A 72,089-nucleotide genomic window follows, 5' to 3' on the forward strand; every position below is an offset into this window, starting at 1 on the left:
ATTCAACATGCTAATTCCTAGGCCTCACACCAGCTTTTTAAAATGCATTTCCCTTATTGTGAGACCCACTGTTTTACCCACTTCTCTCTATGTTGTTTCTGAGGTTTGTGTTTGTTAAACCTTTTGAATTTAAAATTAGGACAGCCACTCCCTGGATGAGCGTAGCTTTGCTTCTTTTCCCTCCTGGGTGATGGGCAATGCTGTCCTTAGGAAGTTCTAGTCTACAGGCCTGTTCAATATCCACCCGAAAGTTCTGCCCAGGACTTAGATCTCAGATGAGAAATGTCTCTTGTCCAAAGATTGATGGTTTAACTTGAGAGAAGGGCAAAAAATTCTCAAGCATGTTAACAAATCTCCCATCCCAGGCACAGCATTGCATAATTGAAGAAGTTAGAAATAGAAACCAGAGGAATTCCTTGGTACAAGAGGTCAGGGAGATAGACTGCCCAGAAGGACTGCAGAGCAAGCTGCTCACTAGCCCCGGGAAACCATTTCTGGCATTGGAAGCCAATCGCTTTGCATTTCCTGCAGCGTTGCTCTAAATGGTTGGTTTCCATTGCTGTAACTGGTGTTGTGTTGGTGCACGTTAATGAACATAGGCCTGAACATAGATGCTCGTGTTAAGTATTTTTTGGTACACAAGCTAAGACTTTCATCCTCTTTGACCCTGCTTTCCATCTTCAAAATGAGGATAGTTACTGTGCTTCCTTTAAAGTGTAGTTGGGAGATCACCTATATTAATTGAAGAAGGATTTATTTATTGGGTGCCTCCATGTACTAGGTCTCATGTTAGAAGTATAAAGACAGGATTCTTGCCTTTGAGGCCATCACAGCCTCTAAAAAGAGAATCTGTGTGTGAAAGCAGTCTACTTCCTGATGCTCTATTGAGCTGGAAACTATTATTTAAAGTGCTACAATAAAATCACTTGCTACAGCTGTAGTTAAGATAGGTAAGTATTAGTTTTATACTTATGGGAGCTGAAGGACGGATTTGGAAAGTCACCTTCTTAAACCTCAGGACCTCCAGAGAAGAATCATCAATGCCTGGGGTGCTATTGGAAGGTCTAAGTCCTCACTAAGGGGAAGAAAAAGAAAGAGTAAGTAAGAGAAGGATGATTAAAAGACAGGAAAATCAAAAAGACTGGAATGAGAAGGCAAGAGGAACAATGCATAGCTGCTAATGTCTGCCTGCAGCTACTCCTTAAGGTACCACCCTGCCAAACGATTCTGTCCTGGTTTTCTCTTTATAAAGCATTTACAACCAGGGATAATGTAAATGTGAGCAAAAAATCTGTTTTCAAGAGAAAACAGCAACTTGCCTTTCATGTTTTAAGATTCATTTCTTCTTCCTTATAAATTATCGCACACATTTTGTTTTCTTTGTTTCGTTGTATTCTACTTCTGAGGGTAATGGGAACCTTTCTTTTATCCTTTCAATTGGGGTTGATGTACACTGTTCTTTGCTTTGAATATTTACCTCATGCTTTCTTTATTTTAACGCAGTTATTTACAAACTTTAGCTGTATCAGAATCACCTGGAGGGCTTCTTTTTTTTTTTTTTTAAAGAAACATCACTTCCTAATTTTTTTTTTAACTTATTTATTTATTTTTGGCTGTGTTGGGTCTTCGTTTCTGTGCGAGGGCTTTCTCTAGTTGTGGCAAGCGGGGACCACTCTTCATCGCGGTGCGCGGGCCTCTCACTGTCGCGGCCTCTCTTGTTGCGGAGCACAAGCTCCAGACGCGCAGGCTCAGTAGTTGTGGCTCATGGGCCCAGTCGCTCTGCGGCACGTGGGATCTTCCCAGACCAGGGCTCGAACCTGTGTCCCCTGCATTGGCAGGTGGACTCTCAACCACTGCGCCACCAGGGAAGCCCCCTGGAGGGCTTCTTAAAACATATAATAGACGTCCGTCTGAACTGCACATCTAGAGTTTCTGATTTTGTTTCTGGTCTGTGGGGTGGAGCCCAAGAACTGCAGTTTAACAAATTCCCAGGTGATGGTGATGCTGCTGGTTGGGGTGGGAGGCACCCCTTTAACATTTCAATAACGTTATTGAATATTGCCTCTCTTCTCCTGAGTTTGGTGGTCTCTCTTCTTCCTATAGAATGTGTTCATTGTAGAATATTGTAATAGAACCTGAGATGTTAAATCTATGGGCTTTTGTGCCATTCCTGTGCTGAAAGTTTATATCGCAAATATTTGGAGATCCCTCTGAATGAATGATTCTGCATGCATGCGGGCAAGGCTTTGCTTTGGTAACAAGAGAAGATACGCTTCCACGTATCCAACTTCTCAGTTCTAAAATGGAACGTGACAGCATGGCAAAGACAGGTGGACTCAATCCAGTCCCAGAAATATTGTGAAGAATCATCTCCGGTGTTCAAGAGTGACCCCAACAGTGTTGATATTATTCCCACTTTGGTTCATATGAGAAGGTCTGGCAAGAGAAGGAGAATTCAATGGTTAGGTCATTGGTTGTGGGCTTTGGACCAAGTTAAGTCACTCTTGAGCTGTGCCACTGGCCAAGTCCATGGCCCTGCTTCCCCAGTGGTAAAATGGGAAAAACAACCATTTCTAGACTCATGGAGTTGCTGGGAGGCTCAAGGGCTGCCAAGTGTGGAAAGTGCTCATGGATCCATCGGCTGCTTCTCATTAGGACCTGGTTTGCTTTCTTTTCCCGCTGTGCAACTCTGGCTGAGGATGTTGCTTTCTGGTCTAAGCTTTGGAGGTGGTGACAGATTGCTGTGCCACACTGAATGGAAAATGTCCTGCCCAGGGGATCTTTGCAAGATAAGGAATCATCACATTATAAGGAAAATTTCCCCACAACCCTTGAAATAGTGTCAAAGCTGCTATTTTCATGAGTTTGGCTGACAAGCATGTTGGGTGAGCTGTCAAAATCCCCAACCTCAAGGGCAGAAAGTTCTTGATTTTGATGGAGAAGCAGATTTGAGGAAAAGAAAGAAATAGAATCAGGTTTTCTCTACTGCTCTGTAGGGTCTTCAGCAGTCGTTTGCTCATCAGTGTTAGATTAGATGGACTCAGAGTTACCAAAGGGGAATTATAGTAGATTATGCTGAATTAGATGCATCCTGGTATCGGAAAGCAATTTTTAAAAGTATAATCTTTTTATTAAAGCATAACACACATACAGAAAAATATACACAGCATGAATATACAGTTTGATGAATTTTTTAAATGAAACACACTCATGCAACCAACACTCAGTTCAGGAAGCAACATCACCAGGACCCCAGACCTTCTTTATGTTCCCCTCCAGTCACTACTATCCCTCCCCTCAAAGCTAAGCACTATCCTGCCTTCTAGCACGCAGACTAATTGTGCCTGTGTTTTTTATTTGACATAAATGGAATCATAGAGGATATAGTCTTTTGTGTCTGGTTTCACTCACTTAACATGTTTGTGATGTTGTGTGTGTGGTTTGAAATTCACCCATTCTAAGTGCTCTATAGTATTCTATTGTGTAAACTAGCCACAGTTTATTGATTCAAATGTCATGGAGATTTTGTTTATTCTTAGTTTTGGTTATTATGAATAGTGATGCTATGAACATCGCCACACAAGCATGTGGTGAATATATGCAAGAGTGTTGTTGGAGTATAACTGTTGTGTTTTCAGGTGAACATGGATTCGCCTTTAGCAAACACTGCCAAACAGTTTTCCAAAGTGGTTGTACCATTGACATGCTAACCAGCAGTACATGAGAGTTCCATTTCCTCCACATCCTTGCCAAAACTTAATTTAGACTGTGGTTTTATTTCAGCCATTGATGTGCATGCCAAAAAAACCAAACCAACCAAACAAAACAGAAAAACAGCAACATGAAAATCAGTACAGAACTCCTCCTGCTCCAATACTGGTATTTCAGTGTTTATTAAGGAAAATATTCTTTTATGGGGGTAATCTCTACATGATGGCTAGTTTAACCTCTCAAAGGATTTGAGTCAATTTATATTAACTCCAAGGGCAGCTGCATCTGGGTGAAGATTGAATATTTCAGTACAGGAAATGTTCTAGCTTTGTCATTGCTACACATCATAAAATTCTTTTTCAGGGCAGATCAACCTGGAAATTCTTCTTTACCTAATCAGATCAGAGAGTATAAATCTCTTCAATTCCCAGAATGGAGAATGTGTGCATGAATTTTAGAGAGAGAAAGAGCCCGAGACCCACAGAGACCATAGAACAGAGTCTATAACATTGCAGTGTCAGAGGTGACATTCTCTGATATGTAGTGTTAGTGGATGGAAATTTATAATGAATATTGGAAGAATTAAAACCTTAAATTATAGCATTGACTGCATATACAAAGAGCAGTAGCAAGAACTCTGGGTATTCAATTAATGGTTGTGTGTATGTGTATGTATGTGTGTGTGTACATAAAGCATGAACTTTGAGAATTGCAGACAGCTATTTCTCTGCAATCAGTATTAAACACAAATACAAAGAACTGATCATTCTAGTGAAACAGATGTGGGAGAAACAGAATAAACAAATCAAAAGATGATAAAGAAAACAGTATTCAAACTGTCCCAAGACAGAGGGTTTTGTCTTAGATAGGGCTGACTAAAGATTTCAGGAATTCCCCATTGAGGTATTGGATAGTAATATCCAGGTTGTAGTTAATTTTATTTTTATCACATTATATTACAATTAATTTTCAATTTCCTGAAGCCTCATTTGCCTGTGGGAACTAAGGAAATAACAACTCAATCTCACTGTCACTGTATCAGTTATCTATTGCCACAGTAACGCTGTGTAACAATCACAAAGCCCAGTCACATGCAGCAATAAACATGTAGTTAGCTTACAAGTTTGTGGGGTTCAGATGATCTGCACTAGACTTGGCAGATTATGGCTGGACTTGTTTGTGTGTCTGTGGTCCTATTTGGCTTAGCTTGGTGACTCTGGCGATCTTGGCTGGACTTGGGCACATGTACGAGGGTTGGCGCTTCTAGCTGAGATGACTGAGAGCAACTTGGCTCCACCCAAAACTCAGTGGAATATAACAAAAAGCATTTATTTAGTTCACAAAGCTGTGGGTCACCAGGGTGGTTCTTCTGCCACAAACTTAGTGGCTTAACATAATACACACTTATTATCTCACAGCTTCTGTGGGTTATGAATCTGAGTATGGCTTAGCCAGGTTCTTTGCTTTAGGGTCTCACCAGCTGCAGTCACAGTGCTGGCTAGGCTGTGCTTTCATCTGGAGGTTTGATTGGGGAAGAGTATACTTCAAACTCACTCAGTTCATTGGCAGAATTCAGTTCCTTACAGCTGTAGCAGTGAGGCCCTCAGTTCCTCCCCCTTTTTTTTGCCTGCCACATGAACCTCTCCACATTGCACACATTTCTGCTTCCTTCTTAAAGGCCAGCAGGAGGGCAAGAGTGACTCTACTGAGATGGAGTCTTGTATGACTAATACAGTCATGTGAGTGACATTCCATCATCTCTACCATACTCTGTTGGTTAGAAACGAGTCACAAGTCCACTCACACTTAAGGGAAGGGGATTCATAAAGCTATGAACTCCAGGAATTGGGAATCACCGGTTGTCACCCTAGAGTCCATCTACCTCAGCTGGCTTTGCTCATGTGTCTTGGGATCAGTTGACTGTCAGCAGATCTAGGGTGGCACATTCACCTGGCAAAGGTAGAGATGCAAGAGTGAGAGTGGAAATGCATAAGTGATTTTTTCAGCCCTCTGCTTGCATACTGTCTGCTAACAACAAATTGCAACTAACTTGTGTCTCATTTGCCCAAGTCACAAGGCTCAGAGGGAGAGTGAGAAGACAGTACACGGTTATCTGGTAAAGGATGTGGATACAGGAAGGGTAGAGAACTGGAGTCATAGACACTGCTCTCACCTTCATCTGCATAATCCAAGAATTCAGCCCTATGGAAATCTCATCCCTCTCTTCCACAGGCCTGCATTTCAGGAAAATCCTAGTGTTCTGTTCGGTGTCTCACAAAACGCTCACAATCCTGGTAGTTTCTCCTGCTCTGGCAAACCCTCTAGACTCTCTGCTGCCTGCAGACTCCCACATAGACTGGAACTTACAAGACCCCCCTGCTATCACCCTTCGTGAGAACACTTAACATCTCAGCAGATGTGCTTTCTCCTAAACTTCTTAAACTAAATAACCTTTCTGTTTCCTACCAGAGGAAGGGAGACTATGGTTATTACCCACTCTGTAATTCTGTTCCTTGTCTCAGAGGATCATTCATGAAATCAGTTTCTATCCACTGTCCCTGTCTTTACAGGGATGAAGCCAAACTCATGGTATCCTCCGCATGCACCCACCACATGTTCAGATAGCTGTAGAACTAACCATCTCTGTGCTCGTCTCTGATTTAAAGGATGCTCCAGGGCTTGTTATAGGCAGGTGCTTCTCAACACTGGTTGCATATTAGAGTCACCCAAGAAGCTTTTAAAAATTCCAGTGCTTGAGACACACCCAAGAACAATCTCTGGGAGTTGGTTCCAGACACTGACATTTTTAAAGTGCCCCCAGATGATTCTGGAATGTAGCCAAGATTGAGAACTCCTATTATAGACAGACATGTAGACCAGGGTGTCTCAAGTAATAATTGCACTTAAGATTCTGGAGCTTAGACTAGGTAGAAAAGTTTATTCCTATTTGACTGTAGTAAAATACATTATCTCTTTCAAAGGATTTTTTTTCATGAGAAGTTTCTCTCTGCCTCTATATATAGATGGAATCACATTTGCTTTGTAATATCCTCTCATCTAGCACCCTGGCACCATAGATGAGAAAAACAAAAGCCCAGAGAGATGTATTCACTTGCCCAAGATCATATGACTAATTAAAGCACAGCTAGGACTGGGTCATGAATTTTCAGTCTTTTCCTCTCTTCAACATCAATCTATTTCTAAAACATGGACTTAAAAGTTTTGGGAGTGACAAGTTGGATTCTATAAGCTTCTCAATATACATAAAACTACCCACGATTTCTGTCATTGACCAAACATAGAAGCAGGTGTTTCAAAAGTTTATGGAAAATGCTAGAAAAACAAATTATATGGACCTTTCTAGAGTGAAACTCTAAAGTCCATCTAATGCCCTTGTCCCCAAAGCTGTCTTTCAGATCATTCCGAAGATTAAACATCCAGTTTTAAAGGGTACACTGGAGTGTCTCAGTGTGCTATTTATTATTGAAAACTTTGGTTATCTTTATTCTAATTTAGACACATAGCTGCTTTGGGGACACAAAGGAAGAAAGAGGGTATTATATGAAATCTTCCTGTTTATCTAATGCCTTTAAAGATAGTTTCTCCAAATAGCCTATGGATATACATTTAATATCTATACTTAAAGTTGCTAAGTTTTGAGAAAAGGAAAAATTCAGGTCTGTACTACATACTTACTGCTCCCTGTGCTGGGGGAAGACAGGAGAGTAAATCCTGCAGCTGTGGATCTTAAAGTGTAATGTGCACCAGTGTCACTCGTGAGGAAGTGGGAAAAGAGAGACTCCTGGCCCAGTGCTCAAAGTTTTGGATCAGTAGGCCTACCATTGTGTAATAACCAGCACTTGTATTTTCTGTGTTCTGATGCTTTGACCTCTGGAGTTTTGCTGACCCCGGAGGGACCTCTCTGTGCTGGCCAATTCCTAGAAACAGTAAACAACGTGCCCTTGAGCATGCTTTTCAAATGCGGACCACTAAAGCCAGCACCCATGCCCCAATCACCTTATTTATCAAGCTTTCACACTCTGGGCCACCACCCACCTGCCCTAATCATCCCAGGGTCAGATACCAGACAACTGGGCACAGTTCCTATGTCCCAGAGCCTGCTGAACTTATTCAAACTAGCTAATCCTAAATCCGTATACCTGCCTCTTCTGTTCCTTCCCGCAGAAACCACAAGAAAGGATCTGTTCCCCCTCCCTATCTCCTGAATGACCCTGGTATTCCCCATGGCATGGCCTGCCCCTTCCTCTTAGTATCTGTGAGTATAACAAAGTACCTTTTTAATGCCAATGATCTCCTGATCTATTGACCTTACCCTACCTCAATAATAATCAAATCTGTATTAAAACAAGTGCGATATAAGAATTTGCATTTCTAACATGTTTTCAGGTGACACTCCTGCTGCTTGTCTTGGGGACACATGTTGAGACCCACTTTCCTGAAATATTTGAAAGCTGCCATGTTATGTCTGTTGGTGGGGAAGGGAAAGTCAGGGGCAGCAGCTGATGGAGGGGTCCTGTGGTAACAGAGAGAGAGTGAAGGTTTTTGTAAAAGCTCTTTTACCCACTTAACCGTCACACTCCTGCACTCAGTAAAGCATTTGACCCTCTAGCTGAGTCCTCATATGAGAGCTGCGTTAGTAACCCTCTATCCCAATGCTGTGATCTTTGCTGAGTTACCTGTGGGAGCATGAGAATACAGAAAGGGGGTGAAGAGCATTGGTTTTAAGTCCAGCTGTGGGTCTGATGTTGAGTTGCAGGACCTTGGAAAATTCACTTCATGTCCCTGAGCCCCAGGTCCTTCTGCTGTAACTTGGTGACAATAATACTTACCTCATAGGGGTAATATTAGCATTAAAAGAGTTAAATGCCAAGAAAGTGCTTAGTCCAGCCCATGGCATATAGTTGGATTTCATAATACAAGCTATTGTTATTGAAGTTATTTTGGGGATAAAACACAGGATGGTAATCAATTGCATTGTCTTGCCCTTTATATAATTTTATGCCTGGCATTTTGAGTTAAGAACAATGGTGTATGATCAAAGGAATCTAAAAATAAGATTCCACTACATTTGTTGTTCCACAAAGCGGAAAACCAGAATCCCCAGATGAAACTCCCTGAGATTGTTCTGTAAGTGATAAAGCTACAAGTGTTGCAATCTTCTCCCAGGATTTTATGCCAGAAGAAAGTTGTGTTGTCCAGGATATGCTTCAGTTTTAGTCCTTCTTTGGCAAGCCCAGTGGTACAACGGTGCACTGTGTCATTTCTCCATATGTGGCCACGTGGTCAGAGCAGTGGCTGTGCAAGAATGGCGCCTTCCAACCCAATGCGTCTGCTGTACGCATCACTTCTGAGTCAGCCACTTCCCGTCACGGATGAGCTTTCACAAGTAAGCGCTTTGAGGTGCTTCAGTAGAAAGGCGGAAATCACTATTTCTTCTTCTATGTTCATCACCAACATACATGACAGATACACTCTGATTATAGTATCCTTTTCATTGTGAGGACCAAATTCGTAGAAAAAAAATTTAATTCCCAGATATCCAGCTGAGTCAAGATTCAATTTAGTCCTTATGCTTTTATGGTGTGTCTTTTGCAATAAAGCACAAGGCACATCTGATATTCTCTGTGAGCTATAATCACTGACAATTTGGCTCAGGACAAATATTACCTATTTTAGTAGGAAAAAAAGGATGTTGAAGAATATTTTAACAAAGTTGATCAAGTGTGCTGAACAAGCAGTTTTTGGGTAACTGGATGATGTGGAGATTTCTACATTGAATGGGTTCATGGCATGAGTGTAACCGATGTTTCCCAAAATTTAAAGCAGTGGTGTTTTTTAATGTGGCTAATAACACACCTGAAGGTCATAACCAGCATTTAAAATTAAATAGAACAAAAGTATCACAGTACACCACCCTTGGTAAGGGTAAGTATGCATAGGGGTGTGTGTGTGTGTGTGTGTGTGTGTGTGTGTGTGTGTGTAGTTTGCAACATACAGCCCACTTCTTCAGTGGATCACGGCTGAAAAATAAGTTTGAAAAACACTGCCTTCATTATTTATTGAAATGGTTTATTTGGGATACTGACAAAACTAAATAACTTTAGATCCCATGGTAAGATTTCTTTTCAGCCTCTTTCATTTCTTCTGATTAGGTAGACAATCTCCATTTGCTGCTAACACATCCTCATCAGCTCTCTAATTTTGTGGGTCTCCCTTTGAAAGGAGGAAAAGCAGGCCTCAGACTCAGAGTCTGGGATAGGAAGGACTTCTCTTTAGGGTAAAAGTGCCACTGATTTTCTGTTAAGTTCCATTGGAGCTTCTTACATACTTCTCGTATCCCATGGAACCATGGTTTCCATTTCTACTTCCATGTTGTTCCACAAGGATTTACTGTTTGTTTATTTTCAGTGACTTGATTTAAGCAAAAAATAGTTGTGAAGAAAATATTAAGTAGTACACTATGGCAAACAATGCTGTAGGGGGTCTGGGACTGGCCAGGGTGATTAGAAACCAGCACCCTTGGTGCCTTTGGCTATGTCACCCTCTCTAGCATTCAGAGCTATCTGGCTCCCCTGTGGCCAGCATGACTGGCACCCTCTTCATGATTGAAGCAGATTAGACTGATTGCCATTGGAGTTCCCAGACTTTCCAGGGGGTGCAGGTAATACTGCATTTCCTCCACAAAATAAGGAAAACACAGGCAGGTATGTCCCAGGAAGTCCTGTGTGCTGACTTCCCACTGCTAGTATCCTATCATTGTACTAACATTTTCACCAGAGACAATATCTTGGGTCTTGGAACCATGTGCTTTTTCTTTGCTGGGCCACACCATCTTGATTTTATTTATTTATTTATTTTTTCTTATACCTAAGCATTGCCTCAGCAGGGAAAAAACACCAACAGGATGGGAAACAAATGAGTTGATGATACAGAGCCCACTGGGGATAGATAACCAAGCTCACATGCCCAGGTTCAGCAGCCACTCCAAGATCTAGCTGTACCTCCTGGCTGGGCCTCTGTGGAAAATTTCCCTTTGTGTACAGGGAAACCTGAGAAAACTAAGCGTGGTCTGAGGTCTGAAGTCCAACTGGCCCCGCTCTCCTTTCTCTGATGGAAGAGCCTAAAAATAAAACAGAGGCAACAAGTGTTAACACAGGCATCATTTCTCTTCCCTGGTACAGATAACACCCCTTTTAGTGCAAGAGTAAGTAGGACAGAGGGTAAATTGAGAGTTGCCTTTGTCCTGTCCTAGACGTGCCTGTATCAACACCAGGGCTAATTTTCTCTTTCCTTCAATTAGCTTGGCACAGTCATTATCATGATTCTTCCCCTTCATGCCCCCGGAGAGCTGCTAAAATGCCATCTGCATCCTCAGTCAACTGGCCACTTCAACATGGGACCTACAGCGGTGACGCCACGCCTTCCCCCACAGGCACGAGTTGTTGCCCCTGCTGGGAAAGGAACCATGTTGACCCCTTGTGTGTCAAGATTCAAGGTCTACCCCAAACCTTCCTCTTCCCTCCTGCATCCCTCCCTGGGCAACATCATTTGGGAGGCGACGCTTTGATCTGGAAGAGAGCTTTGTGAAAGGAGGTTGCAGATTTTGAGGGAAAAGCCCATGTTTCTGCCCACATGGCTTTGGCTGTACTTGCTTGCTAGTTTGAGTGCAGAGAAAATGCAGACAGAATGAAGTGCCTGGGCGATTTATGCCTTTGGCAAATTGTTCTGAGGGCTTGAGAGAAAGAGGAGAGGGGACCAAAGGGCTCTGCATTTCACTGTAAAAATAGCCAGCCTTGGGCTCCTCCTCTTCCTGCTCCTGTCTCCTCTTCTCACAGGGAGAGCTTTTCAAAGGGGTTCCCCTCCCCCATCCTGTTCCCCCTCCCCCACCCCTCCCTTCCAGCATAGCATCTGTGACGCCAGTTCATTTGAATGGCAAGATTTTTCTGAGCTGGGATAAGCGAGATACAGGAAATCACTATTGAAAGACTTCTTTATGCCTGTTGTCATCATCACCTTAGTATGAGGGGACATCCAGAGGGTCCAGTGACGAAAGCAGAGGCCTGGGCCGACAAGGATGCTCGAGGACCCAGAGGTGATAAAGACAGAACTGATCATCCACAGAGGTCAAGGGCCACAGTGAGGTGGTGAACCTCACTTCCTTGGGTCACAGCAGTGGAACTTTAGATCACACCCTGAAACTTCAGATTTTTTTTTAAGAAGTTTTGTTGTCCTGCTGATGACACTCTGGGTGAGGGGGACAAACCAAAACACCAAAATACTCCCCCCAACCAAAAAATAAATTCTTGATGCTTTGTGTACCTGCATAGCCAGGATTACGTATGTGGTGACCAGATGAACTTCCTTAGACTGAATTTTAAGCAATATCTTACCTATTTTTGAATCAACTGCACTCTGCTATAGCTGAGCTCAAACTTAGGGTGATTCTGTTTATACCAAGGATTATCTACATTCAATTTTTGGTTTCCAAAATGTGTAGGTGGAGGCTCCTTTCTAACCTACCTACCTGTCAAATGTTTAGATGGATTGAGGCTCCATAGACCAGAACGGAGTTATTATAGTTTCCTGTTATTCAAGCATCTATGCTACATATACTTAGATCACTGTGGTCCCCAGACCAACAGCATAGGTATCAACATCATCCAAGAACTTGCTAGGAATGCAATTTCTAAGGTTCCAATCCAGGACTATGGAATTAGATGTTCTGGAGGTGGGATCTGTGTTTTTACTAATCCTCCAGGAGATTCTGAGGTAGCCTCAAGATTGAGAATCTCTGATTTAGATAACTCATAAAGCCAGCACTATTTATTTCCTTATTTTACATTTGGTAGTAAAACTGCTAAGAATGAAGATATACCTTCTATCTGGTGGCACAAATAATTTTTATGAAGCTCACAATTTTCATAGGATGTCTCTAAAACAGAAATTAGATGGAATCAAATATAATTATGACCAACTTCATCAAATTGATCCATTCTCAAAGAATTACCTTAAAATATGTATGTTGAATATATGTTGAATCTTTTTCTTTTCACTAATGCTCATTTTGAAATTGGAGAAATAGTTTCTGACTGGGGAAAACAATTGGTCTCAGAAGATCAGAAAGTGGCAATACAGAATTCAGAAAAATTCTTTAAAAATAACTCTAAGAAAAAAAAAGATTTTTTTTCTGGCAACCACCTTGCAAAATGAAAAACTCTTGACATACATCAAATATAGATGCCATCACTTTGTGTTTTTTATGTTTGTTAATAAATGATAGCTAAGTTAATAGAGCACACTGGAATGAGTAAAATTCTCTTTACTCTTTTCAAGATTTCTCAGAGGAATAATATGATTTTTTTCCCCCTTGCTCAGCCACTGTTCCCCAGTATTTCATGGATGGCTCTTGGAAAACAATAGGATGATTTGAATGAAGAAAGAAGAGCAAGATTCTAAATGCAGAGGTAAATCTAAGTGAAACACATCTACTGAAACAGAAGACTTAGGATGCCTAAGCATTTTTATGATATAAATCTTAGGGCAACACAATCAACTACTTAAAAAAAAATTATGTGCATAAAGAGATCTATCAGTAACTGTTCCAGTGGAAGCAACAGCAGTCCTGCAAACTTGATGATGTGTGGTTCACCAACTTCACATTTCAAATAAAGTAGCCAGAAGTGGAAGAAATATGGAAGCCACCAAGTTGTAGACACCAAGACCCTAGAATAAAATGGATTCTAGCTTGTACATCCAATGCGGCCTCCAAGTAGGGCATCTTTCTGAAATCAGTAACATATTTGCAACTCTGACACTTGCTAAGCTTTCCAGGGAAGAATATAAGAGAATGAATGGGTTGGGTGGTCTTGTAAATTCAGTTCTGCCCTCTCAGTTCTCTCATTTAAAATAATTTAATTTCAGTAGAAATATATGTTTTCATACAGTTTTCAGTCTTTGTGAAGGACAAAATTTATTTTAGAACTTCTTTGATGCATAAGTAAGGGTGATTTATATCCATTCTTTTCTGTGTTAGGAAAACAAATGCATGAAATATTTGAGTTGGCAGATTTTTTTTTTTTCTTGCTAGAATTACACTGTGGCTAAGACGGCTTTTGGAACCTGTTTATTTTCCATATTTCTTCATTTGCCAACTAGATTTTCTTAAGAGAAAAGGTTGCTACACTTGGGTTTCCTATGTCGAGAATTCAATAGGAGTTTAATAAATTTGCTGTCTCCTGATTTGCCAGTTCATATCTAGAATATACCCTTTTTTTTATCTCTCATGTTACTGAAGCAGATTTGCTAATGTAATCTGGAATTTGCACTTTCAGCCCTGAAAGAAAACTTAGCTCTCATGTCATGCAACGCTATGATTTTATAGATGAGGAAACTAAAGCATAGAGAGTTAAAGTTACACTGGGACTCATGAGAAAAATTCCAGTAGAATCTGGGACCCTCCTCTCCCCCTGTCCCCCCCATCCCGCCCCCTACAAATCTCCATCTTGGTCTATTTCCATTATGGCCACAGCTATGAACAGTAATTAACAATCAAGTACCAAATAAAGCAATGTGTCATTTTAAATTTCTGGTCCATTTACTTAAGCTTCTTTCCTGCTCCTATCAATGCATAAACCACAGAAGGATGTTCTTAAGACCTGAGCACCTGAGAACATGTATTTCTCATTTTTTTGACTTTGCATATTATGTATTTGACAGTGGCTGGCCTTGAGAAAATCCTTAGCTGTAAAAACATTTTATGTTATTTAAGAAATAACTTTGTCTTTGGTCTGGCATTATTTCATTTTCCTTTTTTAGAATAAAATTTTATTATGTTTATTTTCAAACATACTTTCATAAGGAAAGAGTATATTCTATTGATCCAATAACCCAACCCAGATTCAACAATTACTGAGAGTTTGTGATACTTGTGTAATCTTTTCCTTTCCCTCTCTCTTTTTTTCCTGTATTATTTTAAAGCAAATTCCAGACGTCATTTCATCCCACCTCTACATTCCCCAATAAACATCTCTAAAGAGTTATGGTGATTTTGCTTCATAAACCTGATGCTATTATCACACTTAAAAAGTAGAATTACAAGGTCATCCAGTATCCAGTCAGTGTTAATATTTCCTTGATTGCCTCAAAAATATTTTTAGAGTTGCCTTTTGCCATTATTTATACGTGTGGCTATAGGTTCAGGATTCTAGCAAACATTGCACACTTAAAACAAGAAAGAAAGATGAAGAAGTAAACTTACTTAGCGAGAAGGGTTTTCCCAAATTCTCACAGCTCTAATCTGGATACCATTCAGTGTGACAGGCTTCTCTCTGGGTTCCCACAGCTGGTTAGTGTTTTGAATTCCAGCCTCATGAACTCATATCAGGCTCCACGGGCTAATGCTCGGCACCCAGTCTCGCGCTCATATCTCTGATGACAGAGTAATGGAGCAGCCACGGGCATTGTCGGCCTCTTTCTAAATGCACTGTCATCTGTTTTATTCCTCCATCTCTGCAGGCAGTGAGGGACTCTAATGCCTCTGGGAAGCATTTACATGGCTGTGGAGGTAAAGGTAATGACATTCAGGCATCTTCTGTTGAAAGACCAAAAAATAACCTGCTCCATTGTGAATGAGCTTCTGGATCTTCAGGGTCACAGAGGGTTTGTTTATACGCACACCTTTTCACATCCAGGTTTCTGCCTCTATGTTGAGCTTTGAGAAAGATACATGAAGATAAAATAGGGAGAGAGAGGAAAAAAAAAACATGAAGACATAGCACAATTAGATATAGAGTAAGTAAGTTTAGGCACTGAATTTTGATTATGATTGTCCTATAAGCACATAACAGATACAATTTCTTAGAGAAAAGGCAGTCTTCTGCTTATGGTAAAGGAAATATTTCTTCCAGAAGACGCTACATCTAATCTAAAACATGACAGGCTCTTCTTTAGATCCTCAAGGGGTGCTATTTTAGGGACCCACTTGACTCTCCCCAGTATCTAAAAGACTACACAGTACTTATTAAATGAGACCTGAAATTTAAATTGTTTTTAATTTTTCATAGTGTAAATGTTTTGTCTCCTTTCCATTTGTGTTGATTTATAACTTAATGTGAATAGAGCGTTTATTCCGCCAGCTTTATGGAAGTATAATTGACAAATGAGAATAGGTTTTGAGAATGCATGGAGGAGAGGTCACGCTAGACTTTTTAGAAGTGTAGGGGGCATGCATGGAATAGTGGGCATCACAAATCCGGGTGCCTGTTCTAATGGGGCTTTACACTCTAGGTGGGGAGAAAGGGTCATCAACTTAGAAACAAACTCATAGACAAGGTCACCTCCAATCTTGGTAAGTGGCTACATGGACAATGCTGGGCAGTGTCTGTTGGCAGATACTTAAAGGAGTGTCTCTGGTGGGAACTACTTCACAGAAAGTGTGACGTTTGAACAGGACACGAGTGAGTTGAAGGAACCAGGCATCAGAATTTTCTAGGCAAAGTCCTCAAAGAGAGATTAAACCAGGCCTCAAAGAGGAAGGAATAAAGTGGATTCATGACTGGAGTGTGTGGTTTGTGGCAGATCGTGAGGGCCTTGGAGATCATGGCAGACTGTGGGTCCAGGGCCGGCCTGGCCTCTATACAGCAGGTATGTGAGAATCCTTTGATGGCAGTGATTCTCAGACTTTAGTGGAATTAGAAGCCCCTGAAGCATTTGTTCCAACTCAGATTGCTGGCCCTACCCCAAGGGTTTCTGATGGGGCCTGAAGTTCTGCATTTCTAACAAGTTCCCAGGGGATGCCCAGGCTGCTGGTCCAGCGTCACACCTGGAGAAACACTGCTTCAAAGAGCAGTTCCAGGTGGGCATCATCTTTGTCCATCTTCTGCAGTTACCCCAGAGAAGAGATCTCCAAGCAGAGATGGCAGCTGTTGTGACCTGATTAACACCCTCTTTCCCAGAACACTTTGCTTCTTCTCTTCTTTAGAATCAACATGAACCTGTTTAATATCCACCTGACCCCTCCCCAAAATGGAAAGAGAATTTCCAAGTGCCATCGAATCACCTTATCAAGTCGCTCCCCACAGGTTCCCAGGTGTCCTTGGGGGCAGTGGACTGTGGCAGCCATGGCCCAGGTTTGCAGACAGGGGCTTCTCTCAACAGTCCCTGTATCCCCATCCTCCTCTCATTGTGGGGTTCCCTGAAAATACACTCCATCTCCCCAGACGTTTATACAAGAGTAACAGTTAACAGAGGCCAGCGGAATCGCTGAGATCTCCAAGCAGGAAGTGTTCAGACCGTCAGGAAACACGGGCGAGCAAATGTTTACCGACCGTGTAATTAATATGATGCTTTACCCTGTCTATCGGCCCTTAGCACCATATTTCCTGTTCAGGGCAGTGGAAAGCTAAAATATTAGTTGTTGTTTGACCAAAGGAACAAGTGTCTTCCAAATGAACCCATGATCTATTAGCAGTCCTGCAGAGTCTTCCCATGGGAACAGGCATTTTACTTTGTTTTACAGCTAATTTCTTTCTTACAGCAGGTTCCCAGACACATCAAATGCCTTGCATGTGAGTCTGAAGTTAAGATTTATAGTCCAGGCCCATGTAATTCAATGTCAAACAACTCTGATAACATAAGGGCTGGAAGTCAACCATTTTCTCATGAGTTCTCATAAAAAAGTCATTTTAGCCAAATTGGGTTTGAATAGCGGGTGTGTCTCTGTGATTTGATGGATGCTTCGTACCCAGGAGTCCCTGGGAAGAAGCTGGCTACTTTTGTTTGCTACTGTAGCAACAGAATCTGTAAACAGACAAAGGGATTCCTGGTTGATATTGTTGGAATTTGGATTTTGTTGCTTTTATTCTCTATTGATTTCAAAGGAAAAAGAGAAATACAATGCTTTCTCCTCTGATGGTGCATTGTATCTGCCTTTTCTGTCTTTGATTTCTTTTCCTCTGTCCTATTATTTGCCTGACATCTCTCTGTGGCCCACACATCATGAGGGTCTATTTCCCTAGAATAAAACCACCACTTGTGCCAAGAGTAAGTTGGAAAAGAGGGTGTTTTCTTTGGTTCTTGTCTGTAGGCTCATGGGTTCACAGACGCTTGGAGAAGGAAGGACCTTGGGGAGCACTTAAAATAGTCCCTAATTTACAACTGAAGGGGAAGGGAAGTTGAGTGTCTTTCCCAAAAGTTACAGCTAGCTAGGAGCAAGATCAAAGGTCTAGTGACTCGTCTCTTCCACCCCCCATATAATACCTTGAGTTTTTAACTGGTTGTGGGGTATGAAAGGAGAGGCAAGGTCTTGTTTCCTGTAGCCCAGTGCTTTACAGGTTATGATGTGATCGACTGCTTGTCATATGGAAGCTTGTCACACACAAACTTCCCTGAACAGAGCAGGTGTCCTACCAAGAACAATTCAAAACTCTTGGGGAGAGACCTATACTTTGTTGACGCTGAGCATCTATGGAGGAAAACTGCTTTGGACTTTCTGACGGGGAGTGGAAAACAGGAGAGGTGTTGAGAGTTGCTTCAGGACTCCATGGGGTCCTTCATCTGCAACACAGTGTAGTGAGTTTTTTCTCTTCTTTAAATACCCAGATTAGGAAAAAAAGCAAAACAAAATTAATAAACTACAAAGCAATTCTAAGGGATGACTTTAGTTCCTACAGATCTGGATTTTTTTATAACCTTTGGCATTTATGCAAAGTAAACCAATATGCAACAAGCATGCACATCACCATGTGGAGAAATTTGGACCCTTGGAGGTCTTGCAATTCACAGAAGAGCAAGGACAGGCAGAGCTCAGGTGCTCAGGAATCCTCACGGCCAATAATCTCATGGTGACAGACGGAATGGGTGACAGTGACACTAACGATGATAAAGACAGAGAGCCCTGATGATCACGACAGAGTGTGGAAGTAGGGGTGGGGAGGCCAGCTGGTCTCTCAAATGGCCACGTGGACCCAGCCCCCCAGGTAGTAGCTGTAAATATTAGTGACAAAGACAGAGGAATCAATTCTAAAACAAAGCAGTTGTGGGCGTCTCTTCCACATTGTCTATCTGGGCATAAAGCAAAACTACTCCATGTGTGGTCCAAGGACCAACAGCATCAGTATCACCTGCAGGGCTTGTTAGGAATGTGAATTCTCAGGCTCACTTCAAACCTATTGAATCATAATCACTTGCGGTGGGGTCCAGAAATCTGTTCTAACAAGCTCTCCAGTTGATTCTTGCTCACCCTAAAATTTGAAAAGCACTGGCGAAAACTTGTATTATGAACATATAAATGCAACTTAATGAAGTTGATGGTGTGTTTGTTGGGACTATATCGGAGGATTTGCTTCTTGAGTGTTCAAGTGTGTTTTTTTTCCTTAGCTACTTGGTTATGGATGGAGATAACTGGGATACTAAAAGGGACTTTACTTTTCCTTCTTCGTTCAACTTGGAATTAATTGTAGGAATTATCAATTAACTCTAAGTAATTGAATTAAGCCCCGAAGTCAGATGGCTGTTTCTTAGCATAAAAGGGGACTGAAATTTGGGGTTTTGTACTATCTTTGGACCCAGAAAGTCAGTGGAGAGAAGAAATTTAAACTTCTTCTCCTTTGGAATTTCCAGTCTCTACCTATAGATTTAACATGGTCTCCTGTAGAGAAAAGGGCACCTGCTTTAGAATCAGATCCTGGTTTCAAAATTTGCCTCTGCAACTTAAAAATTGTGTTTCCCTGGACAAGCTACCAATCTCCTTTCAGCCTCTGCTTCTTCATCTGTAAAAGTGGAAGAATAATGCCTCCTTCATAGAGTTCTTATGAGGATTAAAAAGACCAAATGAGATGGTGTAAGCAAAATGGGTAGAAGCGAGATTAGCCCATGACAAAGTCTCACATAAGGGCATATAATTATGGTGATGATGGCTATGATGATAATGATATTGATTCCTGTTATACAAATGTGATTGGGGTCAAAGGGTAGCAGTCTTTCCTCAGTAATTTCTTTCAGAGGTTTTCATGTAAATCTTAGTGAAGTACACCATTTGGCAAAGGATACAGATCATAAGTGGGCACCTCCATGACTTTTGCAAAGTGATTACAAACCAGCACTTAAATCAAGAAACAGGACATGGCCACCCCTTGAAGTCTCCATGCCCCCAACCACTGCTATTCTGATTTTAGCACCAAAGACTAGTTTTTCCTGTGTATGAAACTTTACATAAATTAATCATTTGAGTATATGTTTTTCAGTGTCTGGCTTCTTGTGCTCAAATTTTTTTTTCTTGTGAGATTGATCCATGTCACAGCATGTTATTGTAGATTGTTCATTTTCATTGCTAAAGAGGATCTCATTGTTTAAATACATCATAATTTGTGGATTCTATTCCTGGTAGATATTTGGTAGATATAATTGTCACTTTTGGCTATTATGACTAGTGCTCTATGAATACTTGTGACTTTGTTCCTGGTGAACAAATGTATATATACCCACTGGGTATATACCTGGGAGTAGAATAGTTGGGTCATAGGATATGCATGTGTTTGGTTGTAATCATACTGCCAGATGGTTTTCTAACATCTGGTTTGCACAGATTTATACTCTCATTATCAGAGGATGAGCATTCTAGTTGCTCTAATTTCTCACCAACACTTGATATAGTCTGTTCATTCTGGTAGTGTTTATGGAATCTCACTGGGGTTTTAATTTTCATTTCCCTGATGAATGGCAAAATGGAGCACCTTTTGACCTGGCCACCTAGATATCCTCTTTTGAGAAATGTACATTCCAATCTTTTTCCCATTAAAAAAATTATGTTGTCTTTTTCTTATTGATTTGGAGACATTCTTTATATCTTTATATGTTCTGTTTGTCTGTCCTTTGCCAGATACATTGACTTCAAATTCCTTCTCTTACTCTATAACTTGCCTATTTTCACCCCTGGTAAAATTGTAATTTAATGACTTTTAATTTTTTTAAAATTATTTATTTATTTATATGGTTGCGTGGGTCTTGGTTGCGGCTTGGGCTCCTTAGCTGGTGCACGTGAACTCTCGGTTGCGACATGCATGTGACATCTAGTTCCCTGACCAGGGATCAAACCCGGGCCTCCTGCACTGGGAGCATGAAGTCCCATACACTGCGCCACCAGGGAAGTCCCAAGGACTTTTAATTTTTTGAAATTAAAAAATACAGGCCTGCTAGTTACATTTGCATTTGCAATAAACAACAAATAATTGTCTGATACAAGTATGCCTCCAGTACTTTAAGAGACATCCTTATAGTAAAATTTATTCCTTGTTTAACTGAAATTCAAATTTTACTGGTTGTCCTCTACTTTTATTTGTCAAATCTGGCAACTCAGAAGGGTTTTTTTTTTCCCCCTTTTGAGGGCTCAAGTGTTTTTAGAGGTGGCAACATACAGCGCTGAGGAAGGAAGGGGGCACTTTTAACCAATTAGAGCCTCTTGGTTGGTCTTGGAGCCCCATCCAACATACATCAAAGGATTTTTAAATCCTGCCTTTTCTTTTTCAACTTGAGTTCTTTGTATCTTCCAACTAAAGTATTCCCGAATAGTTTTTGGACATGTAACCTATTCTTATAGGTGGGGGTCTGTTCAGTTTTCACTTTTCCTCTCTGATTCTGAACCATGCATGTCAGTATCCAGTGGCCAGTGTTAGTGTAGGTCCAAATGGAAAGTGATTTAATGCCTGCGCTCTTGCTTCTGTTTACTTTCCTCAGACATCTTAACTACTCTTCTCCAAGTCAAGTTATTTTTTTCCCTCCCTTCCACTCACCACTTCATGTTTACTGAGGGGGCTTGGAGGGAAAGTACAGGCAAAACAGCAGCTCCTGTGGCCGGTGCAAAAAAGAGAAGATGTATTAGGAGGAAAAGGTAGGAAGAAATTGGAGGTTAGATGCTAGACACAGAGACAGCAGAGTTAATTCTGAGAAGACAATGACGGCCTAGAGTAAGAAGGACTAAGGAGGCTAAAACAGAAGAACTTATAAAAGAAAAAGGAACTAAGAGAAGAGGGTTCAATTCAACAAATGTTATTTGAGCAACATGTTTCAGCCCTCTGCCAAGATTCAAAAAAAGTCAGAGGGTAAAATGAAATTTAGCTTTGAAATAGGTTAAGAAAATGGAATTGTCAGTTAGAAATTGAAAAGGGTGCTTCAGGTCATACGGTGCAGAAGAGAATATGGAAGTCATGCAAAAGGAGAAAAAAAGACTGAGAATCCGACTGAAAGCAGCATCCGCATCAGAGTGCTCTGGGAAGGAAACCCAGAGACTGGGGTCTGGTCTTGATTTCTACATAATTGTTAAGATGTTGGGCAATTTAGTTTGCACCATGCCCACCCATTTTCCCCAGGCCTCATTTTTCCCCACTGTGAAACGAAGGCATTTGTCCTTGCTTCTCAAAGTTGGTTCCTGGACCATCAGCATCTCCAGCATCTGGGAGCTTGTCAGAAATGCAGAATCTGGGCTTCCCCCCAGATCTGCTGAATCAGAATCTCTAGGCATAGGGTCCATAAATCTGTTTTTTAACCAGTGCTCTAGGTGATTGTGTAACATTCTAGTGTTTGAGAAGTACAGGCCTACTCCAGTGTTTTTCAAACTTCAATATTCATCAGAGTCAGAGCGTTTGTTAAAATCCAGATTTGGTTCCATAGGTCTGGGGTAGATCTAACACATTCTTAGGTGAAGCTGATATTACTGGTCAGAAGACCACACTTTGAGTAGCAAGGGTCTGGAATAATCTTTAAGCTCCCTTTGAATTAAAAAAAAGAGAGAAAATATATTAATTAAAGAGAAAAATAAGAGATGAAAGGTAAAAATAAATCTGTACCCTATACACATTCATGTGGATCACAGTATTTATGAGGTAGTTTTTCATAGCAGTTGTTGTATTGACCCGAGAGGGGCGACAGACAGGTAAAACTTCCATTCTGTACCCACTCTATTAGAGGTTGTGTTTATGATTTTAAGATAAGGCTTTTCTGGGAAAATCTGCTTAGGGAATGACTTCCTGATTATCATTGCCCTCATAGCAGAATGTGTGTAATAGCCTTTCCCCAAATCATGACCTTTTGTGAGTTTGTACTTGTGCAAGACCCACCCACCCTTAAGTATTTGTATACAGACACACACAGTTTCTTGGTGGCAGCAAAACAGGACAGATTCCTGAGCCAGTGTAGGCCACAACTGTCTTGGCCCCAGCATAGATTCCAGGCCTGAGGAATCCCAGCCTTTACCACATTTTAACAAGGCAAACCCCAGACTCTTAGAGTTCAGGCTACGGGAAGTGGCAGGAAGCTCCTGGCAGGCAGCCCCCAGTCCTGAAGATTGACTTGGGAATTTAAGTGCAGAAATGTCTCTGTCCGGAAACTTGTCAGGATAGAAAATTGACCTGTCTTCTGATGATGTGGGAGGGGTTCAGGGCAAGAAAAAAGGGTAAACTGGTTGTTGGGTGAGAAAGATCTGTGTTCCAGGACCTTGTAATACAGGGAAGGATGTGAATAGGGAAAAAAGGATGGATTAGAAGTTCATTTTGTCAATATTGATGATGATGATGATGATGATGATGATGATGATGGTTGTGGTGATGATGATATATTTTAAGCACTTTAAGTGTCAATCTCTGTTTCAAAGCTTCATGTCTATTATTTGGTGCTTACAATAGCCTTGTGGGAAGGGCTCTATTAGTAACTCCATTTTATAAATGAGGAAACAGAGGTCATAAATTGGTTAAGAAATTTGCAAAAAGTCATACAGCAATGAAATGCTGAAGGCTTATAATAAGTCGGAGAGTATAACTCAAAAGCCACCATGCTCAATGTTTCTTGAAACATATTAGGTCACGGGTTAGAGCTTATGTAACTTAGTGTGAGGTAGCAGAAAGAGTCTGGAAATTTGAAATAGGAATGTTTGCTCCTAATATTACTGCTGATTACATGGATGTGGTAGATTGACTGCAAAAATGGCCCCATGTCTTCCCTTTTCTGTAACTCCTTCTTCTCAATGAAACTTTGCAGCAACCCCTTTCAAGAGGTGGCTTCTATTTTTCTGCCCTGGCCTTAGACTTGCTTTAGCCAATCAAAGGTGGCAAAAGTAAAGCCTGAGCCTCAAGAATCTTTGCATGCCTCTGCTCACTCTCTTGGAGCACTGCTAACACCATGAGACCTAGTCAAGACCAACTTGCTGGAGGATGGGAGACATGTGACCTAATCACCTCTGTTGCCCCAACTGATAACCATCCAACCATCAGACATAGACTGATGCCGTTCAGGCCATCCAGCCTCCATGACTTGCTGAATGAACCCAGCCAAAATCAACTGAGCAAGACTACCTAGATGACCCATAGCCTTATAAGTAATAATTTAGGTTGCTGTTTTAGGGCACTGAGTGTGGGGTTGTTTGCTAGGCAGCAATAGATAACTGATACGTTGCATGATCCAAGGGAAGCCATTTAAACCCTATAGAATTTTGACAGAATGACACAGGTGAAACCACCCTCCAAACATTTCATAAGTCCCTCATCCTTGTCTTGGTAGGATATGCTCTCCCATTCACCTTTGTCAGGAACCTGGAGCCCACTTTCCTCTTCAAGTTACAGCTCTTTGTTCTGTGGATGCAAGGACTAATTCTCCAGATCCTCCCTAATCTGGGATCCACCACATGAACATATGGGCAGCTCACCATGCTTGATCTTGTCTCTACCCCTCACCTTGGCCTCTCATTCACAGTGGGGCTCCTTCTCCTCCTGCCTTCCAGGGAATGCTCAGCAATCTACCAAGATCTATATGTGGTTTGCCTCTTTGAAGCTTTAATTAGTGGCGTCTTGGATCTTGATTGCTTCAGGGGTGGCCACTGAGTCTGACTTCCCAAAATGGATACCCAGAGGGTGGGAAACATGCTCACTCATTAGATTTAAGAAAAGCAGAGAGGTCTTTATGATAAATAACCAGGAAGATAGTCTATTTTATTTTGAAACTATCACTTTGGTAGGCAGATAAATGATTGGTTGATGGGAGCTAGTTTGCTTTCTATTGAGGATAAACTTTCTCCACCTATTTAATAATGTTAATTTAAATTCTGGGTAGAAGACAATCTAATCTGTTAACTATGATGAGTTTCCATTAACTGCTGTGTGAAGGGATAATGTTTACTCTGTTTTCTAGAAAGGGAAGAAAAAGGATCTCAGCTTTGTTGGTAACTGCCTCACTGGAGCTCTCTGTGCCACATGTGTGTGGTTTAGCTGGCGACCGTGGTGTCTGTATGTATGTGGTCATAGATTTGTTATAGCCTCTTGTCTGCCAAGGCAAGACCACCAGTTCCATTTTAATTCTAAGGTGACCTCAGGCTGGAGCCCATCCATGCTGCTTGAACATAAACGCTGACACTCAATCCACTCATCCTCTTGGCCTCACAACTTGTTTTTCTTTTTCTTTTTCTTTTTTCCTAAGAAAGTTTGAACATTTGTTAGCAATCCAAAACCAACACTTCGTATACAAGACATGGTGATGACATAATCCTTTATAGGTTCTTATACTTTCACTATACTGCAAACTTTGCCGTGGTTTCAGAAAAATGTCTCAAATTGAAGAGCAATTTCTAAATGACATCTTTGGAGCTAGGACATCAAGTTTTACTGCGGTGATAATTGCAATTCTTTTGAGAAATACAGAATCAACACCTTAAGTAGAGGGCTTCTTTTTAAAGAATGGCTTTGGACAGGCTTCTGTTCACTGTGTCTTTTGAAATGGAAAAGATAGAAACTCACAGTATTACATGGACCCCTGTATTTCCACAGTCTGGCAGTGCAAGGAAAACTGAATTACCTTCTTTTTCCTCCTGATTTTAATTTCTAATCAAAGGAAAAGAAGAGAGGAGACTGTTAGGTGAATTTTCAAAACTGATAGTCCATGAGTATCATGCCTAGGACAAGATTTTCATCCCTAATTCCTAACTCTGAATTTAAATCTCTTGATTCTTAGGTAATCTAAACACTTGTGAGCCTGACAAAGAGTTGGAACTTTTTTTCCCCTAATAATGTTTGGTGGCAAGCTTACATGGTGGCCTATGTCCATTGGTCCAATTACAAAATTTACTTGATTTAAGTATATTTCTATATTTGGAGTTATACTTGTTCTCTGAGACAGCCTGTCCTCTTTCCAGAAACCTCACTCAGTGACTTGTTTGCAGAAGTAACCAGTTAGACACTTTGTGAAATTGCCAAGGGTTTCTCTCTTAGTTACTAACCAAGTTTCACAAACATCACATTATCATGAGTTAAAAATAATTCCTATTGGGCTGATGGGAGAGGAATGCCATAGTTAACTGCTAAAAACGTTGGGAGTGTTATGGGTGACACTAAAAGGGTGCTAATGTTTCAGCCAGTCACATCCAAGTTCCTACTTGTGGAGAGATGAATTCTACCCTTGTAGGATTCCTCTGGGGTGGAAGGTGGGATGTCAAGGGCAGAGTGGAAGAAATCCTAGCTTCGAACCCATCAGATGATCTGGATAAGAGCTCCAACTCCATCAATTCACTTCCAGTGCACCAATGATTAAGCATTTCTTTAAAAAAGTATTTATTTATTTAATTTTGGCTGCGTTGGGTCTTCGTTGCTGCACGCGGGCTTTCTCTAGTTGTGGTGAGCGGGGGCTACTCTTCGCTGTGGTGCGGGGGCTTCTCATTGAGGTGGCTGCTTATCTTGTTGCAGAGCACAGGCTCTAGGCATGCGGGTCTCAGTAGTTATAATGCGAGGGCTCTAGGGTGCAGGCTCAGTAGTTGTGGCACACAGGCTTAGTTGCTCCATGGCATATGTGATCTTCCCAGACCAGGGCTCGAACGGGTGTCCCCTGCACTGGCAGGTGGATTCTTAACCACTGCACCACCAGGGAAGTCCCGATCAAGCATCCTATTCAACCCTATCCAAGCCTCAGTTTTATCATCTGTAAAATGGGGATAAGAAGTATTTCAGCAGGACTGTGATGAGGATTATATTGGACACTCTATGCCCAGTAGTTGACATGACCTCCTTGTTTGCTACCTGCTTCTCATGCTCCATTAACAGACTATAGTCCAAACTTCCCAACATGGCCTGCTAGACCTTCCACAGTCTTCCATTAGCCTATCTTTCCAGCTGAATCTCTCTCCAACCCCTCAACCTCACAGGCATCTAACTCTGACCATGCTCTACCCTCCATGCCTCGTGAGTCATGCATTCCCTTTGGTGGAAATGCCCCTGCCTCTCCATTCACACAGCAATCCCCCACCCTTCCTTTAAGACTCAGCTCAAACATCATTATCTCCCAGGTGCTTTTCCTCAACTGACCCATCTCTCCTCTGGTCTCTTTTATCCTTTCTTTAAACTGCTAGCATAGTGTCCCTAGTTTTGGCTCACCTGCTGAATCTGAGCTTGATGGCCACCATTGCTACCATTGTTCATCTCCTACTAATTCACCCCTGTATCTTCCTACTTCCCTGGCTTCATGATTCCCAGGTCCATTTTAGGTTCTTTTTTCCAGTCAAAATTTTAAAAAATGAATCCACTTGGGTACTCACTTTCAAGTTGTACTGACAAGATGTGTGCACATAGAAATCTTTGAACTTTGCTGATAAGAGGAAGCCTAGAATTTCAAGTCCATTCCTTCATTTAACAGATGAGGAAAATAAAACCAAGAGAGAATGACAGGCTTGTCAAAGTCAACAGCTTGCTAACACAGAGAAAGAGAGACCCAGATGGTCTGACTTCCAGCTCAGTGGCTTTCCATGAGCGCAGTAGACTGGGTGAGGAATAGTTGATTCTGAAATCAGCATCCATTTCCTTCCTTTGGCTAACAGACCTTTGATTTTCCTTTGAGGAGCTGTATTACCTCAACTATCCATCCTTCTGGTCCAGCTGGGAAGGATACTTCCCCAGCCCTAAGGTGGACAGGTGACCCTGGCAGGATAAATTAGCATGTTCTGTGCCCTCGGCTGCATGATTCGTGTGTGATGGGCATGGGATTCAGCTAAGCTTAGTGAGGATCCGGTCCAGAACTTTTGCTTGAATTGTGGAGGAGAAGTCTCTGTTCTGCGGGATTTTTCGCCATGAAGATGGCATCAGCCTTGATCTGTTGTGGGGGGTCACGTGGTGGAGGGCTTAATTGAGAATGAGGTGAACGCAAAGAGAGGAGAGCCCAAGAGGGAGGGAAGTGGAAGACGAGCGGGAGGAAGAGAGTGAATGAGAGAGAATGAGGGAGACCGTGGAATCCAGAATAAATACATCATTTGAACCCCTGGATGCAGCTGTAGTTGAAGGAGGATACCTTGGAATTTTTAGACTCATAAGCCAGTAATTCTCTTCTTTGCTTAAGCCAATTTGATTAAGACTTCTGTTACTTGTGATTGAAAGAGTCTTGAATTGTACATCATCTAACTCTCTTCCTTACTGATCATTTCTAGAGAGAATTTTAATACCTCAGGATTTTCTGGCTCAGTTACTTAAATGTTACTACATTTCTGAGCCTCAGTTTTCTCATATATTAGCTGGGAACAGTAACACCTACTTCATATCTGGAAAAATAAAATAATATACACTCAAAGCATCAGCACAGATTAGATGATCAATTAATGGTATTTATTATGATGGTTATTGATCTGATGTATCACACTTTGAGATTTGGACCATAGTGATTCTTGGTGTGTGTGTGTGTGTGTGTGTGTGTGTATGCATGTGTGTGTGGTTTATTTTAAATTTTCAAATGTAGAACTAAAAATTTAAGGTCAATTTGCAGGAGTGCTATCAGTATGCCGCCATTAAAAACATAATGTATGAACATATTTAAGTTATGTAGGGCCTCCTACCTGCCAAGCCCTCTTCCAAGAATTTTACAAACATTAGCTCATTTAATCCTTATAACAAATTGAGAAGGTAGGTTCTGGGACTATCTCTGTTCTAAAGATGGAGAAACTGAGGCACTTAGGGGGGTAAACATTTTTCCCATTGTCACATAATTAGTAACATCTGGAAGACTGAACATCTTTTCCAATGCCACATAGTTAATGAGTAACAGAGCTGGGACTTGAACCAGGCAGTCTTATGCTATAGGCCATACTTTTTGTCACTGCCTTTTGCTGCCTCTCGACAGAAGCCTATGGACTGTGGTCCCTTGACCAACAGCATCAGCATCGATTGGGAACTTGTTAGAAATGCAGATTCTCAGGTCCATCCCAGAACTACTGAATCAGAAACTCCCGGGGCTGAAGCACAGCCAACAGTGTGTTGACAAGCCCTGTAGGTGATTCTGATTTGGGCTAAAGTTTGAGAGCTCCTGTCCTAGATAATTACATTTAAGCCATAGTTCACAGACTGGCTACTCATAGTTCATTAAAGCAATGTGTTCAACCAGTGACTTTTGAATGCCTACTATGTGCTGTCATTGTACCTGTAGGTTTCACCAAACAAAGCAATAACAGAAGTGTTCCCTGGCAAACAAACAGTCAAATAAAGACATAAATAAATACAAGATCCCAACTGTCATCTCTGATCATGTCTGGGAAGGAAAGAAGTGTGATACGAGCTATGACAAGGGATGGGAGATGGTGGGGGTATCATAAAGTCTTTCCTCAGTAAATGATGTGTAGGGGGGGCCTGCGAAAATGATGATTCTCAACTTGCTGCATGTTGTAATCACCTCGAGAGCCTGAAAAATGTCACTTCTCAGGCTGCATCCCAGACCAATCAAATCAGAAAGTCGGGGAGGGGAGAAGGTACTGGTTACTTTTCAGCTCCCTGGGTGATCCCAACTTGCAGCCTAGGTTTGGAGCCACTACGTTATAGGCTCCATAGAAAGTATTTAGGCATTATGGAAGAGTGGGGAGAGTGAAGGCAGTGCCAAAACAAAGAGGCTTTTATAGAGAAAAAAATAGGAAGGCATAAGATTTGTCCATGAATAATGCACTCAAATAATGCATCGAATACATTGATGACAGAACAGATTAGCTTCTAACTACAGGCTACTTATTAATACATATATTTAGAAGAGAAGACAGGTTAGGAAGACACAAGTGGAAAACAGAGTATAAAGAGATAGATGAATTCAGGTAGAGGAGTCTGAACTTATTTCACATAAAAATTTTCAATAAGCATTTCTGGAGTGACTACTAAGTGCTCTCTACTAGAAGCTCTAAAGATAAACCTGATTTTGCAAAGCTTTTTCACCCCCAACAATCTCACAGTCTTCTGATGTAATCCTTCTAGGAAAAGCAGTTTTTATTTTAATATACAATTGTAACCTGCTTATGTTTATGTACCAGCTCAGGTGGAAAATAATCAGAAAATACACTAACTGTAGTTCTGCGTGGCATCTTACTTCCAAGGCTATTTAAGTAACTGGATATAATTAGTTGAAAAAAGCATACTGTCTGAGACTGTACTTTCAAATGTGAAATATTGATTATATTTTGGCACCAATTAATAACTCCCCTGTGTCCACACTCTGAGCAATGAGACTTCTCAGCTTCTGCCATCAAGAGATGGTTTCAAAACTATAATTCGAAAAGACACATGCACCCAACCCTATGTTCATAGCAGCACCGTTTACAATAGCTAAGACATGGAAACAACCTAAATGTCCATTGATAGATGAATGGATAAAGAAGATGTGGTACATGTATACAATGGCATACTACTCAGCCATTAAAAGGATGAAATAATGCAATTTGCATGAATGAACCTAGAGATTATCATACTAAGTGAAATAAATCAAAGACAAATATATGGTACCACTTATTTGTGGAATCTAAAAAAAATGATACAAATGACCATATTTACAAAACAGAAATAGACTCACTGACATAGAAAACAAACTTATGGTTACCAAAGGGAAAAGGGGATGGGGAGGAGGGACAGATTAGGAGTTTGAGATTAACAGATACACAGATACTACTATATATAAAATAAATAACGAGGACCTACTGTATAGCACAGGGAACTGTATTCAATATCCTGTAATAACCCACAATGTGGAAGAATATGAAAAAGAATATATATATATATATATATATATATATATATATATATATATATATATATATAACTGAATCACTTTGCTGTATACCAGAAACTAACACAATATTCTATATCAACTGTACTTCAATTTAAAAAATTAAATAAAAAAAAAATGGTCTCTTTTCAACCTCTTGGCTGGGTTTTTGAATTGCTTTGACCATTAGAAAGCAGAGGAGTTGATGACAAGCCACAAGTCTTGGTCTCAAGAAGTCTCGTGTGATTTTGTTCTCTTGCTCAGCTAGCCCAATGGAGAATGAGAGACACCCATGGCTCAAAGGTCCCCGCTGGCTCAGCCAACAGCCAGTCAACATTCCCAGACTCAGAGTTATATAAGTGACCCGTGGGGATCACAGACACATGATGGGGCCCAGCAAAGACAAGAAGAAGCACCCAGCTGAACCCAGCCTCAATTGCTGAGCTGCAGAATCATAAGCTAAATAAATGGTTATACTTTTAAGTCATTAAATTTTGGCGTGGTTTGTTAGACAGCAATAGCTAACTGATAATATAAGCTTTAGGAAACTTTACAATAGTTTCCCATAATACATTTTGTGCAGTGAGTCAGGAGTCTCCTGAACAATGATCCTTGTTAGAGCAATATTAACTAAAAGTAAAAGTTAGGAATGTTAACTATACTTTCTCTATTGCAGCTGTCAGCCTTTGCTGTTTTACTGTAATATAACTATCAAATTAATTTGGTTCAAACCAAAGACAGGGAGGTTTCTAAGTAGCAATGATTTGTCTATTTTGGTAGAAATGAGAACATTAAAGGAACACGTTGAGTTTGTAATTGTGTGACATGTTACTTATTAGCAGGAGTGATTTTGGAGCAAGAGGTTCCAAGATGGCTTTTTGTTCTATTAAAAAAAATAATTCCAGAACCCTGCTTCCCAATTCAAGGGCACAAATAATTTAATTGAAGTCTATAAAACAGGACACATGAACAAGTCACTCTATTTTCCTCACTCTACAATGTGTGTGTATGTGTGTGTGTGTGTGTGTGTGTGTGTGTGCATATGTGTGTTTGTGTCTCACACTGCATTTGCTTTATTATCAGTCTTGATAAACTCCGAGGGAGAAAGCCACTTGATTTTGTCATGAAATGTCTCCAACACATCTTCCAGAGTGTGGGATCTTCTTTCAGGCCTCCATGTCTGAGTGCCATTTGCTAATGGGCCTTTCCCCCTGAGTGAGGAAGTTGGATCACTTGTTGGACGTGTGTCAGGGGGAGATAAGAGAGTGTGAGAAACATAGGGGGTCCTGTTGCATGGTTATATATTCTGGGTTATGCCCTTTTAATGATCTCTGTATACGTTTTCTATCTTTGAATATACTTGTATATACATACAACATCAGAATCCCAAAGTTGGGAAATAGGAATTTAAAAAAATATATTAAACTCTGTTTTGATTTTAAAACACCAGTCATTTGCTGAGTTCCTGAAATATCCATTTTCAGTACATAAAGAGGTCTGTGCTTCTGAGAAGTGCATGGGTTTCCTGGCTGGGGTGTAGTGGTTCTCCCCTTGTCTACTTCTGCCAGCATCATTCTCCATTTCCCTGGAATGGAGTCTGAGGGGACCACCTGCCATGGACCCATGGAAATAGTTCAGAGGCTCATGGGCAAGACAGTGTCCTACAGTTGATTTGAGACCGATTTGGAAGCTGGAAGATTTGGCTATAATTCTCGCCTGCCACTCTTTACTGAGTGATCTTGGGTGAGTCATTCAGCCACCAACTAGTTCTCATTTCATTTAAAAAACAAGAAATTGGAGTTGACAATCTCTGGAGTTCCTTTATGGCTATTTCTTGTTACAATAACTGGGCAATGCTGGAAGACAGTGCTCACTGATACGGCCACTGGATAGTATATTTGATTTTCATTTGCTCTGCTTGAGCTAAAATATTAGACCAAAGAACTTTAAGGTCTTCCCCCCACTGTCCTTCCCCGTCTGACTCTAACAGACATGTTTTGAACTCAAAAAAGTCCTTAATGCTTTCGTGCCCTTATCCAGGTAATATTTGTAATTGAATATTGATTATGAAGTAATTTAGAGGTATTTCCATTTAATATGTTTAAAGTGAAAATTTGGTTGCTTAAAAGGGTATGTTACAATTTTTTGGAGTTTTTACTCATATAAACTTGAAATAATGCATGTGATTCCCTGGTTCTGGAACTCCTTATCAGAGGAGTCATAGATCTCTTAGCAACTCCATTAAGCTATCTCTACAGAAACATATTCCAATGCAAAGGTTTAGTTAAGAGTTATACTGTTAACCAGAGGATGCTGCCCTTTTAAGAGAAGAAAGCTTTCCTTTTTGGGAAAAATATTTGATCAACTTTGGCTAAGTCTTAAGCAATGATTTATGGGTTTCAGTTGACCCATTTGTCATGGGTCTAGGCAAAATGAGTTTTCTATTGATAAGATGTCTCCTGTGATTACACTTTATCTTTGGAATGGGATCTAAGGATGGAAGAAAGAGAGATGATGAGAAATGTATCTTCTTTTCCCTGGGAAAGCTTTGGAGAAAGGCATCCTTTACCACACAGTTCCTCCCCCATTTCATGTGTGGTAAACTCTGATGCATCACATCCTGAAGTTTGTATGATCAGATGCACCTTTGCTGGTGTAAGACACTTATAAGGACAATAATGCAGGGGACTAACCCTTTATGCGACATGATATTTTGCTCTATTATACTGATATGACAGTTGGGGCAGGCTAGTTGATACGGCAAATTCTTACAGAATTTCTTATTTGCACTGCTCACTACATTTGCATTCTACGGTTTATAAATCTTGACAGTGACAACCTAGTAGGTGTTTTGGTTGGTTGGTTGTTTTGTTTTGTTTTTTATTTTGTTTTGATTTGTGTGTGTGTGTGTGTGTGTGTAGTGTGTTAGCTTTTTACTGAAGTGTGATCCACATGCAGAAAAGTGAACATATCACAAGCAGACAGTTTGATGTATTTAAAAACTGAATAGATGTGTAACCAACACCCAGATCAAGAAAAAGCCCTTTTCCAGCTCCCCGGGACTCTCCCTCCCAACCTCTCCCCGACCCAGTGTAACCTCCCTCCTGATTTCTAACAGCATGATTTAGTTTTGCTTATTTTAGTCTTTATATAAAATGAACTATACAGTATTAGTCTTTAGGGTCTGACTTCTTTTGCACAACATTTTGTTTGTGGGATTCTTGCATACCCTTGTCATTGCTATTTTGTAGTCCCTTGTATGAATACACACAACTCATTTATTCAATCCACTGTTGAGGTGCATTTGGGCAATTTCCACTTTGGGGCCATTAGCAATAATGCTGCTCTGAACATTCTAATGCATATCTTCCAGGGAACATATGTACACATTTCTCTTAGGAATATGCCTACATGTGGAATTTATGGGTCAGAGGTATACATTTTTTCCGAAGTATAATATTAGAGTTGAATATGCAGAACTGACTAAGTTATGAAATCAAACATTAATTTGTTTGAAACCTGAAGTAAGTGCTGTTGGGGAAAAGAGAAGAATGTGAAGGAACATAACATTTTTTTTCACGGGAGTACATTCCAGGGCTTCCGAGCTAAGGTTGTCCTTCTAGACAACGGCAGGATTTGGAAAGTGTGCTGACACAGCCCCTTCTGTGGGGCTGCTCCTGGCCCAGCATTCTTGCCACATCAACTCTTCTAGCCCAGACCTTGTCAGTGTTACGGGAAGTGGCCTTGGCTCCTTTGTGCTCAGTTCCGGCCCCAGGTTGCTCATCGTTCCCTGTGCCCATTTGAGGTAACACACTGACAGCTGTCAAGATGAATCATGGCTCTTCCTCAGACACACAGAGAGACCGAGTTTGTGACTAATAGACAAATCCTCTGGACACGGGCCGAGCCACCGAGAGCCACCGTTGTCCAGGCAAGTTGAGGCCTGAGGTGCAACTTCTGACAGCCAGCGGGGAAAGCAAACATTGGCAGAACAGTTGTGTTTATTTGCTTCTCTGATTTTGAAGACACTTAGCTTTCTCTCAACCCTCCTCATTTCCTCCAAAAAGTTGTATTAGCTTATTTGTGGCCCCTGATGTGTGTCTGCCTGTTTATGCATGTGCTCAGAATCCAGGGAGTGTGGCATGAATAATAAATGCCTCAAGGGAGATGTGGTCTCAATGCTGATGCCAGTGGGCGTTGAGCACTACCTTCCTCCTGCCCATCTTTTACTCTCTCTGACTCTCTCTCTGCACAGATAGATTAAAATAATGAAGGACTTGAAAGTTTTGAGGAGAAATGAGATATAAGGAAGTACAATGGGGATCTTTGGGTGGGAGATACTGATTATCTGCATAGATGTTTCAGGTCTCCTTAGATTTTCTTGGAAACCATTTGGCTTTCAAGTTGGCTTTCTCAGACGTTACTTAAAAGTTGTGTGTTCATGTGTGTTGGGAAGATGTCACCACCAGATTTTGCAATCACCTGTGTGCTGCCGGTTCTGCAGTACCTTCATGGAACCAGCCCATTGCAAAAGAGTGTGCGATATTGTTGGCTACAAGTAGGTATTTCCTTGCATATGAGTTGGGTGACATTTTGAATCCCTTGGAATTGGCCTCCTCGCTTTGCAACATCCTTCTGTCATCCTTCAAGAGAACTTGCTCGAAGGACAGAAGAGGTGGGGTTTAACTTAATTTCAAGAGACTGGACAATTTCATTCTCACCTGCTGAAAGCACCATGTTTATTGAAAAGGAACTTTCAGAGTGGGCTCAATTAAGCCCAGACAGTTTAATGTAACGTGTTCTTAATTGTAAGGGGTTATTTTTCCTGGCATAGAGCCACCCAGAATTTTATCTGCAAGTTCCCCAGATAATCTCCATCTTCTTGCACAATTTTCTCAGTGATGTTCAGAATTCCACTGCAGTGGGACATTCCAGGTTTTTTCTTTTCTTTCTTTCTTCCTTTTTTTTTTTTTGAGTTTGTTTTACATCATTTGAGGGTGTATAAATGGGTGGATGTTGGCAGGTTTCCTCTTCACAAATCTACAACCTGTCTCCAGAGGTCAAGGCTGTTTCCTGTAGAACTGGAGGTGTCTAACAATGGCAGGCCCATCCTTATATTCAGTGATTCACTCTCTGTCTCAAACTTCCCATTGTTATTGCCTGATCATTGTTACAAAGTAGGGCCTGTTGCCATCTCTGATGTGAAAAGAGTAAAGGTAGAGATATGGATGGAGGAGTTAGCATTAGGGAAAGAGGTATCATTAGCCTCCACCCCAGTGCTTTTCAAAGTATGGTCTCTGGACCTGCAGCATCAGCATCACTTGAAAACGTATTATAAAAGCAAACCTACTGAATCAGAACTTCTGGGGCTGAGCCCAGCAGTCTGTGTTTTAACAGATAATTCGGAAACAGCTAAAGTTTGGGATCAATTTCTCTCATAAAAGATTACCTTTGCCAGTCTTAAATATTAAGATATTGTAAGCTTTGGGAGCAGTGTCACTGTTTAGGTTTCTTTTGGTTTTGTTTGTTTGTTTTTTGCCATTTGCTTTTGGTTTTCAGTGGTGGTAATTCATACTGTGAGTAAGATGAGAGATATAATGTAAACACACATAAAATATTAGGTACAATTTCCTTAAGCCTGGGCTCTCTTCTCCAAGGGAAGGATGATAGGAGAACTGCTGGGAAGTATATTGAATATCCATCTCTTCACCTTGTATATATGAAAAAAATGGAATTACAGCTCTCATCTTAGGCTTGTAACCTGAATGCCTTCTAGACCAGACTCTCCCTCTTGATTTTTTGAATAGGTTTCTAACAGTCTTTTTTTTTTTTTTTATGTTTTCTTTTGCATGGTTGCTTCGAAACAGTGTTTTGGCTTTCTGGGTTTTTTCTTCTATTTCTTTCTGGAAATTTCTCTTAGGGCATCCTTAATTATGGGCTTCTCTTGAGTATATATGACAACAGAAAACTCTGAGTTACAACTGGAAAGAATAGAATTCAGAAGAAGGCTGTCTTACTACTGCTATAGTTGTCAAGTCATAATAGTTGTTCCACAGTGTGTCATAATAGTTGTTCCACAGTGTGTCTATTGTGGGATAAATAAAGGATTGGTGGATTCACTTCCCAAAATTTCAAATTGATGTGTGACTTTGTGTGATTGGGGAGGAGAAATCATGGAGCAACAAATCATCGTGTGTTAATTTCCATGTCAAATTGATGGAAAGCTTTGACAACTGACTGTTTAGTTATTGGATGATCAACTCCATGTGTCTAGTTAAGGTACAATGGTCTGCCTCTACCTGAAGTATGTGCAAGGGCTTTTGAAATGCACAGTCTACTTCTCAAGTAGGTTATATCATTGGCTGGTAACATTTAGAACTTCTTTTCTCCTTAAAGCAAGCAGAGAGTAGAAATTTAACATCCCCTATCCCCCCCACAAAAAAAAGTTAGATAAAAAGAATAGTTGATTCCATTGGAGAACTAGACATTAGGAAAGTACCCAAAATATAATCAAATGGATTGAAACTTTAGGAATCCAGTGAGCTATTTTAAAGGGATAACGAACTAATATGGAGACCTCTAATTGGTTATAAAACAATTTGTCAAGTATTTCGGGACAAAGATGAAGGTGGTAAATTTATCTGAAGTAGGTTAACTCCACTGCAATAACAAATGTAAACATCTAAACGTATGCCTCAGACTAACATTTTCTTTGAAAGAGGAAACCATGGGAGACCTTGCAAATGCTTCAGAAAAACAAGGCAATGCAATTATATACTGCAGAGCATAGACTCTGTATGAAAACTGTTTTTCTCTTTGGAACTTGAAAGCTCCGCTCGCCTCTGCTGTCTTCAAAGGCATTCCACACTAGGAAAAGTGGCTTAATGACAGCTCTGCTGGCTAAGGCTGGGCGGCGACGTCTGGAGCTGGAACCTCAAGTCCCTGCCTGGCCTCAGTCACTCTGCTCCCCTGATCCTTGCTTCACCCACCACATCCAGCTGTCTTTCAGGGGCCCATCTGGGAGCCAGGTTAGCCCCAGAATGCCCTAGAGCCCTGAGATGCCTCCATCCCTTTTGTTTGTTTACTCTCTCCCTGCCAGTCACATCTAGCTGTTCATTAGGATGAAGGCTAGGATTCTTGAATCAAATCCAACTGATAGAATCTGAGTGCTCTGCTTTCAAACTCATTTAACTAATATTAGTGTTAGTGCTTTCAGAAAGGTACTTTAAAAAATCATTGTTGTGGTATAATTTATGTAAAATAAAATGTCGGATAGGAAATGTGGAGTTTGATGAGTTAGGCTAATGTATACAACTACACTGACAATTAAGAAATTCAGCATTTTCATCAGTCCAGAAAGATCCTGTTGTCTCTTAGCAGTCACCTCCAGCCCTACCCCAGGCAACTGCTGATCTGATTTCTGTCACCATAGATTAACCTTGCCTGTCCTAGAACTTCACACAAATGGAGTCATACAGTATATACACTTTTATGTCTGGCTTCTTTCACTCAACATAATGTAAACATCCAAATTTACACTCCAGCCTAACATTTTCTTTGAAAGAGGAAACCATGGAAGACTTTGAGAAACGTTCAGGAAAAGAAGCCAATTCACCTGTTTTGTTGCACAGAACATTTTGCTCCTTTATATCACTGCATAGTACCCTATTCTATGAATATATCCAATCCCCTATTAATGGATATTTGGGTTGTTATATATTAAGATTCAATAAACATTTGTGTACAAGTCTTTTAGTGGACATATGTTTTGATTTCTCTTGAGTAAATACCTGGGAAGTGGAATTGTTTGGTCATGTTTAACTTTGTAAGCAAAGGCCAAATTATTTTTGAGTGGCTGGTCATAGACAATCTATGAGGGTTTCTGTTGTGCCGCATACTTGTCAACACTTGATATTGTCAGTCTTTTTAATTTTAGCCATTCTAATAGGTTTAAATGGCATCTCATTGTGGGATGGTCAGGTTTGTTTTGTTTTTAAATCTCTGATCCCCTTTTCGGTTTCCTTGCTGGTAATTCTAACAAGGGACCAATCAATTTAGAAGATACTGTAGAAAAGTAAAAAACTGCCCAGAATGAAATGGACAGATATCACTAGCTCATTTCACAGCTCATTAACTACTGGCTTGTGATTGAACTGCAAACTTTAGGGCATTGTATCTATTTTCCCCCCTTTCTTGGAAACTTAATCTATCTGAATACTTTATCTTTCAACATTAAAATTTCTTTAAAGAAGGCAAAAACTGAAGGAAGTCATGTTATTAGTTTCCTAAGGCTGCCATGAAAAATTACCACAAACTTGGTGGCCTAAAACAACAAAAATTTATTCTCTCACAGTTCTGGAGACCAGAGGTCTAAAATCAGCTCCCCTGGGCCAAAATCAAGGTGTCCACAGGGCCATGCTCCCTCTACAGACTCTAGGGGAGAATCCCTTCCCTGCCTCTTCCAGCTTCTGGTGGCTGCTGGCATTTCTTGGCTTGTGGTCACGTTACTCCAATCTCTTCTGCTGTCTTCACATCGATACCTCCTCTGTGTATGTCTTTTTCTCTCTTATAAGAACACTTGTGATTGTGTTAGAGCCCAACTGGATAATCCAGTATACTACCCCCATCTCAAAATCCTTAACTTAACCACATCTGCAGAGGTTCTTGTTCCAAATAAGGTAATATTTAGAGATATTAATATTTACAGATATTTTGGTAGGGATTTAAGGGGTAGATTTTTCAGCTTAGCACAGACATTCAGCCTTAAATGTAGTTGTGTCTAAAGGTGAGGTTCCTTACCTCTTTTGAGGAAGAAGGGTAAAGGATGCCTGGTAGAATAAGAAAAATACATGAATATACAGACTCTATGAAATTCCTGTAGGTTCCTATGACCCTCTGGAACTCATCCATGAATATCAGGAATAAACCACCATTATGAGGATAAATGGAGCCCAAACCCAGGTGCACTAGACTGTATTATTGTTCATAATTCTTCCTTCCCTCCAGCCCTTCTCATGGATTCCTTGTAGGCAGACTCTTCTTTCCCTCCCCACTACTGAGTGTGAGTTTCACTACATGACTTGGCCAGTGAGATGTAAGCAGAAGTGATACTCTGTAGTTCCAAATTGGGCCTTTAGGAGGTTTGGCAAGCTTCCATCACCTCTTCTGGAACTCTGATCTCCACCATGAAAATATCTTGCCTCAGGTGGTCATTGCTTCTTCCTTCTGGGTCCTGGCAAAAAGACTTGTGGAGTAAACCTGTACCTGGCCCAAAGTGGCATCCAGCCTGGTCCAGAGAAGCCCAGTGAACTCCTTCTGGACCACAGCTTGCCTGAAGTTCTGTAAGCATGAATTAAATGTTTGTTGTAAGCCACTGAGATTTTTGAGTTGTTAGGTAGCATTGACACACAAAAGCTGATTGATGTACCATACTTAAATCTCCATCTACTTTTCTACTCTGGCAAGTGGTCTTGGACAGCTTGAGAAACAAAACTTTACAGTATTCATTGCCTTCCTCTCTGTAAAATCCTAGAGCACCAGTTAAACAACCAACTCCTCATTTCCCCTTTCCTGCTGCCCTTAGGAAATGAGTCAAAAGAGCTTCCTAAACCAAAGGCACTCTAGTCCCCAAAGAAAATGCCAAATCATGATACATTAAATGGTTCTCAACGTCAAATGGCTCATAACTCCAAAAAGGAAAATGAGCAGAATAAACAGTTCTCTTCCCTTAGAATGGGAGAAAATATTTGCAAACGAATCAAAGGATAAAGGATTAATCTCCAAAATATATAAACAGCTCATGCAGCCCAATATTAAAAGAAAAAACAACCTAATCAAAAAATGGGCAGAAGACCTAAATAGACATATCTCTGAAGAAGATATGCAGATGGCCAAGAGGCACATCATTAATTATTAAAGAAATGTAAATCAAAACTACAATGTAGATTGGGCATCATTAGAAAATCTACAAACAACAAATGCTGGAGAGGGTGTGGAGAAAAGGGAACCCTCTTACACTGCTGGTGGGAATGTAAATTGATACAGCCACTATGGAGAACAGTATGGAGGTTCCTTAAAAAACTAAAAATAGAATTACCATATGACCCAGCCATCCCACTACTGGGCATATACCCAGAGAAAACCATAATTCAAAAAGACACATGCACCCCAATGTTCATTGCAGCGCTATTTACAATAGCCAGGTCATGGAAGCAACCTAAATGCCCAACAGACGAATGGATAAAGAAGATGTGGTACATATATACAATGGAATATTACTCAGCCATAAAAAGGAACATAATTGGGTCATTTGTAGAGATGTGGATGGACCTAGAGACTGTCATACAGAGTGAAGTAGGTGAGAAAGAGAAAAACAAATATCGTATATTAACACATATATGTGGAATCTAGAAAAATGGTACAGATGAACTGGTTTGCAAGGCAGAAATAGAGACACAGATGTAGAGAACAAACGTATGGACAACAAGGGGGGAAAGTGGCGGGGGTGAGTGGTGGTGTGATGAATTGGGAGATTGGGATTGACATATATACACTAATATGTATAAAATAGATAACTAATAAGAACCTGCTATATACAACAATAAATTAAATTAAAAAAATAAACAGTTCTCTTCTCTCACTTAAAAATGAACCCCAATTTCACAATATCTAGAGTCAAAGGAGGGGGGAGGAAGCTGCCATCTTTTTCCTGGAGTCTGGGGAAATATTTGTCTTTCCTAAGTTTTTTGATACTTGCTGATTTCAGGGACCTAACAAAAGGAGATGGAGCTGGGGGCGGGAGGAGTTGAGGGCTCCAACCCTGGACTTGGACATCTGTAAAACAGGCAGTTACCATGCTTCCCTCATGAATCCCACAACATTGAATGCGCTTTGGTTTCATTCTTAGGCAAAATTTCCTTGTGTACAATGCTAGTATTTGTAAAACCTGTGCAGGTTTGAGGTTACTTTTGGTAAAACAAACAACAAACAATAGTATCCCCTCCCCCAAATTTCACCTAATTGTCTTCACTTCATTCATACCAGTGTTCTGTATACACTCTTCTTATAGGGACATTGGTAGCAAGTTATGGCCAAGCTTTTAATCGAGAGAAATGCTTATTAACCCTAAAATTCCATCGTCTAAGAATTTTCATTTAAATGAAATTTTTTGTTGTTGTTCAATATTAGAAAGCAAAGATAATGGAAATTTATAGTTGTCTTAAATGAATTCCTTCCCTGAGTTCAGTGCTAGGGCTTCCCCCACCTAAAATTAGCAAATGATGCTTGGGGAAAAATATAAAGAATTGCTGATATAAAAGCAGCTCTAAAATTCAATAATGCTGATAGCATTATAGATAGAAGAGTATGAGAGTAGGGAGAATAGTGTGTCTTAGAGATGGCAGTTTGTATGTTACCCTTTATGAGGTGGCTGGAGGAATAGGAAGTTTATCATGTCAAGCTACCCTCACCTGTAATAGTGAGGTCTGAACTTTGTTCAGCTGGATATACTTAAAGTCATTAAAATGTAACAGATACAAAAGTGGTTCTGTCCCCTCCATTTGAGGTTTCCAACATAAATTATTACCTTGCATGATACACTTAAAGTCAGGTCTGTTTTGTATCAATGCTAAATTAAAATGGAAAAATAAAGCCAGAGAAGATGCTAAAGTTCACCGATGTAGTAAAAAGTGAAAAGAAAGCAAAATGACGTTCCATTTTCCAAGAGACTACCAGTTCTGCCTTTGATGTTGAGATTGTTCAGTTACCATGGAAAGTGAAAGATGTTCCATAATCATTAAATTGTCATTTTCCCCCATCCTGAGCATTGTAGTGCATTTCCTGTCTCAGTGAAGCAAGATAAATTAGGTTCAGGAATCTCCATGGAAAAGGCCACTTTTCATTCTGTGTAATGCTGACCTTTTTTTTCCTTTCTAATAACTACAGTCTTGAAATCCTCTTTACCTACTGATGCAGTCCTGTCTCAGAATGGCATTCAGGTTCTTATGCCATTGTACAGTTTTATTCTCTTCTGAGGCGTCATCACCTTTGTAGTATTTAAGTAGTTGGATATTACTTTATGCTGCATTTAAGGTCTTTCAGCATGTTTGTGCTTGTTTGAGAGGTAATAGTTGTCACTGGCATTCTAACAGAAAGTAACACACAAAAAAATTGAGTTATTTTAAAACATCCACTTTGTTGGATGTATGACATCTAGTCAACAGAGAAATAGATTTGGTAATGACTATTTGTTGGGTCTCAGATTCTTCTTGCTTGTTTAACACATATGCCGAAGGCAAGCCTTGTTTAAAACATTCTTAAAATATCCGTGTGTATACTGTTAAAAGAGGCAGATGAGGCTTAGCAAGGTGACCTGATCTGGAGAACAGAGCTCTGTGGTGGGAAGCCCACCTTCTAATTCTGGTTCCATCTGTTTTCATTAACCTCTCAGAGTTTATATTATTTGGTTACAAAAGAGTCAGGGTCAAATTTGTTCAGTTATTTCCCACTGATGTGGTGAACGTAATCATCTACTTGATTCTCTGGCTTGATTTTTTTTTTCCTCTTTGGATAGACTCTCCTGCACTCCATCTTCAGGTTAGGTTCCACCGAAGAGCCAGAACCAATCTTGTTCTTAGGGGTTCAGTATCCTGGAAGATGAAGTATTCATGCAACCATATTACCTATTTCTAGAAAGTGGGTTTCTCTCCTGTTTCCATCCTACACACTCCCCTTCCAATGTGAAGTTGGCATGCCTCCATCAAGGGGTAGGGTTTCTGTTCCCTCCCCTTGAAACTGGATGGATCTTTTTAACTGCCTTGATCAACAGAATGCAGACTTGAGGCTCCCTGAATTCAGAGGTGAGGCCATGAAAGGCAATGTGATATGCTCTCTCTCTCTCTCACACACACACACTTGCTATGGGAAGTCACGTGCCACACTCAAACTTGCCCACCATATGAGTAAGCCACGGTGGAGCTGCATCATCTAGACTCAATTGACTGAAGTCCCTCCAACCCCGAACTCCCCACAACAGATAACTGCAACCATATGACAGACCTTAAAGAAGCCCTTTCCAAATTCTTGACCAATAGAACTGTGAAAGCAAACACAGATTGTTATTTTAAGCTACTACCTGCTGTGATAGAGAACCAAACGGAGGGTTTACTAAAGGAGCTATTAAAGAATCTAAGGGCAGGCTGAGAATAATGACAAAGGCAGTACCGTGGCCTGGAGCTTCTAACAACCAAGTTGTTACCACTCCCAGGCCTTGGAAGCACAGAGCTGTGGAGAGAGGTCCCCCTGGAGAGAAGCAGGGGCCTTTGGTCCAGGGATACAGCCTGCCAGCACAATCTCTCGGGAAGATAACTGGGAGGAATAACACCTCAACCTCATTCTTTCTCTTTTAAGTCTCTGGCTGAGGGGCTCCACATGGGCCATTGGCCAAATCCAAGCATCAGAGGATGAATTGGCCTTTAATAAACAAAGATACTGGGAGAGTTGAGATGTTTGATTAGCAGGAAATACACAAAGGAAGAAGCAAGCTTTTAACCAAGATTGAGAATATGTTTTTCATTCTGGGTAACCTGATAATGGGGAAGATGATGTTAAATCATGTGCGAGGTTGGTCAAATTTTGGCCTCATAGGAACCTACTTTCTCTTTAAATGAGGATCATGATTTTTTTACTCACCAGATAATTAATGGGCATTTATTATGCCAACAGTGTTATGTTAGATGATGCCAGGAAGAGATGAGCAGTCATAATTAGTGTCCTTAAGAAAGAAAAATGTTTGATCACGGGCCAAATTTCTCCCTTACTTTAAGGGTTACTTTTCTCTCCTCATAATGAATCTCATTTAGAAAATACCTTATAGATTATTAATAATGTTGGCCAAAGAGAACCCTGTTTGTATATCTGCAATAGATGTCAAAATGTTTATGGACAGCGGTCCCCAACTTTTTTGGCACCAGGGACCGGTTTCTTGGAAGACAATTTTTCCGCAGACATGGTTTCCAGATGATTCAAGCGCATTACATTTATTGCGCATTTTATTTCTATTATTATTGCATTTTAATATATAATGAAATAGTTATACAACTCACCATAATGCAGAATCAGTGGGAGTCCTGAGCTTGTTTTCCTGCAACTAGATGGTCCCATCTGGGAGTGATGGGAGACAGTGAGACACGAAGTGTGTTGCTTATGTTCAGTCAGCTCCGTAATCTTGTTTTGGTTGCTGTCACCGGAGAAAACCCTGCCTCACAAAGATAGGATGTTGGAAATGGAAGCAGGCTTTTCAGTGCTTTTGTGGTAATCTCAGGATCGCCTTGACTTTAATCCAGAACGTATGGAGATTTGAAGTTGTCTCAAACATACTTTTAAGGCCACCGTTATTCGCGATCTCAAGCAGTTGATCCTCTTCTAGCACGGACAAAGTCGATTCACCTGGCTTATTCACAAATGGGTCGCAGATCCATTCCTTCCCAGTTTTGGGGGGGGGTCTTTTGTGGCTGGGAAGTAACGCTCAAACTCTTTTGAAAGCTGAGATAGGTGATCATGCACTGGCTGGGAGAAAGAAGGCCCTGGCTCAGTCTCTTTCAAAATCTCTGCTAATGTCTGAAACATGTCAAAAATCCCAATGTTCACTCCTTGCCCCCGTAATTCCAGTTTGGCTTTGAATGCAGCCACTTTATCTGCCGACTTGAACACAGTTGTCGTTCTCCCCTGAAGTGACAGATTGAGTTCGTTGAGCAGGTTACAGGTCAGACAAGTAAGCAAATTTTGCGACCCATTCTGTGTCACTGAAATGTGCTGCCAGTGGTGACTCTTTTTCTAAAAGAAATCTCTGGAGTGGCTCTCATAACTCAAAAACTCTGGCCAGTGATCTACCTTTAGAAAGCCATCTCACTTCTGTGTATAAGAGAAGATGTGTGTGCTCTGCATCCATCTCCTCCCAGAGCTGTGTAAACAGACTAAGTGAAGGGCATGTACTTTAATGTGGTTGATAATTTTAATCACATCCTGCAAAACGTTGTTAACTTCAGGTGACATTTTTCGGCTAGCCAGCATTTCTCTATGGATGGCACAGTGCGTAGACTCACATTCAGAGGCAACCTCTTTGACCCGAGTAGTGAAACCAGAAAGCTGTCCAGTCATGGCAGCCGCTTCGTCCACGCATATACCGACACAAAATGACCAATTCAGTTTTCCTGATATGTAATCATTCAAAGACTTGAATAGTTCTGCAGTTGTGGTGTTGGTTGGCACAAAAGTGCACATAACATATCCTCATGTACATCCTCCTGAAAAATGCATCACACAAAAACCAGCATTGTTGCCTTGTTGTCAACATCGGTAGATGGATTGCATACCACAGTGACTCATTAATCCTCCCTAACAATTGTTCCTCAATATCCTCTGCTATTTCATCAATTCATCTAGTTATGGTGCAAGCCGAAAGAGGAACACGTGCCACCTTTTGAACTGCAGCCTCTCCTAAAAGTTCATGACAAATGTCCTTAGCAGCAGGCAGGATCAAATCTTCACCAATAGTAAAGGGCTTCTTAGCTTTAGCAACGCGGTTAGCCACTAAGAATGATGCTCTCAGTGTAGACATATTTGATGAGGTGGTGGCCTTCAATAATTGCTTCTGTTCTTCGTGTTCATGTTTTTTTCTGTTGAAAAACTCCAAAGGCTTGTCTTTTAATGCAGGGTGCTTGGTCTCCATGTGGCAAAGCAGTTTTGAAGGTTTCATGGCTTCGTTGGATAGCCGGTCGCCACATATTATACAAAGCGGGCTTGGAGAATGTGAATCACCTGTTGCAATGAACCCATAATTCAAGTAGGACTCTTGGTATTTTCTTTTAAATGCAGTTTTCTTTTTGTTGGCAGTCTTAGAGTCTTCTGCTGCCTCATCGTTGGGTCTTTCCCCCTTTTCAAAGAAGCTCTCCAGCGATGTTTGTTTTTTACTCATTTTGGCCAGGGTTAGCTTGTGGGCTTACCAAAACTGTGACTGAGACAAGTGTGCAGTAAAGGAAAGCGACACGGATGGAAGTGGTAAATAAAATAATGGGTGGGCCACACACGGACTAAAATAAGTGTCAGATTCTGACTTAAAGCCTGCTGCCAGATGCAGCTGTACAATTGAAGTACATCAACTCACTTGCCACTATAAAGCTGCCATCAGATGCCGCTTAATTGTCACTTGCCACTCACTTGATAGGGTTTTGATATGAGTCTGCAAGCAATTGATTGATTATGGTCTCTGTGCAGTCAAACCTCTCTGCTAATGATAGTCTGTATTTGCAGCCACTCCCCAACACTAGCATCACTGCCTCAGCTCCACCTCAGATCATCAGGCATTAGATTCTCATAAGGAGCAAGCAACCTAAATCCCTCGCATGTGCAGTTCACAGTAGGGTTCACGCTCCTATGAGAATCTAATGCCACCGCTGATCTGACAGGAGGCGGAGCTCAGGCGGTAATTCGAGTGATGGGGAGCGGCTGTAAATACAGATGAAGCTTCACTCGCTTGCCCACCACTCACCTCCTGCTGTGCAGTCCAGTTCCTAACAGGCCAAGGACCATTACCAGTCCATGGCCCAGGGGTTGGAGACCCCTGTTTATGGACACTCATCTGGATTTATGACACAGGGAGAAGACTGTGGTTGAAAGGTATAGAGTCATAGAGGCTTAATTAAAGTGGTACAGCTAATTGGTGACAGAGATGAAATAATTTTCATATATCTCCAGGATTTCCAGTTTAATATTCTTTCACATTAGACTGAGTTCCCTTGCTCTAAAAAGTGTGTGGTTTTCCACATCCATAAAGCCAACAAGTATTTTGATGAACCTTAATATGCTTAAAGGAGAAATCATTTTCCTACAGTGGATACAGGGTCTGGCATGCAATAGGTATTCAGTAATTATTTGCTGAATGAACCAATGACAGGAACCTTCAGGCAAACCCAGTCAAATTCTGTTTCCTTTCTCTTCCAGTCTGCATTGTGCAATGTTATCCTTAATTCAACCCTAAATCTATTTTCCCAGAAGCAGTGAGTGGTTTTCTACAAGTATGCTATTTCTGGGATCTTGTTTGGCTCCAGCATTTTTTTTTAAAGAGCCTTGACTTTCCAGATTTGAGTAGCAGCTGCTTTTTTGAATGATATACAGGACTACACATGCTTTTTCTGCCTGTTTCTTTCCTCCTGAAACCCAGAGGGAGTGACATCAAGGATTGTGATTAATGGTGCTTGAGTGTTTCCCTTGCCCTCCTCCACACTTTTATACTAGGAGAATCTTTTTTTAGAAGCATCCATCTCCATCTCTGTCTTGGTTTCTCATGTGTTTTTCTTTGTGATGAGAATCTACTTAACAAGCTCCTTTCCCAATCCTTTGCCCTGTTTCCTGTTATTTTATCATCTACTATGATTCCCTTTTCCATCCATTTTAACACATTGATTATTATTCTTCCCTCTTTATGGAAAGAAGTTAAATTTATGGATAGTCTCCTTTTGGACCAACCATAGGTTTATCCATATATCATCTCCATTAATCCATATAGTCTTATAAGGTAGGTAATATGATCTCTGTTTTTCAGATGGGAGAAGAGATGTACAGTGTTGTCAAGTAATTTGCACATATTTACACAGTGTAGTTGGATCACCCACATCCTGGGTTGCTCCCACATGTGTGTCTAGTGATCTAGAAGGTGTGCAATGTCTTCTTGGTCATTTTGGTAATGACAGTACCATTGCTGTTTTCATTCATTTAGTCCGGAATGGGGTAAGTGAGAAGTTATAATTGAAAAGCTGATATGGGAAGGAGAAATAGAAAAGAGAAACAAAGGCTGAATCTCTAATTTTTCCTCCAACCTCAGCAGAGCCCTCAAGACTACTCTGGATTGTGTTAGATTCTCTCTCAATGTCCTATGAGTAAATTCCACAATTTTGCTACTCCATTCAAAACCTCTACCCAACCCAACCCTTCTCCCAGGAGGTGATCTTGCATCATATTCCTGTCAAAATAGAGAAATATTAGGCATCTACCTGACTCTTAGCCAAAGTACATGCCTATATTTACTCTTTCCTGGGCAGATAAAGCCCCCACCCCATTGATCTGGCCACACTGACGATCATTCTCTTTTCCTTTCTAGCCAAGCTACTTGCCAAAGTGCCTCAATTACTTCTTCACCAACTTGTGGGCACTTCTCATCCCTCCTCCCCGCACTAAGGAAGGTCTGACTTGGCTTTGTCTGTCCAATGCTACTGACCTGCTGTGATAAATGTTGTCACTTCTATATGGTCCCCTTCATCCCTCTGTGACATTTTACATTACTGACCATGAACATTTCATCTTTGTAACTCTTACAGTTCTCTGGCATTTGTACCAACTGGTTCTCTCAGTTATTTTTTATGTTATTTTTTTAATGGGCTTATCATCTGTTGCCCAGGTCTTAACATTTGCTGCCTCTCAAAATTCTGGTCTTAGCCCTCTTTTCCTAATGGAACTCATTCTCATGGCTCACCACCACCTCAAAATTATAGCGAACTCCTGTTTTGAGCTTTAGATTTATATATGCTAGTAATTGCTTGATATTCCATTCTGAACGTTCAACAGATCCTTCAACTTCCTCCCCACGCACAACCTCTACTAAACCTGCCTTTCCTTCTGTAATCCTTCTGTCAGTTAATGGTATTACTATTTGTCTGGTTACATTGAACCAGAAAGCAAGAAGTTACTCATAAATCTTTCTCTTTCCCATCAAATCAATTCCAGTTCATCCCATAAAATCAAACAATCCCCAAGTCATGATCATCTTGTCTTCAAATACTACTTGAACCTGTCCCTCTGTTCATTCCTTCTATCATTCCCACACCATTTCTCACCAGTGTTTTAATAGAAGCCATCAAAATGATCTCTCTGACTCCATTTCCCCTTTCTAAAACATTCATTCTTGCCAGAGTGAACTATGTAAAAGATTAAATAAAAGTAGGCATGTCTCTCTCCTGCTTATCATTCTTCAGTGGCATCACTTCATAAACATGTAAAATAATTGATGCATAGCACACCATAAAAGAGCTCTCCTAGCCTGACCCCTGACCATCTCTCCAGTTGCATCAATCATCTTTCATCTGAAGCCTTTTCACCCCTACCTTGCCCATACTTCAAGCACTTGTTTAAGCTCCCTTTTGCTTGGAATGCTTTCTTTCCCTTTCCCTCCCTCCACTTGCCTAAGTCTGCCCTATCTTTCAAGCACCAGCTTGGAATTTCCTCCGTGAAATCTTTCCCAAATCCCCAGTCAAGCCTAGAAGTATCTATCACAATACACTGAGTAGGAGCTTAATAAATATGTGGTGAACTCTCTTCAGACTTCTGACCACACTCATACCTTTTGATTTTATCTCCTAATTTAAAGGTAATAACTGTAAGACAAGAATTCCTTCATCTTCCTGGCTTCAAATAGTCAATTCTTCCTTTGTCTACCTACACCAAATCCTTCTTCTCTCCTGTTACTGTAGAGTCTCCTCTGAAAATGGAACTAAGTAAGACAACAATAGTATCAACCATATACATATCAAACATTAGGAGGAGAGAGAGGGAGAGGAGACATTGTAAGTGATCCAAGTTCTCATTATTTATGTCAGTGATATTTAAGTGATGACATAGAGAAGTAGTGGCATAAACATATTTTTTAGACAGTTATGTGGGGAATCTTTAGAATGGTCAGAATTAGAAAAGATGATGTTGCCTCTGGGGAGTAGTAGCAGGGGTGAAAAAGTGGGGAATGGATGATTTCTCTAATGATATATTTATTTCCATTATAAGCATTACTTAGCTGTCAAGAATGTGTGATCTAAGATAGGCAACTTAACAAAAAGATTAATAAAACATATCTCTCAGGGATGTTATATTGAACGAGTTAATAAATATCAAGGAGCTTTGTAATTTTTAGAGAGTTGTTCAACCATAATGTGAGCTGTTTTCCCAGCTACTGTCTACTTTGGAATAGATTTCTCTTTCTAATGATTGTCAATATCTACATTGCCATGACAAATTCATTTTACTAAATCCATACAACACGGTATTAACAAAGAAGAATCTACTAAAAGTAATGTCATCAATTACATTCACCATTGGTGCAGAAAAGAGAGTTTATTTAGAAGTTATTAGCAGATTTTTTTTTACAAGGTTTCTACTTTTTATAAGGGACTGTAGAAGTTATGAGAAATGCCTAAAGGATAGAGAAGGTTTCTACTATTGAGGAGCTCACAATATATTGACAATTCATTGCATTTGGGAAAAGCATTTGAAATGAATCCAAAGATGCAACTGCTAAATTTTAGTACCTAAGTGTTTCTTTACATAACATTGCCTGCATGTTGAGTCAGGAGATACTGATATAAACAGTATTAAGTGTTGTAGGATTTTTTTATCTTAATTTTTGATTGACTTTTATAAGCATGAATAGTGTCTCCAGAAAAGAGAAGTAACTATATTAAGGCCTCAAAACATTTTAGCTAGTGTTGTTGTATATAAGTTTCTCTTTTTTTCCCTAAGTATAGTTAGGGTTTCTAAGAGTTTTTCAAAAACATCAGATAAGTAGGTACAGCAGGTCTCTCTCCTGACCACAGAGGAATGTTTGATGATAGTTTTAATGAACCACTTCCTTATTTGGTAATGGCTATATTCTTATCATACAAGTAAAATTACATGTCTTTTTAAGCATATGTCTTAATGTTTGATGACCCAGTCTTGTTTTCTGAGGCTATCACTTTCATATCTGTTACACATAGCACTTAAACAATGCCCTCTCTTTCTGTTTCTGTAAGTATGACAAATTCTGCACCAGCAATGCTGTTTAATCTTCTAATAAAATAAACCAATTATAGAAAAGGACTTTGGCTTTTTGCTTCTTAATTACTCTAATTTGGGCCCCAGCTGGGGCTCATCTCTGACAATCTTCACTCCATCAGATAAAGGGGAAATTGTTTAAAACTGTTCTGGATTTGTTATAAGCAATGGACCAACTTCTAAAAGGTTTATCTCAAAGTTGATATCTGATAAAAGGCAAATATTAAGGCTGAATCAAAATGAAGGATGTTTTGAGACTTCTCCCTGTTCAAACGGTCCCAATTCATTATCATGATGAACCTGAAGGCATCCTTTATTTAGTTGCTTCATTTAGCTATTAAGAAAGCTTTAAAAATTTTTTCCCAGATTCCTTTTATTTTGAAAATTTACTGAGTGACTAAAATCAAGAATTTTTTATTGAAGTGTAGTTGATTTACAATGTTGTGTTAGTTTCAGGTGTAGAGCAAAGTGATTGTTATACATGTATATAATATACATACATAATATATATATTCTTTTTCAGATTCTTTTCCATTATGAGATACTGAATATAGTTCCCTGTGTTATAGAGTAGGTCCTTGTTGTATATTTTATATATAGTAGTGTGTATCTGTGTATCTGTTAATCCTAAACTTCTAATTTGTTTAGAAGTTTCCTCCCTTTCCTCTTTGGTAACCGTAAGTTTGTTTTCTATGTCTGTGAGTCTATTTCTGTTTTGTAATAACGTCATTTGTGTTATTTTTTTTTTTTTAAGATTCCACAAATAAGTAATGTCATGTGATATTTGTCTTTCTCTTTCTGACTTACTTCACTTAGTGTGATAATTTCTGAGTCCATCCATGTTGCTGTGAATGTCATGATTTCATTCTTTTTAATGGCTGAGTAATATTCCACATATATTTTTTATATATATATATATATATATATATATATATTATATATACCACATCTTCTTTATCCATTCCTCTGTTAATGGACACTTAAGTTGCTTCCATGTCTTGGCTGTTGTAAATAGTGCTGCTATGAACATTATGGTGCACATATCTTTTTGAATTAAGAGTTTTCATCTTTTCTGGAAATATGCCCCAGAGTGGGATTGCTGGCTCATATGGTAGCTCTATTTTTAGTTATTTAAGGAACCTCCATACTGTTCTCCATATTGACTGCACCAATTTACATTCCCACCAAATAGTGTAGGAGAGTTCCCTTCCCTCCACACCCTCTCCAGCATTTATTATTTGTAGACTTTTTGATGATAGCCATTTTGACCAGTGTGAGGTGATACCTCATTGTACTTTAGATTTGCGTTTCTCTAATAATTAGTGATGTTTGAGCATCTTTTCATGTGCCTGTTGGCCATCTGTATGTCTTCTTCAGAGAAATGTCTATTTAGGTCTTCTGTCCATTAAAGTCAGGAATTTTTGAAACAGTACAGGAGATAGCATTAAGGAGTTGATTTCAATAAAACAGTGAAATAGAGGAAGGTGAAGACAGTGATGAAGATACAGATAAAGAAGGAAAAATCATGGTGGGGAAAAAATAAGATATGGGGCATAAGTAAAGATATACCAGTGGATTTTGTGTCCAGGATCCTTCTCATCTCTATTTCCATATAATTACACGTAAGTATTCTGCTCGAAAATGCTATTCAGACATAGAAGTTACTAGAACTCATTTAGGTCTCACACACACACACACACACACACACACACACACACACACATACACACATACTCATAAACATAAAGCAATGCCTTCTCATTACAGAAAATCTAGAAAATTGAGAAAGAAGGAAAGAAACATAGAGCCCTAGTACTCTCCACTCCAAGCAGAAATCCCGTTAATATTTTCTATCTGTGGATATGTTAACTTTTTGATTTAGTTCTTTTAAATCTTTTAATTCTATACTTCTATTTTATTTCTTACTTTTTTATTTTTTTTGGCCACGCCACACAGCTTTCGGGATCTTAGTTCCCTGACCAGGGATTGAACCTGGGACCCCTGCAGTGGAAGCCCAGAGTCCTAACCACTGGACAGCCAGGGAATTCCCTCTATTTTATTTCTTATTTTTACACTTTAAAAATTATAATACACTTTAAGGCTTTATTAAAACAATTATTTCACTACAGTATAATATATATACAGAAAAGTGCATACATCACAAGTATACAGCTTGATGAATTTCCATAAATTCATGCCCAGTCATGACATCAACAATTTTACTTTTTAAAAAGAATCAGATGCTACCTGCTATAGGACTTTTCCCTTAGTCTTGCAGTAGAGATAATTTCCCCCTAATTGTGACAAAATTAGCTAGGCTCATTAACGGGGTCTGAAGATGAAAAGAAGGAGGGGGGGTCTTAGTCACAGAGCCAGAATGGTAACCAGCCCTGATGTAGGAACACATGGCTGTGAAGGATAGTGTTGAGGCAAATAAAATAATCATAATCATTTAAGACCCCTATGGGAGATGAGGACTCAGAGAGCAAACAGCAGTAGGAGGTGAGCACTGGTAGCTCCACAAGGCAGTGGTGATGAGAGTCCAGGGCAAGGGACAGCCCTGGCAGGGCTTTGGGCAGAAGCAGTGGCCTGAGCTTCCAGTATCCGGATGTACTCAGAGCCCTGGCTACAGAGGATGGGAGAAGCTGGTGACAAGAGCAGGATAAACTGGCAGGAACCTCGGCTGAGGTGAGAGTGGAAATGTGACAAGCCTGGGGAAGGATTGAGGTACTAGAGGCAATGAGAACCTCAGTACGATAAGGGATGGGGGGCATTTAGGGAAATCAAAAGGGAACTGAATCACAACAACAGGAATCCCAAATACTGGCAGGAGAACAGGAGGAGACACGAGTTATTGTAAATAAACCAAAATCTCCTTATTTAGATTTGAGCGTCAGTGTATGGTATGGACAGCTAATACATAAAAAAATAGAAATGATATAGAATGCAAATAGAAATACAGAATAGAAATAGGAATAGAGAAGAGAAATAGGCAGTAAAATAGAAACAGAAATGTAGAATGGAATGTTGATACATAAAGACATGACAAAATGAAAAAAACACAGAGTAGGAGAAGAAATAGAGAACAAAAATAGAAATAAATAGAAGAAAATAATATAGAAATGAAATAGATGTAATCAAAGGTATACATAATTATCTTGCGTTATGTGACGAATAATTAGAAATGATAGAATAACAATTAAAAGTTCCATTTTGGTCACATATTCTTCTGTCATTCAATTTAAATCATGTTTAATTTCAGTTCTGATTTCCTCTTTAATTAGAAGGTTGATTTTAAAATTAATTTTAAAGTGATTTCCTTGAAAAACTTATGTTTATTATGAATATATAATTTACTGCAATGTGACCAAATAATGTGTCCTATATAAATTTTAACTTTGGGGACTCACTGATTTTTTTTTTGGAATATACAAATGTTATTTTTTGGAACTTTACTTTTGCATCATAACTTAGCTGAATATAAAGTTCTGATTGAAAGTAATTTTTTAAAAAAGAAAATAATTTTCCCTGAGTAATATAATGATAAAGCTCCACTATTTTCTAAGCAGCTCTTGGAGCTCTTGAGAAGCTGCTATTAGTGTCTTTGTCAGTCTTTTTAAGGTAATTTATAGTTTCTCCAGCAGCTTTAAACATTATTACTATTATTGTTGTGCAATCTTGCCAAGCTATTTTCATATATAGATTTATTCTTTAATCCTGTTCCACACTCAGCATACTGCTTTAAGTCAGAGTCTCACATAATCCTTCAATCTCGAAAGATCTCAACTGTTTGATTATTGATGCTCTGGTTTTTTTTTTTCTCTACATCCTCCTTTTGAAACTCCTATTAGAAACTGGTAAATCGAACAGTCAGCTCTACCCACCACCAGAGCCTACCATCAAGCCTCTTAGATAGCCTCAACCATCAGAGGGCAGAGAGCAGAAGCAAGAAAAACTACAATCCTGCAGCCTGTGGACCAAAAACCACATTTACAGAAAGACAGACAAGATGAAAAGGCAGAGGGCTATGTACCAGATGAAGGAACAAGAAAAAAACCCAGAAAAACAACTAAATGAAGTGGAGATAGGCAACCTTCCAGAGAAAGAATTCAGAATAATGATAGTGAAGATGATCCAGGACCTCGGAATAAGAATGGAGGCAAAGATTGAGAAGATGCAAGAAATGATTAACAAAGACCTAGAAGAATTAAAGAACAAACAAACAGAGATGACCAATACAATAACTGAAATGAAAACTACACTAGAAGGAATCAATAGCAGAATAACTGAGGCAGAAGAACGGATAAGTGACCTGGAAGACAGAATGGTGGAATTCACTGCTGCGGAACAGACTAAAGAAAAAAGAATGAAAAGAAATGAAGACAGCCTAAGAGACCTCTGGGACAACATTAAACGCAACAACATTCGCATTATAGGGGTCCCAGAAGGAGAAGAGAGAGAGAAAGGACCAGAGAAAATATTTGAAGAGATTATAGTCGAAAACTTCCCTAACATGGGAAAGGAAATAGCCACCCAAGTCCAGGAAGCGCAGAGAGTCCCATACAGAATAAACCCAAGGAGAAACACGCCGAGACACATAGTAATCAAAGTGGCAAAAATTAAAGACAAAGAAAAATTATTGAAAGCAGCAAGGGAAAAATGACAAATAACATACAAGGGAACTCCCATAAGGTTAACAGCTGATTTCTCAGCAGAAACTCTGCAAGCCAGAAGGGAGTGGCATGATATACTTAAAGTGATGAAAGGGAAGAACCTACAACCAAGATTACTCTACCCGGCAAGGATCTCATTTAGATTTGATGGAGAAATCAAAAGCTTTACAGACAAGCAAAAGCTAAGAGAATTCAGCACCACCAAACCAGCTCTACAACAAATGCTAAAGGAACTTCTCTAAGTGGGAAACACAAGAGAAGAAAAGGACCTACAAAAACAAACCCAAAACAATTAAGAAAATGGTCATAGGAACATACATATCGATAATTACCTTAAACGTGAATGGATTAAACGCCCCAACCAAAAGACATAGACTGGCTGAATGGATACAAAAACAGGACCCATATATATGCTGTCTACAAGAGACCCACTTTAGACCTAGGGACACATACAGACTGAAAGTTAGGGGATGGAAAAAGATATTCCATGCAAATGGAAATCAAAAGAAAGCTGGAGTAGCTATACTCATATCAGATAAAATAGACTTTAAAATAAAGAATGTTACAAGAGACAAGGAAGGACACTACATAATGATCCAGGGATCAATCCAAGAAGAAGATATAACAATTATAAATATATATGCACCCAACATTGGAGCACCTCAATACATAAGGCAACTGCTAACAGCTATAAAAGAGGAAATCGACAGTAACACAATAATAGTGGGGGACTTTAACACTTCACTTACACCAATGGACAGATCATCCAAAATGAAAATAAATAAGGAAACAGAAGCTTTAAATGACACAATAGACCAGATAGAATTAATTGATATATATAGGACATTCCATCCAAAAACAGCAGATTACACGTTCTTCTCAAGTGCGCATGGAACATTCTCCAGGATAGATCACATCTTGGGTCACAAATCAAGCCTCAGTAAATTTAAGAAAATTGAAATCATACCAAGCATCCTTTCTGACCACAACGCTATGAGATTAGAAATGAATTACAGGGAAAACAACGTAAAAAAGACAAACACATGGAGGCTAAACAATACGTTACTAAATAACCAAGAGATCACTGAAGAAATCAAAGAGGAAATCAAAAAATACCTAGAGACAAATGACAATGAAAACACGACGACCCAAAACCTATGGGATGCAGCAAAAGCGGTTCTAAGAGGGAAGTTTATAGCTATACAAGCCTACCTAAAGAAACAAGACAAATCTCAAGTAAACAATCTAACCTTACACATAAAGAAACTAGAGAAAGAAGAACAAACAAAACCCAAAGTTAGCAGAAGGAAAGAAATCATAAAGATCAGAGCAGAAATAAATGAGATAGAAACAAAGAAAACAATAGCAAAGATCAATAAAACTAAAAGTTGGTTCTTTGAGAAGATAAACAAAATTGATAAGCCATTAGCCAGACTCATCAAGAAAAAGAGGGAGAGGACTCAAATCAATAAAATCAGAAATGAAAAAGGAGAAGTTACAACAGACACTGCAGAAATACAAAACATCCTAAGAGACTACTATAAGCAACTTTATGCCAATAAAATGGACAACCTGGAAGAAATGGACAAATTCTTAGAAAGGTATAACCTTCCAAGACTGAATCAGGAAGAAACAGAAAATATGAACAGACCAATCACAAGTAATGAAATTGAAACTGTGATTAAAAATCTTCCAACAAACAAAAGTCCAGGACCAGATGGCTTCACAGGTGAATTCTATCAAACATTTAGAGAAGAGCTAACACCCATCCTTCTCAAACTCTTCCAAAAAATTGCAGAGGAAGGAACACTCCCAAACTCATTCTATGAGGCCACCATCACCCTGATACCAAAACCAGACAAAGACACTACAAAAAAAGAAAATTACAGACCAATATCACTGATGAATATAGATGCAAAAATCCTCAACAAAATACTAGCAAACAGAATCCAAAAACACATTAAAAGGATCATCCACCACGATCAAGTGGGATTTATCCCAGGGATGCAAGGATTCTTCAATATACGCAAATCAATCAATGTGATACACCATATTAACAAACTGAAGAATAAAAACCATATGATCATCTCAATAGATGCAGAAAAAGCTTTTGACAAAATTCAACACCCATTTATGATAAAAACTCTCCAGAAAGTGGGCATAGAGGGAACCTACCTCAACATAATAAAGGCCATATATGACAAACCCACAGCAAACATCATTCTCAATGGTGAAAAACTGAAACCATTTCCTCTAAGATCAGGAACGAGACAAGGATGTCCACTCTCACCACTATTATTCAACATAGTTCTGGAAGTCCTAGCCACGGCAATCAGAGAAGAAAAAGAAATAAAAGGAATACAAATTGGAAAAGAGGAAGTAAAACTGTCACTGTTTGCGGATGACATGATACTATACATAGAGAATCCTAAAACTGCCACCAGAAAACTGCTAGAGCTAATTAATGAATATGGTAAAGTTGCAGGATACAAAATTAATGCACAGAAATCTCTTGCATTCCTATACACTAATGATGAAAAATCTGAAAGAGAAATTATGGAAACACTCCCATTTACCATTGCAACAAAAAGAATAAAATACCTAGGAATAAACCTACCTAGGGAGACAAAAGACCTGTATGCAGAAAACTATAAGACACTGATGAAAGAAATTAAAGATGATACCAACAGATGGAGAGATATACCATGTTCTTGGATTGGAAGAATCAACATTGTGAAAATGAGTATACTACCCAAAGCAATCTACAGATTCAATGCAATCCCTATCAAATTACCAATGGCATTTTTTACGGAGCTAGAACAAATCATCTTAAAATTTGTATGGAGACACAAAAGACCCCGAATAGGCAAAGCAGTCTTGAGGCAAAAAAATGGAGCTGGAGGAATCAGACTCCCTGACTTCAGACTATACTACAAAGCTACAGTAATCAAGACAATATGGTACTGGCACAAAAACAGAAACATAGATCAATGGAACAAGATAGAAAGCCCAGAGATTAACCCACGCACCTATGGTCAACTAATCTATGACAAAGGAGGCAAAGATATACAATGGAGAAAAGACAGTCTCTTCAATAAGTGGTGCTGGGAAAACTGGACAGCTACATGTAAAAGAATGAAATTAGAATACTCCCTAACACCATACACAAAAATAAACTCAAAATGGATTAGAGACCTAAATATAAGACTGGACACTATAAAACTCTTAGAGGAAAACATAGGAAGAACACTCTTTGACATAAATCACAGCAAGATCTTTTTTGATCCACCTCCTAGAGTAATGGAAATAAAAACAAAAATAAACAAGTGGGACCTAATGAAACTTCAAAGCTTTTGCACAGCAAAGGAAACCATAAACAAGACGAAAAGACAACCCTCAGAATGGGAGAAAATATTTGCAAATGAATCAACAGACAAAGGATTAATCTCCAAAATATATAAACAGCTCATTCAGCTCAATATCAAAGAAACAAACACCCCAATCCAAAAATGGGCAGAAGACCTAAATAGACATTTCTCCAGAGAAGACATACAGACGGCCACGAAGCACATGAAAAGCTGCTCAACATCACTAATTATTAGAGAAATGCAAATCAAAACTACAATGAGGTATCACCTCACTCCTGTTAGAATGGGCATCATCAGAAAATCTACAAACAACAAATGCTGGAGAGGGTGTGGAGAAAAGGGAACCCTCTTGCACTGTTGGTGGGAATGTAAATTGATACAGCCACTCTGGAGAACAATATGGAGGTTCCTTAAAAAACTAAAAATAGAATTACCATATGACCCAGCAATCCCACTACTGGGCATATACCCAGAGAAAACCGTAATTCAAAAAGACACATGCACCCGAATGTTCATTGCAGCACTATTTACAATAGCCAGGTCATGGAAGCAACCTAAATGCCCATCAACAGACGAATGGATAAAGAAGATGTGGTACATATATACAATGGAATATTACTCAGCCATAAAAAGGAACGAAATTGAGTCATTTGTTGAGACGTGGATGGATCTAGAGACTGTCATACAGAGTGAAGTAAGTCAGAAAGAGAAAAACAAATATCATATATTAATGCATGTATGTGGAACCTAGAAAAATGATACAGATGAGCCAGTTTGCAGGGCAGAAGTTGAGACACAGATGTAGAGAATGGACATATGGACACCAAGGGGGGAAAACTGCGGTGAGGTGGGGATGGTGGTGTGCTGAATTGGGCGATTGGGATTGACATGTATACACTGATATGTATAAAATTGATGCCTAATAAGAACCTGCAGTATAAAAAAACAAGCAAAACAACTAATACTAAACTTTCATTGGGTTATTTGTATGGAAATATGTTAATATAAATGTTTCAGACATTACATGAAATTCCTAAAAATCTTATATTTGTATTTGTATGGAAATATGTATGGAAATATGCTAATATAAATGTTTCAGACATTAAAAAAAAAAAGAAACTGGTAAATCTACTCAATCTATCCTATATGTATCTTTACTATTATATAATTCACATATCATAAAACAAACCCTATTATAGTCTACAATTCAGTGTTTTTCACTCTATTTCCATGGTTGTGTAGCCATCACCACTGCCTAATTCCAGGACATTTCCATCACCCCTGAAAGAAACCATGAACTCCTTAGCAGTCTCTCCCCATTCCTCACTCCCTCAACTCCTGAAAACTACTAATTTACTTTCTATTTCTATAGATTTGCTTATTCCAAACAATTCATATAGATAGAATCACACAGTATGTGGCCTTATTTTGGTGTAGCTTCTTTTACTTAGTGTAATATGTTCAAGGTTCATCCATATTGTAGCATAAATCAGTACTTCATTACTTTTCATGGGTGAATAATATTTTATTACATGGATAATACCATATTTTGCTTATCCATTCATCAATTTATGGACATTTGAGTTGTTTGGGCTATTATGAATAATACCACTATGAACATTTGTGTACAAATCTTTGTGTGAATAAATATTTTCAATTCTCTTGGGTATACACCTAGGGATAGAATTGCTGGGTCATATGGTAACTTAATGTTTAACTTTTTGAGAAACTGCCAAACTGTTTTCCACAGTGGCTGCACTAGATTATATTCCTACCAGCAATGCATGAGGGTTCCAATTTCTCCACATCCTAGATAACAGTTGTTATTGTTTGTCTTGTTGATTATAGCCATCCTAGTGGATATGAAGACATATCACATTGTGGTTTTGATTTGCATTTCCCTAATGATTATGATGTTGAATACCTTTTTATGTACCTATGATCATTTGTGCACCTTTGGAGAAATGTCTATTCAAGTCTTCCACTCATTTTTAACTTGGGTTCTTCTTTTATTGTTGAATTATAAGAGTTCTTTGTTCATCACTCTGGATACTCGACCCTTATCAGATATATGACTTGCAAATATTTTCTGCCATTCTGTGAGTTGTCTTTTCACTTTCTTGATGATGGTCTTTGAAGTACAAAAGTTTTAAATTTTCATGAAGTTCAACTTGTCTAATTTTTTTGGTTGCGTATGCTTTTTGGGTCATGTCTAAGAAATCACTGTCTAATACAAGGTCATGAAGATTTACACCAATGTTTCCTTCTAAGAGTTTTATAGTTTTAGATCTTACATTTAGATCTTTGATTCATTTTGAGTAAATTTTTACTTACAGCATGAGGTAGGAATCTAATTTTATTTTTGCTCATCGGATATTCATTTGATCCAGCATCATTTGTTAGAAAGTCTGTTCTTTTCACCCATTGAATGCCTTGGCACTCTCTTTGGAATCAATTGACCATAAATATATGGGTGGTGATGGCTGTTTTTCTCAGCCAATGTTCACTCTCCAGGAGCCCTACACCAGCCCCCTCACACAGTGACCTTGGCTCTGGTCTCTGGGTGTTCACAGGCCGTATTTCCCTGCAGTGGCTGAATTCAGGCCACCAGCACCTTTGTCCAGACCAGAGCTCAAAAGCTGGCACTGTCAGTCTTTACTCTGTCCTCTCTGTTTACACTTACTTTTTCTTTTGATCTTAATGCATAATTCATTAGCTGGTATTTGTTTCCCTTGATTAAAAACATTGTCTATCTATCTATCTATCTATCTATCTATCTATCTATCTATCTATCTATCTATCTATCTATCTAATTTTATGAGTGTATGAGGGGTGTTGTCCTTTGTGTGCTTCTTTTTGCATTTTGACCAGAAACACATAATATTTATAAATATTCCATAGGTTCTGTGTCAGGTATTTCTTGTCAAAATAATGCCATGAAACATCTACAAGTCCTCAGTTGCGAATAATAATAGCATGTACCACTCAGAGTCCAGGGATGGTTGGCTAGAAAGTTCTGCTGATTTTGGCTAGGCTTATTTGATGATCTAGAAGTTGGCTGGCTGTTGGCTAATTTAGGCTAGCCTCAGCTAGGATAACTGGGACTTTCAACCTCCAGTCAGCTAGCTCAGGCATTTTCTCTTGGGGATGGCGGAAACAAAGAGAGAAGGCAGAAACACTATTTCAATCCTCTGCTGTTTCTGCTAAAATAACTTTGGCTAAACTAAGTTGCATGTCTGTGTCTGTGCTGCCCATGTTGGGAGGGCACTGAACAATAACATGGAAAAGGGCAAGGATATGGATGGTTACACGAAGAACTGGGGTCATATTTTGCAATAAATCTACCACAGGAGTTTAAAAATTGTGTATTCTATGACTCCATGAAATAAAAGAGGAAGAGAGAGTGAATGGGATAGGAGAAGTCAGAGTGAGAAATAGAAATGCAGCCGGCACAATATTAACCTGTCAAAGCTGCTTGATGGACACATTGCAGTTTACTGCACTGCTCTCTATATTTTTATGTATATTTGGAAATTTTCCATAATAAAAAATTAAAATATGTCTATTCTATATTTCTAGGTATAAAGATCTTTGTCTAGGTCCACTAGGTCAAAGCTGTTGTTTTATTCAAATTTTATATATTCCTAGCTGTTTCCCAGTTTGTTCTATTACTGTAACTGTGGGCTCATCATTGGCAGAAATATTTCTGGAACATGTTCGAGAAGCCTAGAGGTAAGTAACCTACAGCTCCCTCCATGCCCCTTGTCCCAAACCCCTCTCCTAGAAGGGTATATGTTGAACAGGTTTGTCCTGAAATTTGTGGGTGTATCTGGAAACTGCATATTATTAGTCATTTTTGTTTGGAGATTTCTAAGACAAGAAGCTTGTCCAAGTTCCCTGAATGAGGATTAAGGGTTCATGGTGGGATTAGAAATGAGATCCCCATGTCCATTTCTATGACTTTCAGCATTTGGAAGAGGATTGTTAGTTCCTGTGCCCTTAGGTATCTTGATATTGGGGTAGCTACTGGGCTGTCTTGGTGATAATTGGCTAAACAGTTACATACATTCCCAGAGGGAGTAGGACATTTATGACTCACATGGGTCATAGGAAAAGTGGCTGCCTCTCCGTGGGTCCTTTGCGCCCAGGAGCAAAAAGGGATCTAACTCATGTCCTAGGTAGATATTTGTCTCTTTCTTTTTACTTATTTTCTATATACAATTAAAAAATTATTGACATTTTTCATTTATTTATAATAATATATATGCACTGAAAACTGTAATAATTTTTCCTTTGATGCAGTCCTGTGACAAGGATCTCAGGTCAGGTGATAACATGCCAAGTTATGAGAATATTTTGAAAATATCATACTCATTACCATTACTGATGAAGTAGAAGCTATAATATAGCAGAGGTAGGAGACAACTACCTGTTGCCAAGCTCTGAAACTGGCCATTCCTCTTCATTATTGCCACTTTTTGATACACCACTTACTTAACAGGTTGACCTCTGGCTCTTGAAGAGCCCTTTGTTTTCCCTCCTAATATCATGTTGGAATTTGAAAGAACAGTGGTTCTTTTGGTTCACTGCATTCCACTGGGACCCTTCCAACTCCAGCTCATTAAAAACACCCCCGAGTCTGAGGACTAACTATTATGTCATATGTCATAGCAATGAAGTAATGGTGGCAGGCCAAGGCAAAGACCAATTTTATTTTTGCTGCTTTGAGAAATTTCTCGTATTGTTGAAAATGTAACTCCCAGCTTTCAAGCAAAAATTATGACACGTAGATTCTCAGGGTCAAAAGAACAAGTGAAAACTTGTTAGATGGGGTTAACCCGGATTGAGTTGAGGAGACTTTTGAATAGATGACCATCCTCTCTTGGTTAGGCTCCATCTTTCTGACCCTTTCAGGTGTGTCTCATATTAAACATCTTATTCTGGAAGGATGTGAGTGAGAAGACTGCAAGGAATTCCACCAGAAGCTCTATTGTCTTCTTTTTAGTTTAAAAAGACAAGCCTTTATATCTTTTATACTGACTACAGCTGTCCCCTTTTAGAGATAGTCTTGGAGAGAAAATTGCTAATTTGGAATAGGTATACTTCTGTAAGTTTATATCAAATAAAAATTTTCCATTAAATATTTCTCTGTATTCCAATTTTTGAGGAAAGCAACTCAATTTTTTACTCTCAAGTTTCCTTTATCCTCCAAAGTACTTTTCAGTCAATAGATTGAAAATTAATGAGTGCAATTATCTACAAACTACTAATTTTAGATGCAATCTTTTTTATATATCAACTCCCTCTCCCAAACAGTGCTCTTGGCCAGTCCTTTTCAAATTGCAATGAAGACACGTTTTATAGCTCTGTTCTGAATCAGGAGACCCACTCTTCCCTGATCACAATCTAAATGTCTATAGTCAGATAACATAGAGGTAAAGAAAGTTCCAACATCCAGTAGGGAGAATATCAACAAAAGCCTTTTATCTCCTTTTTATTTTATTTTATTTATTTAATTTGTTTTTGAATTTTATTTAATTTATTTTTTTATACAGCAGGTTCCTATTAGTTACCATTATCTCCTTTTTAATGCTCTTCTCGGTTTAGGGTTTGTGAGAAGATGGTTTGTGGAATGTTGTTTGCTGGGGTTTTTTTCCAAGAAAACATCCATAGTTTTCATTAACTTCTTACCAAGGTATGTAATCCACAAAAAGTTCGGAACTCTTCCAAGAGCATAATGTTATTTACTATTACAAATGCATTAATTTTTTTTAAATACTATACATCAGGAATAAAGGAAAAGAAAGAAAGAAATATTTACTTAGTACTTGAGTACACTATAGAAGTGACACATTCTCAGTCACCTGGTTTCTAAATTTCAGGGTAAACTGATTCTCCTTTTTTCTTACGCTCAACAATTATTAATTCCTTCAGAGAAGCAGTGTATTAGTCAGATTTTGCTGCAGTAATACCACATAACAAACAGCCCCAGATTCTCATGGGCTTACACTGACAAACATATATTTCTTGCTCATAGATCTGGGGTGGATTTGATATATGAACAAAAATTAAATAAAAAACCAAAATTGGCCTTTCATTCTAAAGTTGATGATTCTGAAGAAGAAATGCAAAATCATGCCACCAGATAAAATCAGACCAAACCCACGTGGCGCACCATCTTAACCATCTCTCTGGAGTTGCTCTGTCAATTCTTCTCAAAAACTATTTTCTTTATCCTCTTGTTTGTCAAATACTAGGCTTATGTCCTGGAACAGAAATCACATCTAAAATAAAACTCAGCATCTTCACCATTGTTTACCTCTCTAACACCTGCATATCTACCGAATATGTTGTTCATGTTAACCTTATTAATATATTTACATCACAACCCAAATTTCAAAGTTATCTTCAGGTCCTTCATGTTTTTCATTCCTCTAACTCAACAATATATAGAATTACCTTCACCATCTTTCACACATGGTTGATTACCTCTCCTGACCCTTTTTTAAAAATATCAACACTCAGTTTTCCTCCACTGCCCAGTTCAGCTCAGTTCAGGTCATTTTTACCTCTTTTCTCATTTACCTCTCATTTTGGTCTCTTTCCTAGACTAATGAAATTGTTTCCTAACTGGTCCCTTTGTTTCCAGTCTTCCCTAATGTTCAGTCTATTATACTCATGATACAAGAGTTCCCACAGGAATCAAATTCCTTGGTTTTAATTTCAAGGTTCTTAAAACTCTGGTTCCACTTGAAGTTCAGAACCATTTATGACCAATTGGACACCAAATTAAAAGTGGTCTCTGTCATACACTGGGTCACAATCTAAATGAGAATTCAGCCATATGAAAAAAAAAAAACAAGTCTGAGAGAAGTAGAATGCTTATCATGTTCTGGTGAATATACTGCATGGACTTGGATGGATGAACAACTTTTTGTTTTAATGTGTATATATTCATTTTAATAGTTATAAATTATTTTTAATATGTTCTAAAAATGTGACTAGTCTATTAAAGTTATGGTTGCTTAGGTAGTGTTAGTCAGAAAGAAGCTTAAGTAAGAACAATGTTAGGTATAAATCAACTTACAGAAAAATAATGAATAATAATAAGGGTAAACAAATATGGAAAAATTGGGAAAGTGACAAGTTATGCAACTGGTCTAGTAGTGATGGTGTGGGAGACAGATGGGAAAAATAGAAGATAAACCTTGAAAGACAAATTGGGACACACTAGGGGTATTGTACTTTTATATCAGACTGATTTTAGTCTGTTTCCCCCACAGTGGAGGAGCTCAAAAGGGGTAAGTGTACCAGGTTTTACTGATTAATACAGTCCAAAAAAGTTAGTGTCTTAAAACAACAATCAATTATTATTTAGCTCCTGATTCTTAGGGTCAGTAGTTTGGGCTTTGTCTCTGCTGGGTGGTTCTTCTGGCCTTGGCTGAGCTTGTTCATCTACCTGTGACCAGTGGCTGGGCTGGCTGAGGGAAGGGTGGTCTAGGAGGGCATCCACTGGGGAAGCTTATCTCTATTCTCCTGGTCTCATCTTCCTGCAGAGCAGTGATACACACACACACACACACACACACACACACACACACACGTGCGTATTATCGTCTTTATCTACTCATCCTAATATATGCTTAGGTTGTTTCCATATCTTGGCTATTGTGAATAATGCGGCAATGAACATGGGAATGCAGTTCATTTCCTTCAGCTATATATCCAGAAGTGAGATTGCTGAATCCCATGGTAGTTGTATTTTTAATTTTTGAAGAACCTCCATATTGTTTTCCATAGTGTCTGTGCCAGTTTACAGTCCCAACAGCAGTGTAGAAGGGTTATCTTTTCTCTACATCCTCACCATCACCATCCTCACCATCACTTGTTATTTTTTGTTTTTTTTTGATAAAAGCCATCCTAATAGGTGTGACTTGTGGTTTTGACTCGCATTTCCTTAAGGATTAGCGATGTTGAGCACATTTTCATGTACCTGTTGGATATTTGTATGTCTTCTTTGGAAAAATGTCTATTCTATTAATCAAAAAAACATTTTTTTTGGCTATTGAGTTATGTGAGTTCCTTATATATTTTGTGTATTAACCCCTTATCAAGTATATGATTTACAAATATTTTCTCCCATTCTGTAGGTTGGGTTTTCATTTTGTTGACTGTTTCCTTGCTGTGCAGAGCTTTTTAGTTTAATGTAGTCTCACCTGCTTATTTTTGCTAAATTTTCCTTCTTGATGGAGGAGCTGCAAAGTCACATTTTAGAGGGTGTGGATATAAGGAAGAGTGAAAAGTTGTGTTCAAACAGAACATGCATATTTTAGGATGATTCATTCATTACAAACCATTAAATGCAAAAATACTATAGAATTAATGGCCATCAAGAGGGATCCAAGGCATTCTCACCAATGAGAAGATTAATATAATGATAGGTCAGGGAAAAATAATGTAAGACTGAGCTGGGGCAGTGGGGGTGTAAAGGATGTTTGAGATATTGTAAAAGGAGAATCCCAGAATTTGTCAGGGTGGTGTGATTAAGGGGAATATGGTGTGGTGGAGGGTGAGGATAGAAGTTGTGCTCCTGAACAACCATTGGAGGATGACGCCATTAGTCCAGATAATAGACGGGAGCAAAGGAGGCTTGGTTAGGGTCTATGGTAGGTGGAAGAGTTGAGATGCTCATGTGTTATCTATGTAGCTGTGTCCAGAAAGAAGTCTGAAATTTGGATCTGGAGTGCAGGACTGAAATCAAGAATAAAGATGTTAAATTTAGGAGTCACTAACATTTTGGTAAGAACTTGCATGCATAGGAGTGGATATGGTGCAGAAAGAGCATGTTTCTTGTACCCCCAGCCATGCTGTACTTTGTGCACAGTGGATGCCAAATTAATAATTGTCTAGCCATCAGCCAAAAGAAGTACAGTCTCCTCACCTTCTTCAACACCGAGGGTCAGGCCATTCCATTTCTTGATGAGCTGATTGTAATGTAAGAAATTATAATAAAAGTCAAGTAGATGCAGAACCTGATGTATTGAATTTTTTTTGAGCATCAGCTCTGTGGGTTCCTGAGCCCTGCTCTTTCCCTCATGAATCTTGACAGTCACCTTCTGAGTGGGGTACTCCTGTCCACCTCACAGATGAAGGGCCTGAGGTTTACAGGTTCTTAGCACTTCTGAACATTTTCTAGGTCATGGCACACATGGAACATGATACTAGTTATCCTGACCACTGGGGGAAATGAAGGAGGCTTGAGGTTATGGGTCCCAAGACCAATCAATCTGCCCCAGTGGCTGAGGACATCAATATCTTGGCACACATGTTACAGGCATGTAGCACCACAGTGGGCCTCAGCCCACCAGCGGGGAAATTCTGGGTTAAATAAACTGCCCAGAGTAGCAGAGCTAATAAGGAGCAAAACTATGATAAGAATTCAGTTTTGCTTGACTCTGAAGTTCAGATTCTTTCCACTACTTCATGCAATGACTCTGCCTGGGTTTTAGGATTGATAGACTATAGGAATGGTTTATCATTTGAAAGATAACTTGAGACTATAGGCAAGGATAATGATGTCCTTTGTTTTTTAATCCCTAAAGTCAGTTAAATATTATGGGATAAGCAAACAATAATGATATTTCTCTTTCTTCCAGTTTATATAGATATTCTAAAGTGGTAATTACTAAGATCACACCATATTAAGGAAATGAGCTGTTTATTTTCACTACACAGTGTATGGGCTTGTAGATGTATCTTAATGGCCACCATATGTATTTTTATGTTTTATTTTCTTTTATTTCTGAAATATGCTTTCCATTTCAAAATGTCCATTAATTTCATTGAAATAAACAAATCTTAGTTTAAAGAAATGAGGTGAATTACATTATTATAGAATCAGGGATTTTTGACAGTTTTAACTCTCTGGGTGACACATTGGACTCTTCTCCAAGGGAAACTCATAATGAGAAGCCTGTCTTAGGCACAGGCTGAGTCTGTACTGGGCACTGGACGGGGATGGCCACCCATGAGCCACATCCTTATGTCTCTGCCCTTAATACTTACCTCATTCTGTTGTGCCCTTACAGATATGGGGAGAAAGTATATTTACTCTGCTTATAGTTACTTTCCTCTTTTTCTTAGAGAATGGTCATGATTCAATAGAACACAAGAACGTGGCCTTAGACACACTTGGAACAGAAATTTGCATTGACTTTTTTGCATCTGTGTGATTTGGAGCAAGTGACATAACTTCTCTGACTTTCATCTGTAAAATGGGAAGAGGAATACCCACCTCCCCCTCATAGAGTTTCTGTGGGAATTAAATAAAGGTAATGGTTATAAAATACTTCCCTTAGCTCCTGGCTTACAGATACACTAGTGTGGTAACAAAGGTGATGAGGTGATGGAGGTGGTGATTGTAGAGGTGGTGACAACGTTGGTGGAGGTGATGGCTTGGGATGCTGGTGGGTGGTAGAGTTAGTGGGGGTAGTGATGATGACAGAAGTGGTGACAGCAGTGGAGGTGGCCATGGAAGTGGAGGTAGAGGTGGTGATGGAGAAGCTGATGGAGGAAGTCATGGTGGAGGTGGTAGCTTTGGTAGTGGAAGTGGAGGTGTTGCTGGAGTTGGTGGAGGTTGTAATGGAGATAATGGGGGGTGGTGATGGTGGTGGTGGAGGCAAGGATAGAGATGGTGCTGGTAGAGGAAGTAGAGGTGGTTTGGGAGAAAATGGTGTAGGTGGAGGAGGTGACAATAGTGGAATTTGTGGAAGTAGAGGTGGTAGTGGTAAAAGTGGAGGGAAACATTAATGGTGGAGGTGAGAGGAGGTGGTGGTAGTGGAGGGTGTTTGAGGTAATAGAAGTGATAGTGGTGGTGGTGGTGATAAGGGGTATTGGTGGAGATGGAGGGGAGGTGGTGATGGAGACAATGGTGTCGGTGGTGGTGGTAGGGTGGTGATGGAACTGGTGATGGTGGAGGTGGCGGTAATAGTGGTGGAGGTGATGGTGGAAATGGAAATGGGAGTGATAGTAGTAGAGGGGCTGTTGGAGCTGCTGATGATAATAGTAGAGGTAGAAATGAAGTTGGAGGTGGAGGTGAGGACAGGGAAGATGGAGGTGGTGGCGGAAGTGGAAGTGACAGTGGGAGAGAGATGACAGTGATCACGTAGGTGGTCCTGGAGGAGGTATTGGTGGGATAGAGAGGGCAGAGGTGGCAAAGCAGCATGATGATGTCTACAAGGAGCAGGGTAACTGGAACACGTGACCAATCTTCTATCCTAAGAAACTGAGAATGAAGGATGGAGACTGTCCATCCTCAGGACAGCTTTGCTTTAACCAGGAGGGATTCAATTGACACCGGGTGAACAAATGGTACCTCTTCCCAGTTAATCTTGCAAACTGGTATCATCTGAGATTCAAGACTAAATTCCTTTTACTTTCATGACCTGCTGCCACCCTCTCTATTTAATTTCCCTTCCTTTAAATCCACTGTTGGTTGGATAGTGAACTCGTGTATAGGTCACAGGAAACACAAATCCCTCTTGTAGCCACTTGTCGGCTTACCTGGCTCTTAACACATGAATCCCTGCGGTAAGATGATTGATTAACTGAGCTCATGTGGTCCTTCTTTGGACCTTCCGCCATCGCTAAGGCGTGCCGGCTTGACCCTGTGCGGATGTGAACCATACAGTGTGTTTGCTCATTGTCCTGCCTGTATGTAAACCCACAGAAAACCCAGCCTTGCAGCTCTGAGTCATGGCTCCTCGGTCCTTATGTTCTCTTTTGCTCTTAAAACTGTTGTTTCTTGAGCTGCCCGAGGCACTGATTTCTAGGTCAGTGATAAAATTCCACCCAGTTAAGCCACATATATCATTTCCTCCACCACTTTCCAAACAGCGTTTCTTGGACTGCGCCAGCCAGCCGTGGGCTCTGTGGCTGGCATCAGCAGAGCCCACTCCTTTCTGGCAGCCTACTTCCTTTGCTAGTTCAGAAGGCCACGGCCGCACGGCCCCAGCACCACGATCTTGCATGAACACTGGGGACCTGCCAGGCTTCCCAGAGTCTCATACGAGCAGTGTTTGTGCTTGCCTTTCATGTTGGCAGGTCTGAGAATTTCCACCGCTGTTGATCCACCTCACACAGTCTCAAAACACACCGGGACCTGTGTGTCTCCTCAGGGTGGGGATGTCTCTGGAAAACATTTCTGGTCCCAAACTGTGGGACGTGTGCCCTGCCGGGACCCAGGACCTTTTGGGAAGTGCCTGCTTTGTGCCAATTAAAAGTGTTTTATTGTTCAGAGCTGGGCTACTGGCTGAAGCTCTTCTTTCATCAGCCCCACTTTGTTAAGCATTATTGCACTCACTAATCTTCTCTCCTTGACAGTTCCTGGCCAACAGAATTACAAGTTCAAACTATGGAAACAAAATGCTTTTTATTTATT

The 72,089-nt window shown here is 39.7% G+C and overlaps 1 long non-coding RNA gene across 1 annotated transcript; it reads right to left on the reverse strand.

The window, feature by feature from the left end:
- Positions 1-1,879: 1,879 nt before the first annotated feature.
- On the reverse strand, positions 1,880-20,272 carry LOC309645939. The gene is made up of 3 exons (XR_014255140.1): positions 14,990-20,272; positions 10,699-10,852; positions 1,880-5,661 (listed from the first exon to the last, which is right to left on the reverse strand). It is a non-coding gene; the product is annotated as an uncharacterized lncRNA (long non-coding RNA).
- Positions 20,273-72,089: the final 51,817 nt, after the last annotated feature.

The sequence above is a fragment of the Balaenoptera physalus genome, assembly GCF_965194825.1.
Source record: "Balaenoptera physalus genome assembly, chromosome: 16".
NCBI classification, from domain to species: domain Eukaryota; kingdom Metazoa; phylum Chordata; class Mammalia; order Artiodactyla; family Balaenopteridae; genus Balaenoptera; species Balaenoptera physalus.